Source organism: Tamandua tetradactyla, chromosome 3 (genome assembly GCF_023851605.1).
Source record: "Tamandua tetradactyla isolate mTamTet1 chromosome 3, mTamTet1.pri, whole genome shotgun sequence".
In the NCBI taxonomy this organism is placed as follows: Eukaryota; Metazoa; Chordata; class Mammalia; order Pilosa; family Myrmecophagidae; genus Tamandua; species Tamandua tetradactyla.
This window is the reverse complement of record NC_135329.1, coordinates 51611236-51683324: the sequence shown is the minus strand read 5'-3', so window position 1 is coordinate 51683324 and position 72089 is coordinate 51611236. Positions and strand designations below refer to the sequence as shown.

At 38.0% G+C, this 72089-nt stretch overlaps 1 long non-coding RNA gene across 1 annotated transcript; it reads right to left on the bottom strand.

Annotated features, from left to right (window-relative positions):
* Nucleotides 1-21588: 21588 nt before the first annotated feature.
* On the bottom strand, nucleotides 21589-56019 carry LOC143676076 (uncharacterized). Its single transcript, XR_013171795.1, has 3 exons — nucleotides 55761-56019; nucleotides 32416-32532; nucleotides 21589-22287 (listed from the first exon to the last, which is right to left on the bottom strand). It is a non-coding gene; the product is annotated as an uncharacterized LOC143676076 (long non-coding RNA).
* Nucleotides 56020-72089: the final 16070 nt, after the last annotated feature.

The window sequence follows — 72089 nt, the reverse complement described above, 5'->3', positions numbered from 1 at the left end:
CTATGGTGAACAATCAAAGTTTAATCTCTTCTTGCATGAAGCTTTAAGGGATTAGTAAAATTTAGATCTACTTTATATAAATACAAGTTAAATTAGAAATAATGGTTTCAATTTTGTTTCTTTATATACAACACACTATACTGAGACTGAACCAAATCCTTACCTTTCTGCTGAAATTTCTTTTCCCAAAACAATCAAAGCCCTAAGGTAAAATTCTCTGATCTTGCTTTGGAACTCACAATCCTTTGCACCGTGGTGGGATTTCTGCTTCACTGTTAGGTTTACCAACTCTCTGGGATTTGCAAATGGCCCCCTCCAATTTTCAATAAACACTGGCTTCAAGGGCTCCTATGTTTTCCCCTGGGGACCTCGGGGCGAACTGTGTGCAAAGTCCATCTGCCACCTTGTGGCTGGTTTGGGAACTACTTGGTCCTGGAATTCTGGGGCCTGGGAGAAAGTCTGCAGTGATTTCTTTATCTGCCCTCAATGAGGAAGCATTTCCGCTGGCCTTCTCACCTTTTAGAAAGTCTTGGTGTCTAGGTTAACTTTAGTTAATTTGGTCAGTGTATTGCGGAGAGGGAGTCCAAGGGCTCCTCATTTTTCTGATCTCTAGCTTTACACCTATCGCTATCAGGTTATGTTTGATAATTTCTTCAGAAAACATAGACTCACTTTTATGGCTCAAATAGATTCTTACAGTTAGGTTTAAAAACACAAACCTTTGGAAAACTGCAAAAACAGAAACGAAAGTTCTTATAAAGAATTATCTCAGTCTTCATGCTTGAGATTCACCTAACTCAATGAATGACCAGTACCAATATTTAGAGACTTTTCTTACTTTTTTTGTTTCAACCTTCTTGTAGATCAGTGGTAATTAAACTTGGCTATATTTTGGAATCTCCCTGGGCACAATGCAAAATACTAATGCATGCCTTTCATTCCCAGAGATTCTTATTTAAGTGATGTGGAATATGGTCTGAATAATGGCATTTTAAAAATTTCTCTTGATGACTCTAACGGGTAGTCATGTTTAAGAATCATTGTGAGTCTCGTCCCAGAATGGCCAAAATCCACAATCACAGCAACTGAAAACCAAGCCTAGAGTAAAAGGCCGTATTGATCACTTGCATGTACTCTCGTTTGAAGGAAGATTATTAAGTGGAAAAATTTGGAACGACACGATTCAAATAAGGGTGATTAACCTAAGTTTAATCCAAAGGTTAACCATCAAATAAATCTTGAACTCTACTTACTGCCTGAAAGCACTTCAAAGTCAGAGTTTTTTAGCATTAGCACTTTCAAATTTTGGAAATTTGTGTAAGAAGTAAAAACAAAGTATGTAATGGAAAAGATGTTTAACTCTACCTAATGTTCCACCTAGAAATGAGTCTGATTAATTGCAAATAAAAACAATAAAAGAGGTGGATAACATTTAAGCAGAGGTGCTTAAGCTCTTGAAAGACATATAAAGTTTATGTATCTAAGACCTTTATAAGGTCTTAGGGTCTCTCAATACTTAAAAACCTTTACGACACTCTAGTATTCTATAAATACTAGTTTTTTTCCTTTTTTTTTGCATGTTTTTCCATTGAACAACAGCAACAACAAAAAAAAAACTATTAAAAATAGGAACTACCATCACCACCATCCTTTACCAAAACTTTTCCATCATTCCAAATAGTAAGTGATGGGAGCACAGCATTGTGCATAATTAATAGCACTGAATTATATATTTTCATGTAGTTAAAAGGGGAAAGTTTAGGTTGTATAAATGTTACAAGAATTAAAATTTAAACTGCAACAACATAAGACTGTACAGCAGAAACAGTGAGTCTTAGCATATACAATGAACTATAGTTAACAGTACAATTATAACATTCTTTCATCACTTGTAACAAATGTACCTCCCTGATACAAGGTAATAAAAATAAGGTGGGAAAAGGGAAGTCTGTACTTTATGCATGATTTTTCTGTAAATCTACATCTCTAATGCAAATTTTTTAAGTACTTAATTGTAATTTTTTCCATACTGTTAAAACATAGCATGTAACAATAAATAAAAGTGTTTCACATTTCTTTAAGACATTCAGGGAATTAAGATAAAACATACAACTCAAAGAGATACAACCGAATGTAAGTGATACATATGCTAATGTATGTTTACCACTTTAAAAAAATGATAATATGGTTTGTAATAACAAATACATGTAAAATAGAAAACTTAAACATTAAAACTGAAGAGCACATATAGTCAAAACATTCAGCTAACTCTATAGTACCAGGCAATTGGACTCCAAGTTTAGTGGTTAATCGATGATATATACAATCTATAGAACAACTGAAATGTTGTTGCTGAAAATATAAATAAAAGTAAAATATAGTTTTTCCTCAAAACATGCAATATATCCAGTTTATCTTTGACACCTTCAGCAATTTAGTCATCCTTCATAGGCTGCAGCTCCTTGAACATTAATGAATGCTTATATTTGGTGCAAATGTATTCATAAAAATATTCCAATGTTGCCCAGACCCCATTGGGGTAGTGTGGATTTACCTATTTTTTTTCCTAAAGATGAGAACCAGCTGGATACTTACCACCTACCTGGTTACTTGTGAAAAGACAGCAATGCATTTGTTCTGATTTTTAAATTTTATTTTCTGGGGAAGCAAACAGTAGAATTGAAATTCAGATTTTATCTATTCCTTGAGAAGAAACAAATGGACCAAAAAAATCCTAAAAATCATAGATTGGGAGGGGTACACTTGGACTTTCGCTTTTCCCAGTTCTAGCAAAAAAGGAACTGGACAGAAACTAAAATTTATTGAGTACCTAGAAGGTTCTAGATCCTGTGCTAAGTGCCTTAAATTCATAATTTTGCGATGCTTTATTTCACTGTTTCTGTTATGGGTTGAATTGGGTGCCCACAAAAGATACGTTGAAATTCCAATCCCCAGTACCTGGGAAAGAGAAATTATTTGTAAATTTGTAAATTATGGATGGAATTGGGCAAGGTAAAATGAGGTCATAGTGAGGTAGGATGGACTTTTAGTTTAATATAATTGGTGTCCTTTAAAGAAGAAGTAATTTGGGCACAGACAGAACCTCATGTGACAATTAAAGCAGACAACACCATGAATTGCCAAAAAGCTACTGTAATAGAGGCCAGGAGAGAAGCATAGAAAACAGGCTTTTCTCTAGAATGGTCCAGATCAAGCCTGACCTTGCTGAGATTTTGATTTTAGACTGCCAGCCTCCAGAACTATGAGGCAAACACTTTCTGTTGTTTAAAACCACTTCGTTTGTGGCACCTTGTTATTACAAACCATATTACAAACCATAACAAACTGAGACAGTGTCTTTGTTTCCTAACAGCTAAAACAAATACAGTACAGTGGCTTTTATTGGCTCATGGTTTTGAGGCTCAGAAAAGTAAAAATTCCAGGCATCAGCGAGGTGATATTCACTCTCTAACAACAGGCATTCTGGGGCTGACTGCTGGCAATCCTTGGGTCCTTGACCACGCCATCACACAGCAATGTACATGGTGGGATCTAGGATGGGCTGTTGAGGATTGAATCATGACCCACATGAAAGATATGTTCAAGTCCCAGCCCCTCATCCTATGGGTGTGAACCCATTTGTAAATAAGACCTTTGAAGAGGTTATTGGGTAAGGTATGCCCAAATTTCAGTCTAAATTCAATATGGCTGAAGTCTTTATAACCAGGGGGAGTTGGTCATGGAAGGAGAAGACAAGGGAGGATCAGGAAGTTTGAAGCCAGCAGAACCCAGAAGAGAAAATAGAAGATGCTGCCACTTGCATTACCACTTGAGTTAAAGCCACGGACCCAAGGTTTGCTGACAGCCAGTCCCAGAATGCATATTCTTCAGGGAGAGAGTATTGTCTTGTGAATACCTGCACTTTTGACTTCTAACTTCAAAAACCATGAGCCAATAAATGCCTGTTGTTTATTTATGTATAAATACTATACATTGTATAGTATTTGTGATTGTAGGTGGGAAACTAAAACAGACACCTTTTGAAGAAAGCTTCATTATCTCTGTTTCACAGATTGGGGACTGAATATCAGAGAGGTTAAGTAACCTGCAAAATGTTAAACAATCAAATGTATTATAGCTTTCATTTGAACTCAGATCTGTTTAACTCTGAAGTTCACACTGTATTTCTATGTCAAACTTGAAGACGAAACTGAAACAAGAACAAGAAAATTAAAAATAGCATCTTTTTAGGTCATTGTTTGTCTCAAATATCTGTGGGGTACCAAGCCCCTCCATATCAAACGCATGACCTCTATCTATCTCAACAGGTCCATGTTTCATGCAAGCATAGCTCCCAGGGACATAGAACTTAAATTTTCTATGTCTATTCTTTAAATCCTCAGAAATTGGTCATTCTAGGCACAGCTCAGCAATCAGTGAGCATTGTCAGTAGGTTAGTGGTCAACTTTTTTCTCTTTCAGGATAGACATATTTTACTGTAAATCTGCATGTGTCATTATTGTTTCAATTCATGAAATGCTGACACCCATGGCAGGTGAGCTATCTTAACAGCTCAGATGTTTCCTTCTCCCCTTCTCATGTTGCACTAAAGGGAGCAGCGAGTAAAGAAAGTTGCAAACTGTGACCTTCCTATTATTGAAATGACATTGTTGATACCCTTTTTCCTACTTTAGTTCCTGCTTAACATAACCACCTCTTCTCCCCCAGGCCTTTGCCACCAGCATCCCACTTCTAGATTATTTGAGTGGAAAGGACTACACTTTCACCCTGCATGTTTGTTTTCCATTTTGAATAAAAATAGAATTCAACATCTAGATGTTCCCAGGAAGAATATAATCAGTTGAAACGAATGAAAGGGAAGAATTTCAAGGAAAGGAAAAGGAACTAATCTGTATTGACACTGACCATATGTGCCACGCTTGGAGGACACTGATCTCTGAAGGCAGAGAGGAAACGGGAATACCAACAGGCATTCTAGTTAAGACATATGCATGGGTTAGGGAGTATAGCTTTATTGATGATACTTCCTGAAATAAGAGCACGTATTCTAATAAATTTGGTATTAATTTTGCTGACAATGTAATGTTATGCATCTTCGTCAGTTGCCCATAGCTTTTGGCACAAAGTTTAACAAATTAATTCACAATTCTCTTCACAGTCTCACTGCTTACGACATTTCCAATTTCTTCTCTTGGCATTTCCGCACATGCTTTACTCTGGCCACAATGACACATTCGAAATATAAAAGGGACTTTCTTACATTTCAGTTGTTCTATACATTCTACCGTGAACAAACTTACGAACTCAAAACCAGCTCATGTAATGTTCATCTCCCCATTATTATGCAATGCTTGTTTTATTCTTGACTGAGCCTCAGTGGATTTGTCTCTGGGTGTTACCAGGTGATAAAAACAGAGTGGTTCTGTCTCCATGGAAGATTTTAACAGACAGAAATGAGGCTTAGATCTGAGCAAACAACTTTTGCAAATGCATACTCTGAATTATAAATTGCTGTAGTCTGTGATGGAATAAGTGAGCTGCTGGAATTGCTTTCCCTGCTTTTGTAATTTTTTTCTCTTAAATCTTGCTATTTCTTATTTCTTCAAAGTCTAATGTAAATGTAACTGCTTTCAGAAAGCTTTGCCTTACCCATTCCATCAATTTTGATACTCACCGGTAGGCCTCCACATCACTCTGTGTTATCTCTGTTGTAGACCCTGCATACTAGAGAGAAGCCATTGGTTTTCTAATCAGTTTCCCACAGTGTGAAAGTGATTGTGAGAGTTTTTCTAGGGCTTAGAAAATTCTGATATTGAAACATTTAATAAAATGTTATTTGAAATGAGCGACAAAGTAAGTGTTATCTTGGCTTTTATTGGTTTCATCACAATAGAGACCAATCCTAAAATTAGAATTTAAAAAAGTATCTTATAACCCTTTCACACATTCCCATGTTTATAATATTTTATTACTGTCTTGCCTGATTCTAGGAATTGTCTAAAAGTATACACATTCTATTTTGGCTTAATGTGCTGGAATATGTGGTATTTCATTGGCAGAAGCTATGGGATGAAAGTTGCGAATTATGTTTGAAAGCAAAGGAGCCTTGGGACCTTCAGTGCCTGGGAACCAGCCCACCAATCTCACTTCTCTGCCCTTCAAAGTGGAGATCTAGGTTACTGGTGCTCTAGGCAGTGATTTACTCAGGTTTATGTCCTCCATAATAGAGGTTAGGGAAAAAGACTCTTCTGTGATAAGCACTTTACCCAATCTCTTAAACTTGATTGATTAAGAAGATGACTGATCAATGAGTGTTGAACAAAAGACATAGGATTATTCAAGATTGTGATTACTCAAGAGTGTGGTAAGATTTAGCCACTTAAATGAGCAAAATAGGAATCCAATAATTTTGATCAAAGGAAAATTTGTACCACAGATTTATTCAAATTTTTGATTTTCTTAAAATTCTTCTGAAGTTGAAGATAAAGAAAAGTCAGGGGTATAATACTGGCAGAGAGTTAATAGAGAGTTAAAATTCTTTCTTTCTTTTTCTTTTTTTCAGCTACACTGTCTGCCTAAACTGCCCTTAACAAGATCATTTTTGTACATGAAATTTTGCACCTCATTACCCCTAATTACATCCTTTAAAAGGCTTTCTTTGAAAATGCATAGTGAACAATGTAGAATAGAAAATACTTATCTTTCTTCTATTCTTGTTAATTTTTGAGTCTTATTCTTAAGTCTGAGTTCAGCATTTATCTCTTTCTATCCCAAATAGAACATTTTATTCTCATCTAAACTTCAGAGACTTTTCTTTTAGGTAACAAGGAAAGAAACGTACCATTTTAATGAGCACAGAAGAAACATTTGCCTTTCAACATGCTTAGCATTTTCTCTCTATCTTGCTTACAGCATTTAACATATTCTACTGTTATTATATAATTACATGGTACCCATTTTGGCTGCAAGACTAAAAAGTTACTAAGGACAGAAATTATATCTTATAAATTTCTTGAACCTTTACCATACCTAAATTGATGTGTTGATTAGAATATATAGCCAATAAATGTTGTTGAGTTGAATGACAGTATACAAGATTCATATCTCACAAATCATCCTGTGTCATATTTGAGTATTTTCAAATATTAGAAAGCTTTCCCTATTTTGAGATCATTTCTGCTTCTTTTTTTTGCATGGGCAGGTACCGGGAATCGAACCTGAGTTTTCAGCATGGCATGATAAGTGAGAACTCTGCCTGGTAAGCTACCATGGCCTGCCCCATTTCTGCTTCTTTAAGGATTCTTTTGAGATAATCTCTGCTCCTTTTATGAATCATTTACTCCATAAAACCATTCAGAATATGTCGAATCATACTTCCATGCCAGTCTGACAAATATTTGAAGATACTGATTTGCTCCTGAATATTTTTCCTACGTCTATTCTCCCCAACAACAGTTTCTGTAACTCTTGCTTTTAAATTTATTCATCAGGTATCTCTTTTCTGAGCATATTCTTGTATATATCTATTATGAGTATCTCAATAAGTAGAATTCAAAATTACATTCAATTCTCTAGGAATCATTAATTTGGCTAAATAAATAGGGCTATCACATTTTTGCTATCAACGTCGATAATACTGTCAATATGTATTTGAACACTTTTTGAATCATGCACCTGTGTTAAAGCAAAGTGATTTTATTTTCAATAAAAATTTCTAAGGTTTTCACATTTATGCTTTTTTTTATTCTTGTATTTTTTAGTGGGAGACGAGGACATCTAAATGTCCTGATATACATAAGCTATTACCAAAAAATGGCTATTACTAGATAGGGAAATAGATAGTAACAGCCAATTCAATTTTTTTGGTGCTTACTATGCAATAGGCACTTTACATGTATTATCCCATCTAATCCTCACAATCACCTTATAATGTAAAAACTATTATCATACTCATTATAGAAATGAGGATATTGAGATTTAGAATACAAATCTTAAATGTTCTCATATACCCTACCTTCCAAATCTCTCATAGAGAACCATACCCACCTTTTAAGATTGGATTCGACAAGCCCCTTTGAATAAGATGCCTAATTAATCATTTACTACTAAGTGCTAAAGTTTGGTTTTGCTTTCTACTGTCAGTTTGCAGCTCACTCTCTCTCATTTATTATGCTAAGAGTGGTCCTTTGGATAATAAGTCCTCCATTAAGCCTAGAGACCACACAAGCACATCTCTTATAACTAGCTCCTTTACGGGTTCTAGTCACAGCCAAAATCTCTTTCTTCATGGTGTGTGGGTGAGGGGTAGGGGTGGGGGTGGTGAGGATGGCAAAGACAAAGTAATATCCAAAGAAAGAACCATGAGTTGACCAACAGGCCACATGCCTAACATATGCAAAAGAGGTAAGAATTCTGAGGGTTGGGCAAGAAGACTTGTCATAATGGTATTTTAAAATACCATTTTAAATAAAAATGGTATAAAAAATGCCATAACTGGTATTTTAAAATTATACTATAGACATTAACTAGGCTGTAGCCTGGGTAGTATAGTGAATAATCACGGATTCTTGTCTATGAACTCACACGACTTCTATGGAACATGTGGTGAGGATATTTGTGGCGTTATCAAACACCTGGAGATTTTCAATTCCTCATTTCTTGCTCGTGTGATTTATTAGCAGTTCTGCTAATGCAGATAGAATGCATCCCCAAATTATAGCTGTGGATTGGGCTGAATGCTGTACAGCTTATGCTATTCACAGCACAAAATATCTGCAACCTAGTTGATCATTTTTGAATCATCAGCTCTATCTTTATGTTAAATTAACAATTTAACAGCTGCTTTCATCAAAGTTCCTTTGTGTCTATCAACACGATACTACGATTTTTTTTCTTAAATGCAATTTCCAAGATCATTTCTGTGTCTTTTTAGCCCTAGATTACTGATTTGCATGTTTTCTCAATTTGTATACAAATGTTCAGGCACTTACATGCCATCCAGGGAGCATGAAACACCCTCCATAGCTCTAGAGAATAATTTGATCCATCTTACCATTCACTCACTTAAATTTCATTTTCATTAAGGAGAGATGATGAATGAACTCAGAAAAATATTACTGAACATAGGTACACTGGTTCCTGAATAAGAAATGCTCTAGGTCATAAAATAATAACCAAGGGTTCAGTTTTTCCATAATTCCAATAAACGGTAATACTGTAAATTGAGTTAAACTTCTCATAGTAGACATGCCATTTTTCACCTTTCACAATTCGGAAGTCATTTGACAATTAGATAAATTTTAGTTTTAAACATTCATTATATTCCTTAATATAGAATAAGCAACTATCTCGCTTGAATGTGCTGAAATTAAAATTAGAGCTTAAAAATCACAATGCACCTTTATTTTCAAGGAAAATATGTGAAGGTTTTTGGCAGAAGCCACTTGAATTGACTGAAGTAGTTCCCTCAGCTGGCCACTAGATCTGTCTTAGAATCCCCAATTCCTCTAGATCAGAAGGACCGTCTCAAAGATCTTCGTTAATTACAAGGTAAACAGAGGAGGGGGGGCACCTTATTAGGCACGCTCTAAAATAAGGGCAAGTCTAGACCCCTTGAGCAATGCCAATAACCGGAGCTATTCAAATCTGACCCTTGTCGGAACTGTAAGGCAAGACTGTGTTGGAAGGGCTGGACAGGAGGAGGTACCAAAAAATTCCCCACCAAGTCCATGAGGAGTAAAGTGAAGTCAAGGGGCAAAAAGTAGAGGGAATGATTACCGCCATGAAGTCCAAAGAGCCAAGGGCTGAGCTGGGGTGTTAATAGAATCAAGAGAGCTGTATAAGTGAGGACAATGTGGAGATGAGAACATGCCTGAAGCAAGTGAGGAACTCCAGGGTTCTTACGCCAAAGAGCTTTTGGTCAACCATAGTTTGACTTATCAGTTAATGAGCAGTTGATTAAAGAAAAGTTGTTCAACTGATTTAAAGGATCATAGACAGTGTAGACTGAAACTCAACAGTTTCTCTAGATTGATTTTTATGGGCATTTCCTTTTTTATAAGACATTTTTCTATTCACCTTTCAACTTCATTTTTTTAATTAACCATTTCCTCTCCTCATTTCTCTCTGGATCTACCATAGATTACTTTATTTGTATCATTCAATTTTTTTTGAGATAGCAAACACCCTCACATCTCAATATCTTAAAAAATAAGGCTCTGTTTCTTGCTCTTTTTACACTTCTGCTAGAGATCTTTTCTTGTTCCTTCTTCATTCCATGATTCATTTAAGAGGTAGCCTTTATTTGGGAGTTACGTTTCTCAGAGCAAAGGAGTAAGGGTTGGGGTAGGGGGGCAAGACATAGCCGACAAGACACAATGGTTCTTAAAATTTCTGCTTGTATGTGATATATGTCTTATCCACTTATGCCATTGGTCAAAATGCGTCACACAAAACAAGCCTGATATCAATTGGACAAAGATGTATATATACTTCCAATCAGAGGCACTACAAATCCTACGCAATGGGCAGGTGAACTCAGTTCTCTTGCAGGGAGGGGAAATGAATAACTGGAAACAATAATTAATCTACCACATATTTTTAAACATTTTTTCCTTGTAAATATCCTCACCTCCATTTCTCATTCTTCTGTCCATCCATTTACTTGGCAAAACACCAATCTTGGGTAGATCCAAACTACTCTTTTCTCATGTCTTTATTTGTGAAGGTGGAGGGCATTGTAGAACATTAAAAAATCAGAATATTGTCATGCTAAATTCATAGTCAAGAATCTTAAGTTCTTTATTGAACAATTTCAAGAAATCCTACCACTGTTTTCTTTTTTTTTCTTTAATAAGCTTGTTCTCCTACTCTCTGCACTACTTATTTTATAGCTTCTCCCTACAGTTCAAACCCATTGCCTCTCTTACTCTTCCATACTCCCTATTCCCTCCCATAGGCCTTCAACAGATGGTGTTGCCTCACACTTCATTAAGAAAACAAAAACCTTCAGATGATTCTCAAGGTGAGTCTCTCACCTCCCCACCATGTGCTCTATGGACCTGTCTGAGCCTGTATTCATCTTCTTTGCTTCCTTTCATCCATCAATGACTGATTTCATTATAGAAGCCTGGATTGTATTCTCTTTTACCTCTGTAAGTCTTCATTTCTTCAATTAGCCCCAATCTCTCCTTTGTCATTAATTTTTGCCTATTTCCCTGGTCTCCTTTAGCATTAAATGTTATGCTTTCCTTTTCTTATCCTAGTCCACGAAATTGACCATCAACTTGATGGAAATAGTCCCATAACTTTTCTTTGAGGAGGACTCATTATCTTGGTTTTCTATTACTTTTCTTTGTCAGGATCCTATTCTGACTCACCCTCCTTTACATGAGCTCTAAAATGTTGGATTTCCTCAGCTCCTTAGCCCTTTTTTACACATACTTTCTCTCTAGCTGATTTCAATCAATCTCATAACTTTACAAATCATCTTTCATTGAAAAGTATTTTCACTGAGACATTTTCACATACATACAATCCATCCATACTGTACAATCAATGGCTCGCAATATCATCAGGTAGTTGTGTACCCATCACCATGATCACTTTTAGAACATTTGCATCACTCCAGAAAAAGAAATAAAAAGAAGAAAAAAAAGACTCATACATCCCATACCCCTTACCCTTCCTCTCATTAACCACTAGTATTTCAGTCTAATCCATCCAATTATTTTTACACCTTATCCCCCCCCATTATTTATTTATTTTTTATCTTTTTGTTTGTTTGCTTTTACTCATATTTCCATACCTGGGGTAAAAGAAGCATCAAACACAAAGTTTTCACAATCTCATGGTCATACTGTAAAAACTGTATAGTTATACAGTCATCTTCAAGAATCAAGGTTACTGGAACACCGATTAAGAGTTTCAGGTACTTCCCTCCAGCCACGTCAATACACAATAAACTAAAAGGGATATCTATGCAATGCATATGGATAAACTCCAGGATAATCTCTCCACCCTGTTTGAAATCTCTCAGCTACTGAGACTTCATTTTGTCTCATTTCTCTCTTCCCTTTTTTGGTTAAGAAGTTTTTCTCAATCCCATGATTCCAGATCCCATTTCATCCTGGGAATCCTGACCCACATTGCCAGGAAGATTTACTTGGGAGTCATGTCACACGTAGAGGGGAGAGCAGTGAGTTTTTCTGATGAGCTGGCTTAAAAAGAGAAGTCACATTTAAGCAACAAAAGAGGCGAATTGTCTTTTTAAATATTCTAACTTCTTTTATTTATTTTTTACTTTTATTTTTTGCATGGGCAGGCACCGGGAATTGAACCTGGGTCTCAGGCATGGCAGGTGAGAACTCTGCTTGCTGAGCTACCATGGTCTGCCCTTTTTAAATATTCTAAAATTCCTATTTAAATATTATACATGTCTTTTGACCTCAAGATTTATATATTTGATAATTTCACTTGATATCTGAAGGTGTCTGAACTTTAAATTTCCAGAACTGGCTTTTGATTTTGTCCTTCTCTATAAGGCTGATAAACATTTCACTTTTTCAATCTTTACCATACCAAGAAAAAAAAGCATCAACCAAATGCTCAAGTGAAAACTGGAGAGCCATTTTTCATTTCTTTCACTTTCCCCTCTCCAATCCCATGCAATATTTAGCCATAATATATTCTAGCATAAAATGCTCTTGTATCCTTTTATCTATTTATTTCTGTCTCCATCACCATCATTCTTGTCTGAGCTACTTTCAACTCTTATCTAGATGACTACTAGCCTGGTGTCATTCCTTTTATCTTTAACCTTTCTGTCTATCATCCCTACAGCAGCTAGGGTAAGATTTTTAAAATCTGAGTTTAAACATTCTGTTGAAGTCCTTCAGTTTTTACCATTTAATTTAGTCTATCACTCTCAGAAAGACTCAACACCTTAGCAGGAAATACCGATGGCTTGACTCCATCTCATGACCACTCTGCTTCTCTTACTAGGCCCTAGACACACTCCTTATAGGGTAGTGTCTCCTCATTCTTTAGATCTTGTGTTAAATACTACCTCTTCAAAGATGTCTTCACTGAACAATCAAATTATAAAAGTTACCCCAATATTTCTCCCCAATGTTGAGTCCTCAGTTTCTTTTTTCACATAATTTCTAAAATTATATACTATTTAAAAAATTTTTATTGCTTAGTATCACCCTTGTCCATTAGACTAGTTTTAAGAGATCAAGGGGACATCTGTCTTGTTCATTATTCTGTAACCAGCCCCAAGAATATTACAGAGCGTGTAATAAGCAATCCATGAACATTTTCTATTATGTAAATGAATAAATAAATAAAATAGTGACCTTGGCTTTTATTTATTTATTTATTTATGCAAAATAAAGCCTTTTGCATCAAAATGCATTCTTTTTAAATTTAGAACTATGCTTGGTTTTCAGTTGTAGAGTTTGCTCTGGCTAGTGGTGCATTCACTTATAATCCTGTGCGATTCAAAACTCTCTGCAGGGACCAGAAAATCAGGCTTGTAAGCTTCACAGCCAAGAATAAATCAAGGATAACTTGGCTGGGAAATGATGCTCAACCAAATAAGCAGAAACTTCAGTTTCACTGTCCTCCTCCAAGCTGAATTTATAATGCTAGACCACGCATTACATTGTTTTACTCATTTAAGACTCCTCGTCTTTTGATGCAAGTATTGGTAAATTTGGGAAATGTTCAATTACTCATCCTAAGTTGCTACTAGTACAAAATACTGTCAGGAATGCAAATACGTAGTAAAAGATGTTTCCTACCTTGAAGGAACATTAAATTCGGATGAGGGAAAAAGACATATTACAGGGGACAAAACTTGGAATAGGCAACTGCCTGTGTTCTTAGTTTGTAAAAAATTCAAAAACCTACTTGATGACTCTATATTTTCTTCCTTCTTATTCCAAATAAAAATTTCATGTACTTTTAGCTGTTATCTAAATTTTCAATTAACTTTATTCTGGCTGTCAAATCCTTGCTTCAATTTTTATATCTGTCTCAAGCTAATCGCTTCCCAACCTAATCCCACTCCCACTGATTCAATAAAGACCCTATCATTTTACAGTTGGGCTTTAATAAGAACTACCTAATATTTCTCACTGCCATCATCCTTGCCTCCATTTAAATCTATCTTTCATACAATTACTAGAGAGAATTCTACAACACAATTCTGGCCATGCCATCCCCTTGACTCCCAATTGCACAAAGGAAAAAATCTGAAATTCTTATCATGACTTTCAAGGCCTTCTTTATTACCTCCTACAAAACATCTTTAACATGAAGTTCTCCTGGGACCTACCATATCCTCTATGGTCCAGTCCAGTTATAGTGAACAAGTTGCAAATATTTTGAGATTTTGTCGTTGTTGTTTTCTGCATGCGTGGGTGTACCCTTGCTATTTCTTGTTTGAAAGCACTTTGGCGTGGTTCTTCTCTTGTTAAATGTTTGTAATATTCTATTTTTTAGGTCAGATCTCAGCTTCTACTTGGAGCCCTTTCTGATCCATTTAATTTGAGTTGACCACTCCTTTGAATCTTCATCGTACCTTTAGATCCACTTCTATTAAAATACACAGTATGGCATTTATAGGTTTAATATTTTTCTCCCAAAGGATTGAAGCCCTTTGAAAGAGGGATTTGTCTCATTTTTTGTCTATATTCTGTTAAATGTACATACTGATATATAATGAAATTTCAATTTGTGTTAAATGTACTTGAACAAGTTTTGTAAACCTGATATTAATATGAATTTCACTGAGAAGTGGAATTTTACATTATCCTCAATATCACATACAAAGGAGAAAAGGAAGTCCAGGTCCTTTTATTGCATTGGTTTTGGTTTGATGAGGGAAGTAAGCCCAGGTTCCTAAGGGAGAGAAATTGAATAGAAAGATGAGCATATGGGTAGTTTGAAGAAAAAGGAAAAAAATGCAAAGGAAACAGAGAGTAATAGAGACGTCTCTCACTTTCCAGTTTTGACAAGGCCCAATTGATGTTTTATTAGCAATCCAGATACCAATTCTTGTTTCTGAAGTCTTTGTTTGAGAATAATGAGTTTTGCTAAAATTTTTGTTTCAACTTAATATTGCTAACTTTCCTGTCAAAATAATCAGAAGAATAAAGAAGCAATTGAGTGTAAAAGGAAATAAAACAATATTTTGGAGAAAACTCAGTTCTGGAGCTGTAAAGTAGATTTTATATTTAATAATTACCTTCACTTGCAAATACCCGGGGTTGAATGAAGAGAATTAGGTACAGTTAGAATCATGGCCTGAACCTGCTGCCAGTGCAGGATGCTTCCATTCACATGGGCTGGTACGCACTGGGTGTGCTTTCATGCTAAGAGAGCTGTTAAATTGTGATGATGAAATTATGTGTAGGGTGGGCAATGGTGGCTCAGTGGCAGAGCTCTCACCTGCCATACCGGAGACCTGGGTTCGATTCCCAGGGTCTGCCCGTGCAGGAAAAAAAAAAAGAGAAAGAAAGTATGTGTAACAATTATTGAGTTTCAGAAATAAGCTTCCTTGCAGATCCAGATAATTAAAAGAGGGGTCCATTAATTCACAAACTCCGAGATAACCTAAATTTCTAATCTGTTGATATTTAAGAGCCAAAGAGCACTGGTTCCCAAGTTCCAACTTTTGCTACCCAGGCCCACTGAATTAGTCTCTTCAGGGTGGCAGCTGGAAATATGCATGTTGCAAGTTCATTCAGGTAATTCTAATGTACTGCCAGGTTTAGAGACAACAATTAAAGAAGTTAAACAGACTTTGAAACTTGTAGGGCCATGGTGCCGTAACTTTGCTTTGTGTTAGAATTAACTGGGAAACTTATAAAGAACCTGATGCCCAAGTCACACTCTATGTGAATTAAATAAGTATCTACATAGTTAGGGTCAAGAAATCATTATTTATAGACCTTAGCAGGCATTTCTGATGTGTATTAGCAAGTATAAGAACTACTTGTCACTTGTACAAAAATGCACAAGGCCAAGGTCCTATCTAGCTGCACTTAAAAGAGCTTGGATTAGAAGTATAATATCACAGCTCTGCATCTGCAAAAACATCCCCAGGGATGGTTTTGCAATAGCAAATCTTGTTCCTGCCATTCAAAAACTGGCAAAAGACCACCTTGCATCAAATAGAAATTATTAATCTATGAAGAAAAATATTGCTGAATATGCTGGTTTGAAACTATTATGTACCCCAGGAAAATAAAAAACAAACAAACATGTTCTTTTAATCCAATCTTGTGGGGGCAAATCTATCATGGGTGGGACTTTTTCGTTGAGTTGTTTCCACGGTGTTATGACCCATTCAATTCAAGGTGAGTCTTAATTCTTTTACAGGGGTCTTCTAAGGATAGAACAAAAGGCAGAGAGCTTAGAGCCAATACAGAGAGCAGAAAGATAACAGATACTTGTAGAAAGAAAATGCCCAGGGAGATGCTAAAATGAGATGAAATCTAGAGTTTGTCCCAGAAAAGCTAAGAGAGGATCCACAGATGCTTAGAGAGGGAAAATGCCCCAGGAGAGGTCAGAAGGACCCACGGGAGCTGAGAGCCATTTTGAAACCAATCCAAGAGAGAAGGGCCAGCAGACATCACACTCTCCCTTTCAATGTGAAAGAGAAACCCCAGATGCAATCGGCCTTTCTTAAGTGAAGGTATCCTTTTGTTGATGTTTTAATGTGGATGTTTTCATGGCCTTAGAACTGTAAATTTATAAGCTAATAAATCCCCTTTGTAAAAGCTAATCCATTTCTGGTACGTTGCATTCCAACAGCTTCAACAAACCAAAGCACCAGGTTAGCATGGAATGCTGGGAAAAGTGCCACTCAAAATCATGAGAGCTGCATCTATTGTCTATTACCTGGAACAACCTTGAACAAGTCATTTAAATACACTTATTTTCAGTTTTCATACCTGTAAGGTGGATATAAGAATACGGACCTTCTATGTGGTTGCTATTTTATTTTATTAAAAGAACTGAGGTACTCAAGTGTCAGAATGGTTTTCTTTGGAATTGGGGGAGTTATTTGGGGTTCTCTACTTAAAAATCTACATTGATTAACATTTGTGGTTTTCTTATTTGTTTCTCCAATATTAAAGTGTTTTGCAATATTTATAAGGACAGCAGTATGAAATACGTTTTTCCTATCATTTTGTCTTAGAATGTTTTTACATCTCATTTTCATAGTTGAACTATAGATTCTATAGTTTGTACTTGTTTTTTCTACTGTTGCTGAACAGGGGGGAGAAAACAAATGGTGTCTTTGTGTCTATGTATTTGATGAATCCCAAATCCATTTGGAAATGATTTGAAGTTCATGAACAAATGAAGTAGTTCACAAAATACTAAGAACTGGAGAAAAAAAATAATAAACTGCTAAAGTTTAATCAGATGTTAAAGTTTCATTCTTATCTTTTCTAATAACATCTACTCTGCCTGTCAAGATCACCACACATTATTTGAATCACCATACAGTAAAGGTAAAGTATTGCAGATAGGAGATGATTGTGAAATCCTGCGACAGGGTGAATGTATTTTGGTGACTTCTAAAAGCTTTGATCAAAATATATCTCTTTGATCTGATCCTCATTTTTGTGAATCTACAGTTATCATAATCAACTGAAATTCTACTAGGTAGTCGAGTCTTCATCATTTTTACTTTGTTGAATAATTCCCAATGCCATGGCATCTCAAAAGATAGGTCCTTGTATGGGTGACTGTAAAAGTACTTATCATGGACCTGGCACATGGAAGGCACTTGTAAATGTTAGTGTAATATGAATAATTAACACATGAGCTGTATGTTTGTGTCATGTCAGAACATGTGCTCTCCACAGAAAATTTCTTCTTACAAAAACAGGTCAAGAAGAGAAGTTGCTTGATCAATAGAGAATTAGAGCACACGTAAGTTAAATAAATTTTTAAAGGACATCTGCCAAAAGAATTCAGGCATTTTGCCTCTGTAAGAAGTCATTTCTTTGTAGTAGATTTTCTCCTTCTAATGTACTCTATGGCTCCTTAAGTGATAACAAATAAGAGAGATACATTTCTATAGACTAAGCCTTATTATTTAATATTTTGTTGAATAAGCAAAGATATGAAATTTAAGGACTTCAAGAGACCTAGAGACATGCTAAAGGAGGTGTGGAGAAATGGCTATGTGCATTCTTTGCTTGGAACACTGTAGATGTACAGTCAGTGATTCCTGTATTGGTTTCAGTTGTCAGCTTTGTGCTTTCAGCCCTCTTTCTGCTAGTGAGATGAAGTCTTTCAATATTGGAACAGTCTGGATCCTCTACCTTTTAATCTGTGGGGAAGGATTATTGGACACTGGAGTTTTCCGAGTACAGGATGATCGTCCCAAAAGGGATGGGGGATGTTTCTAGTTCCTTTGCAATTTCTCCTGAGGACAGAAATGATAGGTTGTGCTGAGGTTCAGTTAGACTGGTGAACTCTAATTTGGTTACCTCATTTCTTCCATGTTCAATTGGTAGATTCTACTCTGTTCTTTAGAATTGCCATTAAACAGCAAGCCAATATGATGTCGGGTAGATATTTCTCACATGAACTCTACAAGTATTTCACACTCTACTTCTGCAGAATGTGAAAATAGCCTTCTGGTAAATTTATGCCCAGATCTTCATCTAATCCTTTGCAATTCATTAGAAAAAAATCATTATTTACTAATTCCTTGAAAGATAAGAAAATATCCTTAATGTGTATGGTGAAGGTTAGAAGGCTTAAAGCCTAGAAAGGGGGATTTTATAATGAGTCTTCTAACTCGTCAATCTTGAGAAATTAACAGTTTCCACTCTGCTTTTATTTCCCATTTTTGCTCATGTCAAAATTCCTCTATGAAGTTGAAGCACCTGTTTTATTAGCCAGCTCTCCTGATGATGGGAGAAAGTATTTTGGGAGTTGTAGCTCCAGTGGCAGGTGAGCTTAGAAAGTAATCTTGTTTTCATAGGCTCCTTGTTATCTTTGTATTGAGGAAAAGCCCTATGTACTCTTATAGAGTCTTTATTTTGCTTCCACGCTTTATAAGATTTGGCTTCAGTAACCTTGGATTTTCTGGCCCTTTGGCTGGGCCCAAAAGGGCCAGTTGTTTTGTTTATTTTTCTCTTTTTCTCTTCTATATCTGAATTTCTCTATTTAGTTTTTGTCTTATTGTGAATGGATTTACTTTGTGTATTTATGAGACATACCTGTATAAATGTGAATTTTGTCTCCTGCCTGTATGTTCTCCGTCTTACTTCACTGATGGGAATGGATCCAATTAGACATATAAAGGCACTGACTAGACTTCACCTCCTGGAAGGGCTTGCTGCCCAATCATAAGGAATGTAATCAGCCTCCTGCTCTCTGCTCTACAAGGATCTGCCTACCCCAACGGTGGAGAGGTGCCTCTCCAGGGGTTATGGCCTTCCCAGAGCAGCCCAGAGCTGGTGATTGAGCGGGGGGGGGGGGGGGGGGGGGGGGGGCTATAGAAGGCCAACATTTCCAAGCAATGGGAGCTACTGCCCACAGTAATATTCTCTGCAGAGCTCCCTGTCTGTAGGCCAAGGCTTCGTTGGGCCTGAGCTGTGGTGTGACTTCTTTCTCCGCCCTCTTCTGATTCTGCCTCCCCACCCCTTTTCACAAGTGGTGATCCCTAATAAACATCTTATTCTCCAAGCACTATCTTAGGGTCTGAATCCAAAGAACCCAACTTAACCCAACTTAACGCAACCCAAGTTCTTATAGTGATCCTTTGTCTAAAACTGACTGTTCTGGGCGGGCCACGGTGGCTCAGCAGGCAAGAATGCTTGCCTGCCATGCCAGAGGACCCGGGTTCGATTCCTGGTGTCTGCCCATGTAAAAAAAAAAAAAAAAACTAAAACTGACTGTTCTGCTGTGGCTATTAAAAATAGAACTCTAGCTACTTTCACAGAGGCAGGTGGCTAACAAGGACAACTTCTCCCTATGCCAGGTCCTTAGGTTCTTCTGTAATGCCTGGGAATTAGCAGTTGTGGTATTCTAATATTTATCTCTGTTAAAACTGCAAGCTAACTGCCTAAATAAGCCTAGATTTGCAACCTTCCCAAATAACTGAAACCATTCTTATGTATTATTTTTTCTCGTATTATTTAACAGCTTATCTTTCTTTATACTAAAGTATAATTCAGATACAACAAATTTCAGTCTTTTTTGGTGCACTTCTTCATATACACTCACAATCAAGATATAGAACTTTTCCATGAAACCAAAAGTTCCACTGCACCCCTGTTTTAGCCATCCCTCACTTTACTTTCTAGCCTTTGGTAACCACTACTTTATTTTCTATTTCTGTAGTTTCGCCTTTTCCAGAAGTCATAGAAATCGAACCAAACAGAAAGTAGTCATTTGTATCAGACTTATTTCATTTATCATAATTCATTTGGGAGTCCTCTATGGTGCTCTGCATATCAGTATTTCATCCTTTTTGATGAAATGTCCCCAATAGAGAAATGTTTCCTAAACATTCACACACAGGTTTTTGTGTAAATGGAGGCTTTTATTTCACATGGGTACATACCCAGGAGTGGTATTGCAGGACGGTATGGTAAGTGTATGTTGAAATTTATTTTGCTCTTAACTTCTGTGATAATCTACATCTGCCATTTGATAAAACTTTGTGCAGAAAAGAAAGGTTCATCTTTTGTGCACAAAGAAAATGCCATCTTCCCTCTGTGGCGAAATTTTGGTATGGGGACAATATTTATCAGCATTTGGTTGGTGTCTTGAATTTAACCCTTATCACCTGAGTGGCATTTTTAAGCTCCATTTTTTTTCATTTCTAATATGAAATAACAAGGGCATGTAACTTACCTCCTTAGTGGCCTGATGTGAAAAAGCAATATTTAAAAAGAGAATAAAGAAATATGCTCACAAATATTTTACAAGCAGAAGCATCACATAATTATGAAAAAGTATGATGATGACGGCAATGCTTTTATAATTATTTTGTAACTGTTAGTTAGAACTATTTGAATTTACATTGTCTTTCAAGTCCCATTTGTGGCTGACGGCTGACATTTATAAGATGGCTGTGACAGGGTGCAGCTTTTTGCTGGGGAAAAGAGCTGTACTCTAGCCTAGACTTAAGTAGCTCATATGGTGACTGATCCTCTGACCTTGGACTCCTTAACCTCATCCTCTAGTGAATGGAGCAAAAACTGCCATAAGGCACCCTTTGTTTGCACAATTTCTTGTAATTCTGGGGACCAGAGTCAGTAGCGTCCAACTTGTATATATAGTCTGAAGTATATAAACCCTTTGCTAGATAGTTTTTAGGGGGTACTAAAAGTTCACTATTTAAAGTACAGTGACAAAATAACAGGAAAAAAATGTGGAAACCATAATAATACTTCTTCAAGAAGAGTGGGTAATGCAAATAAGAACTATAATGCTTCAAAACTCTAAAAGCAGCAAAAGAACATGATTTTCCCACATCTTTATCCATCAGAAACATGGCTTTTACTCCAAACTCCAGGGGCCAGGGAGAGACTTTTATTGTAAATAATAATATTCTCACTATTCTTGACATCAGGTCAGATTTTACCAACTTTCCTGGTTTAATTGGGCAGCAGCGTCCTATCGCCGTTTGAGCAGAGCCATTATCCAATACAAGGGAAATGAGGACAGGGCATGAGAGCAGTGTTTTTTCTTGTTTTGTAAAAATGCAAGATTCTCTTGTTTTGTAAAAATTTCAAGATTTTCTTGTTTTGTAAAAATACAAGAAACGTGTGGAAAGCACCTACTCTGCCGATGCCCTAGGGACACAAACATGAAATCATTCATGCCTTTCCCCCTAAATGGCATCCGGTGTCACTTTTCCACAGGATAGGATGTTTGCTGGGGGGCAGTGAAGGGTAATTCGATCTCCCCACACATCTGGGCACTTACTTGGCCCTTTTACAAGGGCAGAAAACAATTTTAGAATGAAGTGATGGGAAGAGCTAGGAAAACAAAAATATTCGTTGTGGCTAACGGACTTTTTTTTCCTGGGTGAATTTTTCTCAACCATTCAGAACTCCATTTCCCATCAGGCAATCCTTGGAGTTAGCGCCCTCTATTCTTCCTTTGCATTTGCCTTCCTCTGCAGCATCCTCCAGGGCCTTTGGTGATAAGGCCTCGGCTCTCTTTGTGCCAACTAGGATATGGCATTTTCTGCTATCACAGTGCTTCTCAAAGAACCTGTAAGGAGGAAACAGATACTTGCATCTATCAATCTTTTATTATTTATTATTTCCAATCTGTACGGGCAGATAGTTCATAAAACACAAAACCCGAATTTTTTAGAAAAATGAAAAAAAAAAAAGAAACACTGACAAAGTATAAGCCCCAATTGTTAAAAATAAATGTTAGAGTCAAGTGATGTACAATTATTCCGTCACCTCTCAATTTCTGTCCTTCCAACATTGAGAGCTGGTAACAGCCAGTTCATGAACCATGGCTGGTCCTTGCTCCACATGCTGATAACTGGAGAGCATGGCCTCTCATGTCTAACATTCTGCCTCTCCTTTCCCAGCAGCCACTTCTACTAGTCTTTAGTTATAACTAGTTGGAGCAGCAGAGGAGCAGGGAAAACGTTTAGATGGTGAAGACCAAGTCGACAGTTGAGACTGAGTGACAGTCATATAGCATATATATTAGCAGGGGAGTAGAAGTTCTGGAAGAGATTGCTACAGATTTGAGAGAAACACAGAGAAGACACACAGTAGAAGCTCTTATTGTCAGTGTGACATTCTCCTTGCTTTGAATTTGGAAGAGCTGGTGAGTTTCAACATTGTTTTCCTGACTGAATTTCTATGTCCTTTTAGTGAATGTGGAAAACATATTGACGTGTAAATAAAAACTCCCTGTAGGAATACCGAGAGATATAAAGCATTTGGAGAATTTCCCTGCAGCTCTTTTATTCCACGCAGCTTTAAAATACATATCACAGTGAATACAGATTATTTTTCCTCTTCTTCATTGAAAACTGTTACATAAGCCTTCCTCCAAGTTGTTAGTTTCTCTTTCTAACCATATCTTAACTGCTAAACAGTGTTACATTCATTTGTGATCACAAATTATTTAACTTTACATCATTTTGTGACATTTAGATGATTTCCAATTTATTTCCCAATATAAATAGCAGTAAAATTGATATTTTGTGTTTATAGATTTTTATTTCATAGGTTGTTTGTGTGTCTTTTGTTAATTACCTGTACAGATATTTTTATGTTCATACATCTGTATTTCCACATTGATAGTATAAGTTCCTTGGTATTAAAAAATAACCATTTGTTCTCATATTATTATATTTTCACACAAAATCATTGTTTGTAAATGTTGGTAACTACATTTACATTTATTTTCAGTATGTTTTTTTTCACTTTTATGTTGACTTAGCTCCTTAATGTGATGGAAAGGGAACCATACAAGAAAAAATGGGATCAAGTAGCCAGTCTAACACTTCTGGTTGGGCTTGGACAATTTGTTTACCTTCTCTGAACCATTTGATTTCATCTCTTCTTCACTAGTATATTGATTTAGAATAGGCTCCTTCTAATTGGGATCCCATTTTTTTTGTTGTTTTTTTTAATTGCCGTCCTCAACATTTATTTTCTATCTCATCCTCTGAAATGACTGTTCAAGCATTTTTCAGCATAGCCACATTGCAGTAAATGGGATGGTAAGAGGCAAAGAGGAAGATAGGACTTGGAATTATGTATAATTTTTCTGTACACACCCTATTGGCCAAAATTAAGTCACAAAGCCATATTTGGTTCTTAAATGGGAGACTGTCATTTAGATGGATAGATATTGGGAGGCAAGTGTCTATCGCAGCCTACACCTTTGACCATCCAGGTATATATGCTCACTCTTCTTCCACCTAGAGCATTCTTTCTCCTAAAGAACACCCTGTTCCTTGGTTATAACATCTGGCTCAAATTCCAAAATCCCTTGCTGATGGACAGCTCTCAACATCAGGTTTGGTTGTGACTCCTCACAGATCAGTTAGCTATAAATTAAACTACAAGCTGTTTACTGTACTGTACCTAACATATCATGGTGTATGAGGAAAGGAATTGCCAAAATATAAAATATCACCTAAAAAAGAAAGTATTGAGAAAGACACATGGCAGTTATTTTCCATAGCAATGACCAGAATTATGTTGGGTTTCCTATCCTGAAAGATTCGTTGACCTGATATTGAAGGGTACTCCTTAGTAAACCCATCTACAGCTGTTGGTACTTCTCTGGAGAAACTAATTTATCCTTCTTCCTCTGTTACTCCAGCTTTGCTCTCAGGGGGGTTCTTCATTGCCATTTCCTCTCTTTAGAAAATATGCTCTTCAGAGAAGCTACCCAGTATTCCTTTCAAACAAATGTAGCTTGATAGTCCAGAGGTGGCATGAGAAGTCAATACTTATAGGCTTTTGAAAGTCGGACATGTGATTTCTTTGACGTATTATTTCCTCAAAAACTTAGTAGGCTTTTGGACGTTGTATGCTACTGGTAATTTCCATGTGTAAGTAGTAATAGCCAAAACCCATTACTAGATATAAACCATTGCTTGATTCTGAATACTGCCTTCTTTTATTTAGTGGTGTGTTAGCTAGATTCAGTTGTCAACTTGGCCAAGTTATTGTACCTGTTTATCTGATTGGGCAAGCGCTGGCCTGTCTGTTGCAATGAGGACATTTCATAGGATTAGGTCATGATCACGTCAGCTGCATCCACAGCTGATTCCATTTGTAATCAGCCAAAGGGGAGTGCCTTCTGCAATTAGTGATGCTAAATCTAATCATGGGAAGCCTTTTAAAGAGGACTCGGAGGAGACAGATTCCATTCTTGCTTTGGCTGGTGAGCCTCTCCTGTGGAGGTCATCCAGGCCATCCATCGGAGTCATCGGCTTCGCAGCCTGCCCTGTGGATTTTGGACTCTGTTCCTACAGTCACGTGAGACACTTTTATAAATTTTACATTTGCAAGTGTTCCCTCTTGATTCTGTTTCTGTAGAGAACCCTAACTAATACAAGTGGTCTCTGAATTCTGTTTACCCAATTTTGCATAGCTAAATGCTGATTAACTTGAAAGAAAGAAGAGATTTCATAGGAAAACTTTCACTTTTTTTCTACATTGTAGTTCATCTCTGAACATAGATTGTCTATGTTTAACATAAATTTATCTCTTTCTTATATAATTTTGCCCAAACCAGTCAGAATTAGACAGTGCACATGAATTGTTGGAGCACAAGTATTTTTTTCTTTCTTGTGGCTTTGTATTGCCCACACATGCTTCCCATTTTGTGCTCCAAAATGGTTGCTCCAGTTCTTCCCAACAGATCTCTATTTCAGGAAACATTCAGAAGGGACGAAGGAAGGAAAGGATACATTTAGTCATATGACCACACCTGAAAATAAAAAGGCTGGGAAATGCAGCGTTTAGCAAGGTAGCCGTGTGCCCAGATAGAAATTATTTTACCATTATAGAAGGACAGAATAAATTTTGGGGGTCCCTAGGAGTCTCTGTCATACACATCCATTTTAAATTAAAGCCTAAAATCCGATTTTTACAAAGAAATAAACTGAAGGAAAAGATGGCCAGAAAGAGCATTGAAAAGTACACTCTACTTATGGCCAAGATGCTGGGGTTCAAATTTGAAGTCTGCTACTAAGTGTTTCATCTTGGGCAAATATTTCCCCTTTCTGATGTGTTTTCCTCACCTGGAAAAGAAAGGATTGAACTAGATTAACATTTTCAAAACAGACTTCTGTGGAATACTAAATCTTAAAATTGTAATAGGCATTCACGACAAAGAATTTTTGTACACAAAATTAGGAAATGTTTAATGTTATATCAGTCATTCTGAGGTTCACAACATCATAAACAAGATTCTGTTACTCTTTCTATAAATAATTTAAACCCATCAGATGCAATTTGTTCTAGTCCTAGACTATTTTATTACTCAATCATCTATTAACAGTAAGTAAAACTTAATGTGGGGAATTCTGAGGCAAATGACTTCTGAAGTTCCTTCCTATGCTAAGGTTCTGTAATATCAAAATACATTATCAAGCTCTTCCCACTGACAACATCCATTTCATTATTTACTAAATCTGTTTATAGTCTACCATTCCTGAAATTCAGATAAGGAAGGTTACAACAAAATAAGGCTAAATAACAACAGTTATTGGAATAGAAGAGCGAAACTGATTCATATCTTCACATAGTTAGTCTGTCAGTTTTGTTGGTCAGTCAGCTAGTTAACCAGCTAAACTCTGGAGTGAACAGAGGGAGTTAAATTTGCAGGGATTGAAATCGCATGAGACCTCTTACTAAGGATTAGCAGCTAGGGAGGGGGTTGGATTGAGGGAGTTGGCAGGCGAGGTCCCCCAGGCAGGCAGAAAGCATGAGCCCCTGCAGGGCAGGCTGACAGGAAGCAGTTCAGTGCCAAACTGGAGGGACAGCAGACTTCCAGCCTCTTTGACAATTCTGCTTAGGGCTGGCTTTGTGTGCGTGTAAATCATTCAGATAATTGCTGTAATTCTGTGCTTAGCTTGGCTGCTAAGACCTTGGTTCATGAATATTCATAAGATCTATCCACACTCCACTATTACTTAAATTTTCCTAGACAGCTTTCATGCTGAGACTACCAGCATGTTTGTGCTGGGCTGGGGATGGTGATGACTTCTTGTCTGGGTTGCAGCAGGTCGAGCATGGCCAAGGGAAACTTCCCCATGCCCCCCTATCCAGGTGATGAGAGGAAAAGGCACTTGTGGATAAATCAGTTTGGCTTCTCTCCTGGCTTTGGCCTTATTTGCTTATTCTTACATTTTTTGTTCTCTGAGTTCTGTGCCAGGCACTGTGCTTAGTGTAGATGTTCCTGGCAAAAAAGATAGAGTGAGTATATATCTTCAAATGCAGGCATGTCTGGTCTGCAAGAGAGAATTGTATGTAGTCCCTCAGAGAATAATGATGATTGCTAAATGAGGATGAGCTCAGAGGTTTACAAGTTGAGAGGAAGTTCACAAAATCAAATTGGGAGTGAGTGGAAGGTTAGAAAATGATGGCTTCTCATGGGATTCAATATCTAAGTTGAGCTTTAATATTACATCACATAAACCATATATAATCATTGTAGAAAATACAGATGGACAGAAACATCATTTGAAATTCTTGACCCAATTTTGTGGTGTATACTTTTAGACTTTTTCCTGTGTATGCATTTTTATCAATACCAACAACAAAAAGAATCATGCCATATGGAGTTTTATACCCCATGCTTTCAACTGTGATGACTAAGTTCATGTGTCAACTGGGCTAGGTTATGGTGTCCAGTTGTTTGGTCAAGTAAGACTGGTCTGACTGTTACTGGGAGGGTATTTTGTGGCTTTAAATCATTAATCCATTGATTGAATCTATAATCAACAAAGGGGGATTGCCTTCAGAAATGGGAAAAATCTCATTCAATCATTTGAAGGCCTTGAAGAGAGAACTGATGATCTTAGCAGTCAGAAGGGAGACTCTCCATCTCTACTTCCATGGGGAATGCACTGAAGCTTTCATATATATCTTGTCGGTTCTGTTTCCCTGGAGACTACTGATTAATATTACAGATTATTTTACTGCAAGTGGAGATTGGCAAACATATTTGAACTAAATCTTGATGAGCAAGTAAGAAGTTTCCAGGTAAGAGGGAGTCAAGGAAAGTGGTTCAGACTGAGAAAGCATTAGCTGTTACTCAGAGGTGCTAGAGTAGCAGCTCTTGGGTCTGAACAATGCACAGATCTCTACAAGAGGATGAGGCAGGACAGGAGGTGCAGACAAGACAGTACAGTGCTTCCCTACCAAAGGTTTTTGTGGAGGGGCATGGTGATTTGTGGAATCATTCTAAGGGTGGATGAAAGCAGAGAAAACCATAGAAGGCCTTTAAGTGAGGTTTTAGTGGGGACTGCTAAACCCCTGACCATGGCCACACTAGGTCAAAACATGGAAAATGGACTCTCCAAGTTTGGCGTCTCTGCTATACTCCCAGAAATAAAGACCTTAGAAATTTTAGCATTTGACAATTTAACATAGAGCATTCATTAGTTTGTCTTGTTTAAGTCTCAGGGCTAAAAGTGAATAAATTTTGAATATCCATTCAAACAACAACTCAAATGATTCAGAAAAAGCAATATAGACCATAAGATTTCAGTTTTGTTGGATCACTTTGGAGCTATTCATACAGGATCTTTGGGGAACACTATATTCAATCTAAAGTATTTCTAGAACAATTAATCCCTGATGGACTAGTAAATCAGGGACTTCTAGGTGAATTAGTCATTAGAGTTGACTTATATACAAACACATGAGAATGTATGTTTGCATTACAATGAACTTTTCTGGAAATGCATGTAGCAAACTTAGAGTAAATTTGGGGGAGTCAAAGCAGTTTAGAGGAAGCCGATCATTTGTACTTTATCTGATATATTTTCCACCTTTTAATAAGAAATATGTATATGTTTACAATATAAAGATAATGCTATCATAATGTAAAGTTGATTTTTATCTTATTCAAAAGGGAAACATTTTTATTTTAAAGCTATTTAGAAGGAAAAATCTACAGGACATTGCATCTGATTGAGTGCATGACACAAAGGAAACAGCACAAGGGCGATTCCTCGGTCTCTGGCTCTCAACTGTTAACATGAAAGCCTGATCCCCACATACAGTGATTTAGTGAAGATCAGACCCAGAAATGTGGGTATCAGGAGGACTGTATAGATGCTGGCAGTGTTCCTGCATGCAGGTCTCGGAAATGATGGTAAAGTTTAAGTTAATATATACAGGACACGTTTTTGCACATCTAAAATTGTTTTAAATTGTTTACAAAAGGCTGATGTCAATGACGTAGAAGCAAAATCTATTTGTAAAAATGTTCACACTGTCTAAGATACTAAACAAAGAAAGGAGCATACCCATAGGAATATGTGGGTTCCCACTCATGGTATATATTAACACACAATGTTCTTTCTTTCTTAAAAGAGTAAAGACAGTAAAAGGAGACAGCCTATGCAAGTCCATCCAGTTAAAAATGTTTGCTAAACTAACAAAGAAACAGCAACAATAGAAGGCCATAAAAGCTGAGCGTGGTAACACTGTGTGATAAGAATAGATGAGCTACAGTTCATGGGTCAAACTGGCACTCCGCCTGTTTTTGTAAATAAAGTTTTATTGGAACCAAACCACCCTCCTTAGTCCACATATCTCATGCGGTTGCTTTTAAGCTACAGTTGAGTAGTTATGACACAAAGTAAGCTGCAAACCTTAAACTAATCATTACCTGTCCCTTCACAGACTTTGCTGCAAAGATTAAAATCACCCCTAAATTTGTCTGCTTGTTAGGGGTTGGTTTACATATTAGCAGTCACAGGTTGATAGAAAGATCAGACTAAGCTTTCATAGTTCAGAAGCAGTGGCTTGTCCCAATGCCTTAGGTGTGCCAAGTAGCACTAAACCAGAACTCACTCCAGCTTACCACTTCTTATGGATGATGAAATGTACACTGTGCCCCTGCTCTGCACGCTGACTAAGCATGAGAATCCAGTAAGGTATTCCCATGAGAACCCCTCCACCAAGGTACTTGTCGGTGACTCTTTGGGAAACCTCTCAGTAACAAGAAAACTGCACTCATCTGCAATAGCCGGCATGTGGTGAGCTTTTCCAAGGCACATTTCCCTTATGGCAAATGGATTTCCCCACTGGGCATAGAATTTCACAGAGTTCTACCATCGAAGAGTGATGAATCAGTGAAAAAAAAAATCAGTGCTTGTTAAAAATGCAGATTTCTGGGACCCACCCATCTCAGACCTACTGGACATTTAAGAGTGACCCAAGAAATTGGGGGGTACCTCGTGATTCTGATGTATACCTCTAATCCGTATCTTGAGGACTGTTCCATAGAATCCTTTATAGCGATAAAGCTTCAGTATTCTGTGAATACTTGGCTTGCTTTGCATTTCATGTCTCAAATGAAATTTCACTATGCTTCTATCTCTCTATCATTCCAAGCTTGAGGGTATTCAAACCGTGTGAGATTCAGTGTTGAAAAGGGTTTATACCAGTTGAAGTTTGCGTTATTATATTCGTTTCATGCATTTAATTCCTGTTGAGACTTTAAGTGCGGGCAGCTGGATCTCTATTCCAGGTGCTATGCCTCACAAATCCTTGACATCTTTCCTCTCCGTTAGCTATCAAAGACCAGCTGCAACAGAACTAACAAACTGACTGCCTACATTCAGCCTTCCATTCGCCTGGGTGACCACCACTGAAGAAGACGGAAGCCCCAAGGTGGTATTTAGCAGTCCTGAGCTGCAGGCAAGCCTTCTTTGTAGCTTGGCTACCTAAAATATAAGAGTAGTGGTTTCGGCTAAACTAGATGCATTTATATCTTAAAAATTGTTTCTATGGAGAGAGGAAGCAGAGCAAAAGTTTAATGATTCATAAAAACTTCTGTCAGGAAACCTTTGAGGTTTTTATAAGGGTGGGTATTCCACCCTTACATAGCTTTCTTTGCCTGTTGGGGTATTGTGTAGTTAAAGAACAGTTGGCAGGCTGTCAACTCCAGGAAATTTCTGGAATATCTAGCTCACAGAATTAGCTTGTACCCAACTCTAAAATCTTTAGTGCTGATTTAACCAACAGTGATTAACCGATTTTCTGTATATAAAATGCCAGAGTCAGTAGACAGGGGCTTCAGGAATTAAGACCTGATCACTGCTTTCAAGGAGCTTACTGGTTGAAACAGGCACTTAAAGAGTATAAGAGTTTATCATACTGTGTTTTGTGTAAGAGGGGTATACATTTCAGTCTCCCCACTGGATTGAAAACCAGAGGTAAGAGACCACCTTTTAGTTCCTCTCCAGGCACTCATCAGCTCCTCTAAAAAAGAATGTGTGCTCAGCATGAGCTATATTGAATTGACCTAAACTCCCATTTAACCTTTTGCTTTTATAGGATCAGAAAACATCATACAAATCTAAGTTTTCCAATCAGAAAATCAGATGTACTAAGTCATTCTTGTCTGCGGTTCTCAGCATTGAAAGTGTGGTTAGTCCCATTGAAACCTATGCTCAGTTGCAGGAAAATATCAAAAACTTTGGCTTGTTTTAACAGGAGAAGAGCCCTGAACCTCACAGTGATGTTCCCAAGCTTTCATTATACTCTGGCAGTATAGTTTCCTCTATTAAATACACCCATACCCCAGCATATTCTACCGTCTAGAGGGTTCCTCTTCTCTCCTAACTTCCTCTTCAATAATTCCTTGCCCTATGTCCATTTTTTACTAGACCCTCCTAACGGAATAGTCAGAGAATCTGATAAATTGATAATAGGAAAATCTAACGAGATGAAATAGTCTTAGATTTGCATTTTGAAAGGAGTTTTTTAGAGACAAAAGATCTTTGCAAATAGAAGGAAAAAAGAAATCAGTTTCAGGGAAATAAGAAAAATAGTTTCAGATGGCTATTTTTTTCATTGGTAAAATTCAGTAACAAATTTCACCATTTTAAACTCTACCTTTCAATGTTTTTAGTACACTCACAATGATACGCATCCATAGTCACTATCTAGTTCCAGAAAATTTTCATCACCCTGAAAAAAAAGCCCTTGCCTGTTAACTAATTACTCCCCATCCTTCCTATGCCCCCCAGCCACTGGTAACCAGTTATCTGTTTTCTGTCTTTAAGGATTTGCCTATTCAGGATATTTTGTATCTGGCTTATTTTAGGCGTGTTTTTTTTTGTGGGGGGTGGTGGTGCATGGTCCGGGAATCGAACCCGGGTCTTCTGCATGGAAGGCAAGCATTCTACCACTGAACCACCCATCCACCCTTTGAAATCTGGCTTTTTTAGTGTAATGTGTTCAAGTTTCATTCATATTGTAGCATCTATCAATCAATACTTCAATTACTTTTTGTGACTGAATAATATTGCATTGCAAAGATGTATCTTATTTTATTCCTTCATTCATCAGTTGATACATGTTTGAGTTGCTTCAATATCATTCAACTATTGGGATTAGTGCTGCTATGAAAATTCATATACAAGTTCTTATTTGGACATCTGTTTTCAGTTCTTTGGGTTGGATACCAAGGAGTGAAATTTCGGGTCATATGCTAATTATATGATTACCCTCTTGAGGAATTGCTAAACTATTTTCCATAGAGCCTGCCACATTTTACTTTCCCACCAGTAATGCATGAGGGTTCCAATTTCTCCAGTTCCTCGCCAACACTTGTTACTTTCCATCTTTTTTGATTATAAACTTTCTAGTAGATGTGAAGTGGTACCTTACTGTGGTTTTGATTTGCATTTCCTGGCTGACAGTCACGTTTTCGATGCTTATTTTCACACGAAAGCTGCTGGTTCCTCACACTTGTGATTGGAACTGCCTTAAAACATGTTTTCTAGGACAGATATTAAGAGACTGTGTTAGAGTGAGTTGTCAACTTGGCCAGGTGAGCATACCTAATCTTGTTGCTGCGGCCATAAGCCAACGGTAGGTGAACCTCATCTGTTGCCAATTACATCTGCAGTCAGCTAGGAGGCGTGTCTGCTGCAATGAGCGACGTTTGACTTAATTGGCTGGTGCTTAAATGAGAGAGCCCAACGTAGCACAGCCTAGCAGCTTGGCATTCCTCATCTCAGCACTTGCAGCTCAGCCCAGGCCTTTGATGATACAGAAAGAAGTCACCCCGGGGAAAGTTGTTGGAACCCAGGGGCCTGGAGAGAAGACCAGCAGAGACCATCTTGTGCCTTCCATGTAAGAAAGAACCTCAGTGGAAAGTTAGCTGCCTTTCCTCTGAAGAACCAACAAAATAAATCCCCTTTTATTAAAAGCCAATCCGTCTCTGGTGTGTTGCATTCCGGCAGCTAGCAAACTAGAACAGAGACTTTAAAAAAAAAAATAAGTTAATCTTTAAAAAAGAAAATCACCTAGATTCTTATCTTGAGGATCATACTTATCCATAGTATAGTATTAAATACCTTAATAAAAATAATACTTGAAAGCATTTAAAGCAACTCTTATAAATCAAATCATGTATTTCTATTGTTTTGCTAAGTGGTTTTAGAGATATGTTCCCTCAGCAATAAGTCTTGCTCCAAATAAAAATACTTTAAAATATAGTAAGCTTTTATATAGAATATGACTAACTGAAAAATAACATCATAAAAATTTAATATGAAATAGATCTAATAAAAAGCATCCCACTCTCGTTTGCTTTGACAGAGCAGCGTCAGACTATCTAATGCCATAGAGTGCATCCAATTTTAGAACTGGAAGAGACTCAGAGAATTCCAAATGGCCCTGGGTTTTTATAGATGAAGAGCCTTGTAGTCATATATTTGAAGGGACTTTCCCACGGATGCATCAGAATTGAGTCCAGATCTCCTGACTCATGATCCAATCTCTAAGTTCCCTGGAGGGCAAGAAAACATTCTTAGTTGTCAGAATAAGGGCTCAAGTGAGGAGACAGTGGGGTAGAGTGGAAGGAAAAATGGACAAAGCAGGACTCCTAGGCTCTAGTTACGGACCTGCCATTTACTTGGTCGGTCACTTCAGAATTATTTCAACCCTCCATCTCAATTGAGTTCTCAGTAAAATGGGGATTTTTAGGTATTAAACTGTAGATAATGAACAGATAGTGCTCTGGAAACCATGCAGTGCTGGGCAGGTGAAAGCTACTTTAACCATGATTGTCGCTACTATTATTGTTTATTACTAATTAATGGCTACCTAGCCCAGCTCCAGTCGGCATTGCTGCTTATCATCTGAGCAGAGGGCAAAGCTCTTAACAGATATCATGCCTTTCATCTTCACACATCCTTTTCAGGGGTAACTGTAGCAAGGGATTATCAGTCTCATTTTTCAGACAGAGAAACCAGGGCTGCAGCCTCTGCATTTGGCCGTGCTGACTCATCAGCCTTGTGAATGTGTGATTCGGTACCCCCTGTTTTAGAGAAGGCAAAAGGTCACAAAGGGAGAGGGAGAGGGAGCACCCCAAACAGATAATCCTTCTTTTTTTCCCCCCTTTTTACAATCACTGTGAAATTATTCATCTCAGAGAAGCTCTGCAGACACAATGCTTAATTCACTAAGTAGTGAGAAATTTACATTCGTATATCATATATTAAATCAAAACTGATTTGGGGATGAATGATACCCAAGATCCTTGTAAAGGCATGCGTTCTCATTAAACAAAAATTCAATGGACTAGGGAATAGATAAGGGCATAATATTTTCTGCTTTAAATAGCAAGGCAATTGGTTCAGAGAGCACTTATCAACAGCAAGGCTGTCCATGCCCAGGTGCAAATCAAACCAAACATTGCAAAAATGGAAGTGTCCATTAATTTCAATTGTTTAAAAAGCCATGATATTTATTGTTACTGCCCTTTGCTCTGATCTGGTGCATTTACATCCATTCTTCCCAAAAGCATTGTGAAGCAGGTGGGTCAGGAAGCATCAGCCTCATTTGACTGAAAGGAGGGTGAAGAAGGATCAGAGGCTTCTGCAAGGTCATGCGCTTTCTTAGTGTCAGTATGAGACTCTGAATTCCCAGGCATCAGTGATGCTTTGGATTTGCTGTAGACTCTGCTGCTTGAACCTTGGTCATCTTCCAGCCAAGACCCCAGAAGGTTCCCAAACAACGGGACACCTCATGTCAGTTGGTGTGTGCTCCGTGACAATTGTGCCCCCACCTTGCCCAGCATCAGCTGCATGTCCACGTCCAGTTGATTTCCCACTCCAAGTGCTCATTGGAAAATCAGGAGGGTAGAGTTGGCCTCTCACCTTTTCAAACTGCATTTTGAGCCTTTGGTAATCAAGATTTAAATGAGTTTGAGGGGGTGTGGTGAGTCCCCGATGGGGTGCTTTCCACATCATAAATTCTCAGTGCATTGTTCGTTATAGCTCAGAGCTGCTATCCAGAAGGAATGCACATATGAGCCATTTGAGGGGCTGAATGATCACTGGCTTATTAGAGCAGGTGGTCTCTTCACATCAGAAGTGAGGTTACTATTTATCCTGTAAGAGGGCCACTGGCGTTGAACTGCTTTATAGCACAGCTGGTCTGGAATGAACCCGTGGCTAAATTTTAGAGCTTTCCTAGTCTCCTCCATTTATACACAAAGCCTGACTGCCCAGATGCCAGTATCACCCAAAAGAGAACATGCAGCTAAACATTTTCCGTGTATAGGTATGAGTAATATTTCTATTGGATATATGCTGTGTGTTCTGTCTTCATTTCTATTTATTTCCTTATTTTCACGGAATAATCAGTTTGAGACCTTGTCAACACAGTAAAACTCAAAGAGACAGCCAGAGGCAGATTCAATTCTGGGGAAATACAGAAAAGACCGATTATCATGAAAACCCTCAATTTGCATTTTGCTCTCCTTGTAAGTCATAATACCAGGAAGCTAATGCAATCCCCTGAAAGAAGTCTTTTATATCTAATGACAAGGCTATATGCCTCCAGGGTGGTTAGATTATATATTTTTCATCACTCATCTGAAATGGCCCCTCTTCTCTTCTGTCCTCGTCACTCTCCCAAGGAGGGTAGATGTGTTTCCTGTGGAAGGGACCCAGCCATCCAATCTGTACAGCAGAGAGATCTATTATGTGTGTTTCCTGATTTCTTCTGGCGAGAGAGACTGGTTTAGCTGTGTCTCCAGGCTACCAGCAGGGAGATTGGGTGTACCCCACGAAAGCGCAGGCAGCCATTCTCCTGCAGCCAGGGACCCATAAATCCCGGGAACGGTGGGTCGTGTGCATTTCGGCGTGTACGCTCCATGCCTCCCTGAGATTGTTCTTTAATCATCTAGGTATTAAAGATGGATTCTGAAGAGCATTCCCAAAGGGAGTGTGTTGTATACATTTCTCTCCCTGCTTTGAAGAAATTCATATCATTATTGTATCCAGTCTCTCTCAAACAGCCAACCAAACAGGAGGGGGAGTGCCACAATTCTAGACTTGAGCCGACTACCAACAGCTGCAAGGTTAATTATGGCTCTCCCTCCCTTTTTCTCCCTCTCTTTAAAATCTCTGCTTTAGAAATAAAAGATAAGAAATTCTTTAGAGTAATTATAGACTGCCGAGCCCTTATGGTAATAATAAAGGAAAACATCTGACTGATTTACTGCAGGAAGAGGCAGTGACAGTAGCGATGCAGGTTGAAAAAAATAATTAAAATCAGCTTTTCCACTATCTTGACTGAGCTGTCAGTCAGCCCAGGAAAGAAAAGAAATGCTAATGAAATATTAATATGCTGCCTTAGATTTTATGTAACAGCCTTTTGTTCCCAGGTACTGTTCCAGTTTGTCAGTCAAAGGGGTCAGGTGTGAAAGGAGGCAGGAACCAATGTGGTGAAGGGGGAAATGAGAACTCTGTGGCCCAAAAAATGCTTGGCCTCAGAATGGATTTACTGGAGCATAAGGCAGTCAACATTGTGGGGTCCTTCCCTGTCAGCCACAGCCTCAGCTTCACCAGCTGGAGAAATCCTAGCAGGGGGTGAAGCCTATTGCTTTTCTTTTCTTTTCTTTTTTTTTTTTCTCCAGGCTGACAGACACGAAATGTCAGCAATCATCATGATACAATCAGAGCTGGTTTTATAATATCTATAAGTGGTTTCAGCGTCTGCAGATGCCAGACAGTTTTGAAATCTCACGGAAATTGTATCTCATAGGTAGTCTTCAGACGAGACAGAGCCCCCACACCTTTTTTTGTCTCACCAAGTCAATCACTCGGGGCCAGATTGCAAAATAAATGGAACGGCTTAAAAGTTGTGAATGTGTATGTGTGTGTGTGTGAGAGAGAGAGAGAGTCATGGTTTTGTGGCCATTTTGCATATGCATGTCTGAAATCACCCAAGTATTGAAATGCTCCCAAGTAAGCTGCAATATACTATATATTGTGTAGTGGTTTGGGGTAACACATTAATATCTGAGAGCTTCTGATATGCAGATTCTACTGATTCACGTAGATTCAAAACAGATAAAAGCATAGACATAAAGACAACAGTCAAAGGATGACATGAGGACTCATTAGCGAGGATGTACACAGGGAGATAATAAGGATGATTGGATTATATGTTTTTCATCACTCATCTGAAATGGCTCCTCTCTTCTTCTCTACTGGGGACTCTCATGAGGAAGGGAAACTCGTTTCCTGGGGAAGACTCAGTCATACAATCTGCTTGGCAGAGAGAACTGTTATGGGCATTTCCTAATGTCTCCAACCAAGAGATTGATTAAGCCATGTCATCAGGCTCCAAATGGGAAGTTCGCAAGTTTGGATTCTAAGGAAGGGCGACCAGGGACCAAACCCCAAGTGACCAAATGCCAGGGTCAGGAACGAGGCAGATAATGCAGAGCAAGGTGGCTAGAGAAGGGAGAAAGGGACCAGTGAGTTAGGTTTAGTTTCAACACTGTTGTGGAACTAGCTGTGTAACCCTCACACAGCAGGTAGTATAAACCCTCTGACTTCATTTCCTGTAACTGAGACATGAGAAAGGGCTGGGTCTCTAAGGTCCCCTTTAGATCTATGATTTGAATAGGAGGCATTAAGAAAGAGACATGGGATAAGATTCATGGCCCCTTCTTCCTGGGATATGGTTTCTGGCTTTTGTAAGATAACTTATTTGTCTTCCTTGATTCAAACTTTCAAAATTATAGCTGGGGTGAGAACATCCCCTGTTTCCAAAAGAAAGTAAAATGGTATAGCAGCACTTTTATTTATCAGGGATCCACTATGTACTAGGAGCTTATATTGTTTCAAATTATCTTAAATTTCCTGTGGGATAGATATCATCCTCCCTAAATTACTGATGAAGCAAGAGAGATCCAGGTTTCCAGGTTAGTAAAGGCCGAGAGCTAAAATTCCCACCCAGATCTGTGGATCTAAAGTCTTTGTGCTATTTGTTTTAGCTTGGGACTGCTAAGGACAGGAGAGATTCATGTCTAAACTTTGAAATGTATTCATGCATATTTTCTTATTTAATCCTCAGATCAGCAATATGATGCTTTAGAAAGAGGTTAGAAATTTCTTGTGGCAGCCCTTGGAGTGGGTGAGAGCTTGGGCCCCTCTTATCAAGTTCTTCAGTTCAGTATGAGGACAAAAACTAGGCTGTCTCTGGAATATGGGGTTGACAGACATAGGTTTAAGTTTATTTCTGTAACTTAGAAACTGTGCTCCACTGAGCAAATCACATACTCTCTCTGGGCCTCAATTTCTGTTGATGAAATGTGATAATATTATGTAACAAATATTGTGAATATGAAATAAAGTCAGTAATATACTTAAAATAGTATCTGGCTAATAATGATAAAAGTAACAATCGCTAACATTTATTGAGTATGTACTATGTGCCAAACAGTTTGCTATACGATGGGGAAACATGATGAGGAAAGCACAATTCTTTCCCTCTGGAAAGCAATATGAAGGATTTAAAATATGCAGGAAGGAGTGCCCCTAAACATTCAGCTATATTTGTGCCATTTTGCTTAAGCATGAATCTGGCACACACTTAAGAAACTAGTGTCAATCATTTATATCTAGAGTTTTCAGACATTTTTGAATATGCACCTTGGTTAGCAAACACAGAGAGAAAATTTATATTCCTAATATTTAAATGGAATGATTCCTTCATTTTTTTCTACATGTACTTTTTATAATCTGTATATGAAACATTAGTAAAGTTCAATTTGTTTTCTAATTTGCTTGATAAAAAGAAATACATAGAGAGAAGTCCTTTCACATTCTTCCGTTGCATATGATCAATTTGAGATTCTAGTTTGAATATCACTCCTTTGGCTAGTGAGAAAATTGGTCTGACCACACAGCATGTGTATCTAAACATAACTTTTGTTGTTTTCTGTTCATCTTCATCCTTTGATATTATATAAAGGTTGTTTCTTTGTGTTAAATGACCGCTAAAACATCTACGCATTGGTGTTGATAGAAAAAAAGAAATGAATACAAAGAGGTTTTCAAAAACATAACTATTAACTCTCTCTCAAAATGAGTTATTGCTAAGTACTAACATTCAGTGATGCTTTAACCCTATCATAGAAGGCTTAGAGCAAATATTTATTGTTTGTTGTGCTAAATTCTCACCAGATGGTTTATTCATTTAATCTTCACAACAGTGGTATAAGGTTGGTTCAATTATCCTGTGAGTAGGTATGAAGTGCCCGATTTTACAGTTGAGAAAACTGAGGCAGAGAGAGAGAGACTAAGTAGATACCTACTAGAGGGTTATATAACAAGGACATGGAAGGAATGGTTTTGGGTGAATAATATTGAATTTGGCAAAGGCATGGATCAATGACATAAATGAACTCACCTATATTCTGCACAGATCCAAGGATAAACACTTTGTAAATCATTTCTGCAAGTACTCCAAGTTGGTATTGGCCCCTCAAACCCTGCTATGCACTTTTCATTGATGAGGCAGACAAGAACGCAACATCTACTGGCTGTATTTGGCATGTCATTTGACTTCTCTATGTTTTAGCTTTGCACTTGGGGAAAGGAAAAATCATAGCATTTCCTTCTATTTTATCTTGTACCTATGCTTGACTTTTATAATTTTATGATTTAAGGGTAGTTAAAATCCTGTTGAGCATCCAAAAGAAGGCATTTAAAAACCTGAGTGGACACATAATGAACAAATATTTATGGAATACTATACTATGGCTAGCAACGAGGACAAGGAGAGAATTCAAGAAAAATATGCAATTGTGCAAGTACCTCCTTAAATTCATTATCTCTTTGAGGTGAAAATACGCAAACATGTAGTAATTAGAGATTGCGTCCTTAATCAAGCTCTGGAATCAGAGCCCAGACTGTAATCACTGCAGGAATTCCACAAACACATCTCCTTCCAAGTCCTAGCCCAGTACAGAAACATGGAGAAGGAATGACATGTGTTTTGGTGTCAGACACAGGTAGTTTGAACCTCATTTCTCTCCCTTACTGTCTATTGTTCTGGAGGAACATACTTTACCTCTAAAATGAGGTAACAATTATTCTTACTTTGAAAGGATGTTGTAAATATTTAATAAGAAATATCAAAACACAGTGCCTGGCACACACAAAAAGTATGCCATAAAATTTGATACCCTCTTCTTCTCTGGGTTCAGCAAAAATACCACTGAAGGCTGAGTTAGTTCTGGAGGATTTATGGGACTCCTGGATTTGCAGGCAGGTGGTGATGAAGCATATGAGTGGAACAAATGTTCTGTGGAGATAAGAGAATCATGAGTCCAGAGGATCTGAAGCAAAGGCTCTATGCTCTTTGAGCACAGATGTAGCAAGGATCTCCTTGTTCTTTGTAATAGGGGACCTCCCTCAACAGCTTCATCATAAAGTGTCCATGCAGGACTTGAAAGAGGTCTTAAGGGATGGACAAGGTTTGGTAAAGGAATTTCCTTCTGGTCTTATCTAATTCCAATGGCCACATTCTTAAAATATGTGGGAGGCTAAGATGATGCTCAAGTAGAGACTAAGTCATGGTTACAGAATTCAAGCCTCTATGCAAAGAACCTTAAAGATCATGAACTCTAACTCCCAATATGCTTAATATGTAGCTCTGTGTTTGAAATCCCATGCCTGCCCTGCCTTCTCAGAGACCGCCATCAATCATTTCTCCTCACCTTCCAATGGACACATATAAACACCTTTTTGAGGAAGTAACCACTCTCTCTTTCTCTCTCCTGAGTGGCTCTTTCACTACAGTCTTTCCCTTCAGGTTATTCTTTCATTTAAAACATAACCCCCTAACCTACATCTGTATCTCTCTTCTAGCTCCCAAGTACCCTTGGGACATACACTTTCTTGCATTTCTCCAACCACTACAGTCTGGCTGCCACACTCATTAAGCCAATGAATCCATTCTAACTAAAGCCAGCTACAGATTTGTTTTTCAAAAAAAGCACTTTTATTCCTTATCTTCCTTGGTGTCTTGTGGTGTTGCAAAAACTGACCTCTCTCCTTGTTAAATTCTTTGGCAAAATGCAAGATTCTTTGGCAGAATGTAAAAACTGAATGACACCATAATAAAGGTGGCTATCCTTTCCTTCTACTCTAGCAGTCCTGGGCAAGCCTCCTGAATCTTCTTTTACCTAAATTGTCTCAATTGATGTGGTGGGAAAATCTTTCAAAGAAAAGAGGGGTGGTGAGTAACAGATATCTTTTTTTAAAAGATCATGGATTTCAGACTCAAGCTAATTTGAAGTTTAATTCTTTTTTTCCAAGTGCATTATTTTGGATGAGTCATTTAATTGCAATTAGCCACAATTTCCGTATCTCATTTCTGTAGTCTGAGAATGAAAGTATATTTGCTGCATATTGTTATGAAGATGAAATGAAATAATATAAGTAAAGCATTAAGCACTATGCCTGCCCCATAAGGATTCAATACATATTGAAAGATTGGCTGATATTGGCTGTGATGGATAGAGTGGATGTTGATAAAAAACAAAAATGGAAAGAAAATGGTCTAAATTGAGTAGAAATAACAGGATGTGCACAGAGGTAAGAATGATAACTCTGAGACAATTAACTTCAAAATAAGTTGCCTTTAAAAGAAACCCAGTATTTTTTTATTTGGATGGAGTGCTATGGAAGACTCCACTGTATGATTCTTATTGCAAAACATGTTTATACAAGAAAGGTTAACTTATTATATTTCCTTTAAATCAAATTAAACCTGACAATGACCCCATATCCTATCTGGCTGGTGGGATGATCAATCTCCATCATTTGGGGGCTCCCTCTCTTACATAAAATCCCATAAGCATCTAAATAGTTTGCATGGTCCCAGAAATGTTGGACGATCTCCTGTCTTCACTCCATAAAGATCACTGCTGACATCATCATCTCAGCTTGAATAGTTCCCTGGAGGAAGGGGTTCTACCACCCTGAGAGTTCAGAGCCCAGGTATTTGCTTAGTCTGGGGGCCCCCTCTGATGGATATAGCTTCCAGAAATGCACTACTGGAACACTCCTCTTAGAGGTTTTGCAATCTCCCCACAGAACTGCCAGTGGGTAGGGCTAAGACCTCTGACACTTAGGCCTCTACCTCTACTCAATCTTCGGGAATTGCCTTTCAGTGCATATTCCTACCATTTCATCTAAAATGACCACACACATGCACACACTCCTCTTTTTCTCTTATCTGACTCAAGCATGATCTCTTCAGCAAGCCTACACTTTCCAGAGGCAGGGGGAAGGTCTGTCTCCCCATTTGTCTTCAGCCAGGTGGCAACACAAAAGCCACTGGAGACCAAGAAGCAAAAAGACCCTTGCTTATTCCTGGAATATAGGGAAGGAAAAATATAGGTAGGAATAATGCAAATAAGCATCATAGTAAGTTAAGTGGCCTCAAGTGCTATGTTTCTGGAAGCCTCATTTATTCAGTATAAGCGTAATGATACAAGACAACCTAAGTCTATTACTAAGTGTTGTAAGGGTCCCTTTTTCAAAGCATGAAACCAGTGTTTCTTTTTGATTTTTACAACTTCCTTGGAAAATGGAAGAATTTCCAGACTTCTAACCTAGGATTTTGTAATAATAATCCTGCAGAATGTTAAAGATACACATGATATTGTAATACTATATAGATTAGAGAACATGAATATGAGACCTGAAGTAAATTTGTAGTTCATAAGACCTATTATTTTATAGAGAAAATGGAATGCCTAAGGCTTAAAGGGGCATGAGATGACCAAGTTTGCCCAGCTAAATTTAGGAACCTTTGGTGTTCCTCGCCTGGTGGACCTACAGAGGTGCTCAAAAGGAATCTGGGGACACCACCAGTTTTCCTCAGTATCTGCTAAGGATTTGGTCCCCATCATCTATCTGGGGGAGGGACAGGGGGATATGATCTCCTGTGACCGCACCAAAAACAGATGATTCAGCTGTGACTGTCCTAGAATTATTTAGTCTACATTTGCTGATCAAAAAAATCATAAAAATAAAAATAACAGTGATACTAACAAAAGTTGATTTGGGTATTTCCAAAGCTTGCTGAGCTAAAAAAAAAGAAGGAAGGAAGGAGAGAAAAGAAAAGAAGAGAAATAGAAAGCCATTAGGGTTCTCGACCTTTCCCACCTTACTCCTACACAGCATATTCTTGCACAGAATTCCAAGGAATGCTTTGAATAAACCAAATTCTACCAGTTTACTTTGAGGAAAAGTCAGTGTATTTAGGATGTTTTTTAGGTTTCACCTAAATCCATTTAACCTCATTTCTGATCACTCTGTGATTGTCTAATGCCCTAACCCCACACTCTCCCAGGCACTGATCACTTCACTGTTCCTGGAATACTCTAAGTATGCTTTCATGTTGCTCTTCCATCTCCGTGAAATGCTCCTCTCTCACAACTCAATGTGGCTAGCTCAATTGTTTCAAATTTCTGCTCAGTTGTCACCTGCCTAGGGTTTCTCTGACCACTCTATATAAAATGGAGCGGACATGCACACATGCAACACTGCCATTCTCTACTCCCTTTGCATGCTCTACCTCTCTCCTCACTATTTATAATCTAACACATTAATTACTAATTTATTTATTTATTCTCCATCTTCCTTTACTAGTAAATAAACTCCATGAGGATGGGGACTTTGTTTTACTCATTACTGCATTCTCAGCGCTGCCTGTGTGTACTAGCTGTTCAATAACATAAATTCAATGAATGAGTAAATGAGTTTGTATCAACTTATATCATTTGTTAAGGTTGTCTGGATGCATCTGCTTTGACCGAGGAACTGTGCTAAGTGCTACGGAAGGTGTGATGTGCTAGGTGTGGTATTTGGGGCCATGTATCTCATTTGATTCCAATGGCAACCCTATGAGGTAGGTACTGCAGTTACTCCCATTCTATGTTTAAGAGAACTAAGACCTGGGAGTAAAGTGATATCTAAGGCTGTATATTTAAAGAGGCTGGAATTGTATCCAGCAAGACAGCCTTACTCCAGAGTCTTAATCTGTATGTTCACCATAGAAGACCCAGTCTGTGGCTCTTATGCAGGAACGGGTACAATAAAAATCAATGAAAAGCAGAATCCTGAAGAATAAATCATTTTACTTCCCTTAATTGCAAAATAGAAGAGAAGGTCTAGATTTTGAATATCTATTTAAATTCAGCATCAAAATAACCACAGTTTACATCCTAGCTTGGTAACTTTTTACTTAATAAAGAAATAAAAGCAAATCAACCAAACAAACAAAAAAAATAGAACAACAACAACAAACAAAGAAGGGAAAAGAAAAAAAAGAGGTGGGAGAAGGAAGACTTTTACAGCATACTGACTGGTCTGACATTCAATTTTTGCTTTGATTCAGCTTGCACAGTCCCATACCTGCACTGCATTTTGATTTGCTTATCAGTGAAATGGGTATCTCCGTACATGCTATAGTAGAATATATCACCTAAGATGGCTGCATATCCCTTTACCCCAATACTCTTCCAATATTAAATTTGTATTTTGTTTTAGTTTGTTAAGTGCCAGAATACAATATGCCAGAAATAGAATGGCTTTTAAAAAGGGAAATTATTACAATGCAAGTTTACAATTCTAAGGCTATAAAAATGTCCAAGCCAAAGAAAGATATCTTTATTAAAGAAAGAAAGGCCAATGGGTCTGGGACACTTTGTCAGCTGGGAAGGCACATAGCTGGCATCTGCTGGGTCTTTGGCTTCTTATCAGGTTTCCCCAGCAGAACTTTCCTTCTGCATCTACAAAGATTTCTAGCTGTGTGGGCTCTGAAGTTTTTTTCCAACATGTTCTCCTCTTAAAGGGCACTAGAAGTGACCCACCTTAAATGGATGGAGACACATCTCCATGGAAATCACCTAATCAAACCACAATTGGGTGGGTGTGATCTCCATAGAAACATCTTAGTCAAAAAGATCCCATGAAGCAACACTGAAACAGTATTAAAGAACATGGCTATTCTGGAGTACACAACAGTTTCAAACCAGCATACATTCCTCTATCAAAGTAAAAGCTCAACGTCATTCCTTGTCCAGCCTTCAAGCCATCCAGCACACATTGCTTGAGCTGCCTTGATGAGTCCAGTCCCTACTGTAAATGAGTTAGGCAAAATAAGCATTGCTGTTATTGATGTCAACAGGTTTCGGGATGGTTTGCTGAACCTCCCTATCTTTCAGAATTGAGGAAATTAAATGATGTGATACGTAAAAAATATTTGCATATAATGAGGTGCTTTACTATTAGAATTGCAGTGCTAGTATTAGATATCAGAATCCAGTATCGGAGGGTTAGGGAAAGTGAACTGTATAAACTCTTGCAAATCTGAGATTATACAGGATCAGACTGCAATGAACACTCTTTTCAGAGGAGGGGGAGGCATCACTAGATTCATGGCATGACCTGGGCAGGCCTCAGTAGCTTTAAATCCGGACCTTGATGAGTGACTCCATGCAACTAAGTTCACATTTGAAATCTTTTCTTTCAAGTGACTTAGGAGGTCTGTGAGTTAAATTGGAAAGGAGAATAACTCTCTCAGAATAATTGTCCCACCCTTTCCTATCTCCAGAGCTGTATTTTTTTTAAATTAATTTGCTGAAGATTTTTTAAAATGCTGCAAGACAATGCTACTTTATTGCAACTGTAATCCTAAAATGTAGTAACTACAGCAGAGAAATGAGAAAAAAATGAACGAAACTAGGAAAAAAAAAAACTGAAAGGAGTCTGCTCGTAGTGATTTTCAACATGAATTTTAGTGTGGTAGAGCAACACATTTTCCTAGTGGTTTTCATTTCTTACCTTTCCAGGGCCTGAGTTCATCTGAGCCTGGCCTAATTTCTTGGAAAGACCCTGGGCCTAGGGGCCTGTACTAATTTCCATAGCTGCCCTACTTTTTTTTTTTTTTACTTTGCTGTCATAGAATCATTATCAGCTTTGAATACTAAACCAGATATAAACTTTTAAAAAAAATGAGAAGTCATTTTATGGATAATTGGAATGCAGAGTTTTGTGAACTGTAATACCCTGAAAGTGAAACTAAACCTTTCCCTACGTCTACCTCTCTGGTTGGATTAATTTTCTGCTATCATTACTGCCACTTTTGATAACCTGGAGAAGTTCAGCATTTAGATAAACTAATTAAATGAGGGGTTTAGGGTCTCTGCAGACCAAAGGCAAGCCCCAACCTTGAAAAGTGCTTTAAAAATCACAGGGAAGCTGGGTGTGAGAGAAGAAGCTCCCTTTTTAGGCAGACTGCCAGGCCCCCAGCTGGGCCTCCGCGGAAGGGTGAGGGGCTGCTTGATTATGGAAGAGACCACCTGGGTCACAGCGGCTGGACGGCCCTACAGCAAGGCAGGGACCCCTTGGGTCCATCAGATGGCAGAGGAGCTCCTGTTGCTTCTGCTTTTTAGGAAGGAGCCCTATTTGGGGACAGCTCGGTGGAGATGATAGCTTGTAAATCCTCTGCCTGGTGGGACCCAAGAGATTCTGACAAGGTCTACTAGGCTTCCCGCAAAAGGAGGGTGGAATTCAAAACACCGAGTTCTGTTCGACTCTCACAAAGTCCATCACAAGTCAGCTTTGGGAGCTTGCTAAAGCATCCAAGAGTTAGAAGGCCAAATCTTGTAGACAACCTCTAGCCAAATTAAAGATGGTTGCACTAGTACAGTAGTCCTCAAAAACGTTAACTTGATTACTAAATCTGAATGAAGCAGGGGAGAAATGATCAAAACAGATTTTCAAATAAGAACCTGACTTGGGTAGAAACCCCTCATACAAACATGCATGGGGGATGGATGGTAATACCCTATGCTTTTGTTTTTTTTCCCCGTCATTATAGTTATGTTGGCAATGTTGAAGGGTGATCCCCATGTGTGAATGAAAGGGCCGCTTAATTATGGATAGTCTGCAGTGGCATCTTCAGGGAAGAAAATAGCCTTCTTGGACTCCAGCCAACAGAATGTCCCAGGTTTTGCAGGCTCTCCTGCTTCAGAGGCCTTTCAGAAAGTGCTCAGCCACGTAGCTTGGAAGCAGGCATTGATGGAAGCCTCTTTGAGCTTTGCAATCTTGAAAAAAGGCAACAAGCATGGATACCCCTGTCTTTGGTCACTTCCCATATTATTCTCTGACATTGTTTCCCCACATTGAGCTCCCAGATCTGTTGTGGGTGCATGAGATAGAAGTTAAATGTGATTAAGCACAATTTCTTAAAAAAAAAATTTTTAAATACAGCCTCACCTAAATGTAGCTGAGAAGTTAGGATTTAACAAATGATTATGATTACTGAATCATTATCTAGATATCCCCTTTTATTTTCTAATATATTAGAATAGGCAGAAGAGAATATCTGAAATTATTGCTTTGTAATCTAGCTGCCTTGATTTTGATGATGCTTGTATAACTATATAGCCTTTATCTTGTGATTGTAAAAACCTAATGACTGACCCCTATTTGTACTCCTTTACCCTCTTTTTCAACTTTGGAGTCGTAGGATCATTAAATCCAGCTCCTAATATTTGTTAATTAATGACCTTAAGTCAGCACAAAACTAAATCACAAAACTATCCTGCTAGGCAAAGTTGGATGTAACCAAAACTAATCCACCTGACACGCACTGTAGCTTAAACTTCAACCTATAAGTGACCTGGACCTCGTTATAATACTAAAATCATGACCTTTATCATATTAAGGCCACCATTTTATTACTTACGTTCTCTGACTAAGCATGTACTCAATTTGCTTTTGCTCAATAATTATATCATCTCTAACTTCTTCATCTCAAGCCATTGTACTTATTATCCTAAAGTTTGTCTATCTTTTGGTACTATAAGACTATCAAAGTTACTGCAATTCACATATACAGATTTTTAGGCCAGTAGGCTGTCTGATCTCCTGCTTTGTGCTTAGCAAAAACTCTTTCTCTCTTTGAAATCTTGGTGTCTCAGGAATTGACCATTTGAACGCATTGGGCAGAGAATACACCACCTTTGATCAATATCACAAGAGCCTACCTCATACGGAGTTTAGATTATTTACTAAATATACTATGAAGAGATGTGTGATTTCGTTCCTGTTTCCATACACAGGTTATTACATATGTATTGAAGTATATGATTATTAAATAGATATTTCTATAGGTCACCAATATGCAGTATAATTAAAGAAAGTTGTGGGATTGTTGTTGTTGTTTGTTTTTGTTTTTTTCTGGTAGTCAGAGAGAGTCAAATCAAGATGAGTGAGTGGAACTAGATGTTAGAGGAAAGCAGATAACTGACTCAACAATGCTATAGGTCCTTAGTGAAGCAATGACTTCCCTGTCAATATAATGGTTCAAGAGAAAGCCTCTGCCAAAAAAAGCAAGTAAGTCAGGTGACAGAGATGATATATGGCTTGTTCTCCTATGGCATGAGCATAAGGGAGAGAGAGAATTAACATTTCTACAGTATTTACACAGGCTCAGGAGCTCCACTTTGCTTTATTTAATTCTTGAAGCTACCCAGAAGGAAAATATTTATAAGAAAATGACAGCTCAGGAAGTGGAGGATACCTGCTCTCACCTCTTCAGGTAAAAATCAGTGGAGCTAGAATTTGAAACCAAGACTTAGTTGAATGTTGCCCTCTTTGCAGAAATGTTTCCAGACTCTGCAGATACAACTAAATGCATTCCTATCATAGCCCTTGAAATGAAGGTGTTTCTGCTATAATGGGATAGATGCCTTACAAAAATTCTTGGTCTGCAAATCCGTGCAATAAAAATAACAGGATTTATGTCCCCATTTTTGTTCCACCCTTAAAACATATGCAATTTTTACCCAAAGAGCTTAAAAAAAAAGAAAACAACCCCAACAATCCTATAATCCTAATAGAAGTGCTGGCCCAGTTACATCGCCATTGAAATTTACACTTAATAAAAATCTCAATGGACTGTTTGCAGCTTTACACCCTGGAGATCAGTGAGGCTTCTTTATTCAAGATGTATGTTGCTAAGCAAACGTAAAACTGATTCAGGGTGTGGTCTTCTTCATTAATTATTTTTTTTAATATAATATGGTGTGAAATGTCTTTGCAGCTTCACTAGATAGCTTAACGCGGAAAGCAGAGCAGGGCTTGAAGTTGCTCAACCAGATGCTACTTGCATCAAAAGAAGATATATTCAGAGAGTTTGGGTATTATTTCTTGAAGTTTTCACATATTGCTATAAAGGCTTTATCTTTAATTATAAGCTTGCCCCCATCAACTCAAACATTAATTGTTTATCAACCATAGAAACTTCTAATTTACCCTACTGTTCTTCCTCTTTACCAATTGTATATCAGCTAATGCACGGTACAGAAACACGTGTTATATCAGCCCAGAGCATTTTTTATTATATTTAGTTGCTTACACTTTTTTCCTCTCCTGTTAAACTGGCACTGTCCAATATGGTAGCTACTAGCTACAAGTAGCTATTGAGCACTTAAATGCACACAGCTTGATTTAAGATGTGCTGTAAGTTTTTGTCAACAAAAACAGAATAATTTGCTTAATAATGGTACTTCGTAGAAAAAACTTTTCAAATGTATTTTGTGGGGAGGAAGAAAATGATTCACAGCTATACAACTACAGGTCTTTCTACTCTTCTAATTTTTGAACAGGGTGGGTGGAAAGATAGATGTTACTTACCCAAGGTCACACCTACAACTAGTGAACCTCAAACATGGGATTAGAATCCAGCTCTTGCTGTTCTCAGACTGTGAATGTCCTGATCACCTCATTCTAATGCCCCGCTGAGTGCCAGCAAGAGGTTATTAGACAGCACCTTCGTGGATGATTAGTCTCTTCTACCACATTCGCTTATGGGGTTATATAAAATATGAAATGCACAACTGTGCTACTAGGCCATTATAATGCCACTAACTTTTCCTTGGCTCTCATCAAAGCTTGAAGCCAGAAGAAATTGGAAACTGTAAATCAAGGAAGAGAAATTGCAACTGTTAATGCACAGGCAAATGAGGAAAACACCCAAAGGCATTTATGAAAGGGGTGGAGAGAAGGAAAGGAAAATAAACTGAGCAGAAAATATAGGGGAAGAGTAATTGGGGGTTTACTTATAACATAAATTGTGTAATGATAGCATGCTCTTAGCTCTTCTGTTACTCCCTGATTGCAATATCTGCACTAGTGTCGGCTGTGTACTTGTTTTCTCCTGATCTCCAAACTGTATTTAGCAGTCACAAAATCAGATATGCATCCAGGAAAAATGGAAAAAAGTTATTTCATTAATTTTGTGTATCCTGTCAACTGGGGAATAGTGGCATCAAAAAGACAAAGTACGCACCTGTGGTTAATTCGTTGACTGAACTTATATATGAAAACATATATACACTCATTCACCATTCCTTTTGTTAATTAATCTAATAAACATTAACAGAGCACAGTTTATACAAAGAGCATTCCTACGTAGTCATTAAAGTCTTAGGATCAGGAATCAGACTGCTTTAATGAAATACACTTTCTATGTGTATGGATGTGGGCAAGTTTACCTAATATTTTTGTCTCATGTTAACTCCATCTACATTAGGCAATGGCTAGGTTGCTGGGATTCCTTGTCTTCGGATTATCTAAGACTGTTTTGGATTATCTAAGACTATGAAGACTCCAACAACTGGGCTTTGGATGAAACATGCTTTTTAAATATTGTTTTTATTAAAGAAGTTGTAAGTTTACAGAAAACTCATGCAGAAAATATAAAGTTTCCATATACACCCCCCCCACCTTTATTAATGCCTTCTTAGTTAGTGAGGTTCTTCCATTACAACTGATGAAATACTGTTATCACAATTGCATTATTAACTATAGCACATATTTTACATTAGTATTCACTATTTGTATTGTATGGTCCTATGGTTTTTAGCATGCTTTTAATTATACTCTTGGACTTGCAAGAAATAAGGAGTCATTCCAAGGATCTCCAATGCCTACAGGAGGAAAAAAAAAGAAAGAACCTAGGATATATTTAGATTCTCTCCAGGGAAAAACACTGAGCAATTAGCAACCATTAAAGGAGAACAGGTTGCTCTGAAGGCAAATGTCTGTATCAAAATTCAGAAAGGAAAGCAAAATCTTGGGTCAGTAGATAGATAAAGATGTTGAATTTGGGAATTTTTATTGCGTCTGAGACTATTGAAGTCGGGTAAATTCATGCCATGTCAGCAGCATCTTCTGATGCAAAAAATGTCTTTTGGGAGGAAAGCATTCTCAAATTAAGCCCTTGGAATTTCTAAGATTATTCTCAATCAAATATGAGCTTACAATGAGAGAGCAGCTAACCCACAAAGGAATGAGCAGTAATGGTTGGTGGCACACATTAATTTTCGATCACAGATATTACAGACATGTCAGTTATAAGGTAGAGAATACAAAATAGTTATGTATGAATGTTTAAAATAATAAAAGAGATTCAAAAAAGCAAACAAACAATGAACTATGAATGATTATCATACGCGAACCTTTACCTCCGGTAACAATTGAGTAATTATTACTGAATTTTGCCTCCCACCATGAACAACTATAAAACTGGGAAATATATGTGACTGTTTTTAGGATTTGGGCAACAGGCAACTTTAAAGCAAAGAAATAAATGGGGTAAGTCCTACATTCATTCTGCTTTCTGCCCGGGAACATTTTCTGATCCTGGCATAGAGAGGAGGTGCCTAAGCAAAGCAGAACAGAGAGGTTTCAATTAACTAAAATTTCACAGATCACATTGCAGGGCTGGAATGTGAAGAACAGAGGGAAAAGTTTGTAGATGGCGTTTCCCTGTGGGAACTCATTTAAAGAGTGGTTTGCCTGTCACCAAGAGTTTATTCCATGGTAAGATTAATAAAATAAATAGAGGTCTAATCAAGACTGATCAAAAGGTAGGAAGATGGCAGATTAGGAAGCATCATGATTCAGTCCTTCTCCAAGAACAACTATGAAACCATATGAAACAATTATTTTGAAACTCTGGAGACTAGTAGAACACTGTACAGCATCCAGACAAGAGTAGGAGGAAGAGGCTGATAAATTATGCTAAAGACCAGTAAATTGCTATCTCCACATGGCAATTACTAGCAAATATCCTCCACTCTTGCTTCAAGCCACCATGGGGTCCAGACCCTGGGTAGCTTCCTGATGACAGAAAGGGATACAAAAACTCTCTTCCCAAGACCAGGAGTGGGCATGGCCGATCACTGATTGTGGCTTTTTTTTTGTATGCTATATGGTGGGGGTCACATTTCATTATTTTTCCATGTGACTATCCCATTATTGCTGTACTATCTGTAGATTTTTTTTTTCTGCATGGGATGGAGTGTATGGGCCAGGAATTGAACCTGGGTCTCTCATGGCAGGCAAGAATTCTGCCGTTGAATTACCCTTCACCCCTTCATCATGGTTTTTGATTAGCAATCTTTGATTGCTGGGGGCCCAGCTCTGAGAGCAGCCATTGCACCAACCCATCCCTGACAAAGGCAGTGGTGTAGGAGACTTAAAGGCACTTAGCTTCCTCGAGGCTGTGGAGTTAGTTAAAGGACTGCATATCCTGGGCAGGTCAAGAAAGCTCAGCTTAGGTGATCCTTGAAAGAAGCTCCGGGGACCCTGACTCATCCCCTCTGTAGAGTATTTTGGAGACACTGTGCCCCCTTTGTGGGTCCCTAGCCCTGTTTCAGCCCAGAAAGACTGAACTGGGAAACTCTACTCTTGTATGTCCTTTCTCAGAATTTACCCTCCAGATGGAAACAGCTTGAGACAATGAAGGTGATGTAAGGAACTACAGAAATGGACTGTTTGAAACAAAGGATTGCATGCTTTAAACACCTGTGAGAGGATGGTCTGTCACCTGGGAAATAGAGGGGGCATCCAAACTCCTATAAACAGGGGAACCCCAAAACAACTAACAAGCACAAACCCACAAGACACAGGCCCAGAAAAGTCAAGGAGGACTCTGCCCACTGCAGTCGTCTTGGGCAGACCTTCTGATAGGAGGGCTGAAGCTCAAGAAAATCTCTGTTTTATAACCAGCTGGTCACACACACACACAAAAAAAAACCAAACATCTCCAGGAATTAATTTGTTAATATTTTAAAGTATCAAAATAGTATACACCAAAAGAGTACAAGACAAACAAAGAAACATCCAAAGGAAAACGATAAAAATACAGAAAACACTGATGAGGAAGACCAGAATGTGAGCATACTGAAAAAAGACTTTTAAAAGATCTTCAAAATGTTCAAGGAATATGGACCCTTATAGTAGCCACATTAGGTATGAAGTTGTAGATGTATTTCTGGATTCTGCGACACTGAGCTATACATGTATCAGCTAGCATTTCCCTGCAACTTTGAGTAGCTCTGTGACACCTAGGACCCAGATATGGAGTGCTGCAGCCCGGAAAGTCAGCATATCTATATATAATAACAGCTAACGCAACTGAGAAAGAGATCAGGGCTCAGTTAGAGTTTAAAATGAAGCCAGTCTGACTGGGTCAAAGATAAATTAGAATGCAGGGTAAAAGATGATAGAGTGTGTGCTCTAGACCTTCAGCTACCATATGAGATCAAAGGCAGAGAGGTTTATTATGTTTAGAAACTAAATTTTCTGTAGCACATAATCTAAATCAACCTCTCTGGATAGCTCATTTAAACAATCCAAACTCCTGGAGTCAAGAACAGGCACAAGCCCTTGTAATTCTGTACAGCTTAATATAATACCAGGATATATCTCAGACTGTAGTGGACTGATAATTAATAAGTATGTCCCTTAAGGATCCAAAGGAGGGGAAAAAAATATATATATATACATATATGTGTGTGTGTTTATATATATTTTTGTTTCATATTTACATGTATATATATATGTAAACTATTAAACTCTCCCATCTGGGAAACTCCGGGTACTCTCTCAATGATTGAGGACTTCCAAGAAAATAGGCCAAGCCCTGCATTTTGAGGCTTGCCCTTATGAAACTTATTTCTGTAGGGAAGAAGCTAAGACTACTCATAATAAGGCCTAAGAGTTGCTTTCAGGGAGCCTCTTTGTTGCTCAGATGTGGCCTCTCTCTCTCTCTAAACCCAATTCTGCAAGGAAAATTGTTGCCCTCCCCCCTATTTGGGATAAACCATTCAGGGGTGAAAGTCTCCCTGACAATGTGGGGAGTGACTCCCCGGGACGAGTCTGACCCTGGCACCATGCAATTGACAACACTTTCCTGACCAAAAAGGGGAAAAGAAGTGTAATTAAATAAGACATCAGCGGCCAAGAGATATCAAATGGAGTCAAGAGGCTATTCTGGAGTCTGCTCCTATGCAAGCTTCAGTTAGACAGTACTAATTGTCGTGGTTTGCTAAACCCCAATCAACATCACTCCTGTTGAACACCTAGGGCTTGAACTGAGACTCTATAAAGGTTTCATAAACTAAGTTTGCTTTCCAGGAACATATGTTCCCAGAGGGTTCCTACCTCCAATAAATCCTTGAACTCAGAGGGACCAGCCTCTCCAGGATTTTCAGTTAATTACACCCCTCTATCCTTTAGTTGGACACCCTTTCTCAACTTGAAAAAGTCAGAACAGGCGTTGCCCAAAGATCCATACAGATTGGGAGAAGGATTAAAGAAGAAAGAGAAGGTGTAACAGAGAAAATGGGATTTAACAAATAAGTATGGCTGCTGAATCACTATATTAATATTCCTTCTAGTTCCCAGTGTTTTGGAGCAGCTAGAAGGAAAAATCTGAGATGTTGGAATGGTAACCCTTGCCAAACTCTGGGATTTCTTCTATAACTACTTGTTGAAGTGTGCTTTGAAAATCATTGCTTTTTTCTTTCTTTGTTTTGTATATATGCTGTATTTTACAATAAATTTTTTTTAAAATGCTCAAGGAGATGAAGGACAATGCATAAAAAGGACTAAAGGATATCAGGAAAACAATGAATGAGTCATTAGTAAAGAGATAGACATTTTAAAAAGATACCAAACAGAAATACTAGAGGTTAAGAACACAATAACTGAAATGAAAATTTCCCAGAGGATTTCAAGAGCAGATTGGAGCTGACAGAAGACTGAATCAGTGAATTTGAAGCAAGACAATTGAAATAAATCAGGTTGAGGAACAGAAGGTAAAAGGAATTAGAGAAAGCAAAAACCAAAAACACCTCTGGGATACTATCAAGTGTATGAATATATACATTATGAGTTCTGAAGAAGAAGAAGGAGATAAAGGGGCAAAAGGAATATTCAAAAAAAAAAAATGACAAAGAGCTTCCCAAACTTAGCAAAAGATAAGAATATGCATATCCCAAAATCCCAGGGAACATGAAACAGGATAAATTTGAAGAAAAATATGCTCCATCATATATTGATCAAATTATTCAATGCAAATGAGGAGATCTGAAAGTAGCAAGAAACATGCAACATGTTATGGAAGAAAAGTTCCAATTTGATTGAGTGCCAATTTCTCATCAGGAACCCTGGAGGGAAAAAAATATTGGGTTGGAATACTTAAAGTGCTGAAAGAGAACAACTGCCAGCCAAGAATTTTCTAACTAGTGCTGACATTCTTCCAAAAATGAGGAAAGATTAAGGCATTCCCAGATAAACAAAAGCTGGGAGAGTTCATCACCTGAGAGAGGTCAGTGTCTTGAAGGTTTTGTGCCTCCTGAGTTAGGTTCTCTTGTACTATCCAAAATGAAGGCAGTTTTCTAAACTCTCCTTGGTCATCAGCTTCTCTTGTCACTGGATGTGTTGACACAGTGGCTGAATAATGAAGGTGATATCATGTGGGTTCTGGGGTTTCAGTGGTTGAGAAGCTTGACTGCTGAGACCTTTTCCAACCCTAAGACAAAGCTTGGTATAGGTACAGAAAGGAAAAGGACATTCAACAGAGAAGGGAACTCAGAAGTCCTGAGAAACCTTTGTGACCTCATAGTTTCGACTCCAGTGGCCCTTGGTTATAGAGTGTTGGAGTTGACTCAGCTGTGTCAGTTCAGGGCCACCTGGGGACTTTCAGAATTAAGGCTAAGATCACTCCAAGCAGAAAGTCCAAGAGAGATTAGTTTTGAGGAGATCAAGGTCAAAGTGGCTTCAGGGTTATATAGAATTCAGATTCTCTAATGAATCCATCTAGTCTAAAGTTACCTTTCCTAAAGTGTGCAGAGTGAAAGACCAGCTCCAAGTAAAGGCTGCCTAGGAAAATTGGTGCCTCTCTAAGAATACTCTCACTCTGAGTAGCTAATCTTTGTCCAGGTTTGGATTACCTAGGATGGAAGATCAAAGGAGTCATCTTTCATAGGGTCAGGACTTCTTGGCATCTTTAATCAGCTAATGTATATGATGAATATTGAAGTGAAAGATATTGAAGCAGATAGAATGTGCCCAAACTGATTTTCAAAACATATATTTATTTGTTTAAAGGTATTAGTCTTATTTCTGCAGTAAATGGATACCTTTGTATGTAGAAAGAAATTTGTAGCTTGAAATATCTCTTATTGTGAATTCACTCATGTAATGGGCCCTTCATGTTATAGGGCCTTTTCAAACAGCAACAACTGTAACCTATCCTTACATGAGTAGAAATAGAAAAGAAAAAATTCTCTCATGAAATTCACATTTAAATAAATAAATAAATCCTGTTTTAGGGATTATAATTCTACCAAGCATCCATTTGAGCAACTGTAAAATCATTTAACTACAATGAAATTAAAAGAGAAAAAATTCAAAATTACTTTAGCATACTAAAATTTGTTATGTTTCTATATCAGTTGAAGATATTGTTAAATAGCAATAACAAAAATATTATACTTACATTCTGGAAATAAAATAGGATGGAGGCAATGTACTATAATGCAGATTTAGATAATGTTCATTTATTAAAATCGCTATCCTAAAATTAGAATCCAATCAAGTATCTTTTTCGAGGTGTTATATGATCACTTAAATTGTAAGAGTTAAAATTGGTAGATCTGAGTCTCTGGGGGTTAGGAGTGTGTTGGAGCTCATAGCATAGGGTTTGTGTTATATTTGCTATGGTTGTAAGTTTGAAAGTATTTTGAAATGAAAAGTTAAAAAGAAGCATTAAACTAAATTGTCAATACATTAAGGCAAGGACTTTTCTAAGTTATGCATGCATTCAATAGGCATTTGATCACTTTCTCATTTCAGCTGGGCTAGCACAGTTCCTGTCTTTAAAGAGTTTATAATAGAGAAGGTGAATATAAACAAATTGTAAACAGCTATAATAAATTAAGATAAGAAAAAATGCTGTAATTATATTACCTACAAATAGAATGAATGGAAGCAATTAATTTACAAGTCATGTTTACATAATCTACAGTAAAATACCTAACAATTACAATTGTATGAATTCTTCATTTAAACCTCTGCATAATCACTTTGCAATAAAACTAAAGAAAATTCAAAATTTATTTCAGTAGATAAAAGAAAAAAAAAGTGTTTGCTATTGTTCCGGATCTTCAAAAGTCAGCTTATTGGAAGGTGGGATCAAATTGAAGATGATTAAATTCTGTTTTCAGATTGCATGAACGACACTTGGTGTAGAGGCATTTCTTGTGGCCAGGGAAAACTGTGCCGAGCTAAGCCAGTCCCTTAGTGGAGAATATTCCTAGAGACACTAATTCTCAGTTTCTGGAATAAGAGAAGGACAGAGTCCTCTTCTGAGAATCTGTTCCCTGAGGTCCCACTGGAACATATGACAAGGGGATGACATGGAAGACCAGAACCTGGGCCAGTGGCACTCTGGTCGGTGGAAGGGTTGAAGTAAAGAAGGTCCTGAGCTTCTGCCAGCACAAGAAGTGCCAGGATCAACCCTCACTTGCTCTGGTGGAAAAATTGCTGTGTCAGGATGGAGGTGACTTTATGGGCAATGCTGGGTGAATGACGTCTCATCCATACTGTGGGCAGGACGCCAGATACCTTCACTAATTCTTTCTTGGAGATCTAGTGACTCTAGTGAGTATTCCCTGGTGGTTCTCTCAAGCCACTGCCAAATACCCAATTTGTATCACAAAGGACATATGGACACTCTTTGAAACTTAAATTCTTTCTCAATTTTTTGTTTGATGCATGTATTTTCTTTTCTTAAGTTATGGGGCTATCTCTCAGTCAACAGAGCTCTCAATCCATTATCTTAACCTTTTTTCTCATGGGAAATAAGCTGGCTTTCATAATAGCCAGTGATTCTTGCATTATTTTGAAAGATTTTTGGCTTGTACTTTATAGATTTATAGCTGTTTGCATGCATTACTGATTTTATCATCTACTCTGATAAACCCCTCTATCTTTATAGTATAAATCCTCCCTGAATTGAATATTTGGTAAAAATTCATTTCTTTCCCTTAATGTGCTTCAGAGAAGACTGGAAGTTTTCACCAAAACTGTAGCTTCTCCTTTTCTTACCAAATATATATATTTTTTCTGACAACAATGAAGTGTTCTTAATTTGAGGACTTTTCTTATGGCCTTTAAGTGCATTGATTATTTTATCTACTTCTGTTAAACTAGCATACATTTGGTTACTTTCTTTTTCAAGAATGAATAAAATCTCTTTTTGAAGACATTTTAAATAAATATTTAATTTGCTACATCAGTCAGTTTATATGAAAATTCCTTTGATTCAGCTTCTAGTAAGTTTTTAATTTCTTTTTTGTCCTTCATGCAAAAACATTTTTTAATTTGTACATTATCATCGTACACTCTAGGCATTCCTAGATTTTACCATCTCAGTCTTTATCATCTATCTTTCCTTCTGATTTCATTTGTGCCCCCAGCCCTCCTCCCTCTATCATTCTCACATTCAGCTTCATTCAGTGTACTAACATTATTGTATTACAGTTAGGTAGCATTGTGCTATCCATTTCTGAATTTTTACAATCAGTCCTGTTGCACAGTCTGTATCCCTTCAGCTCCCGTTACCCAATATCTACCGTATTTCTATTTCCCGATGGTCTCTGTTCTTGGCTGAAATTCTCCAAGTTCATTCACTAATGTTAATTCATATCAGTGAGACCATAGAATATTTGTCCTTTTGTTTCTGGCTAATCTCACCCAGCATAATGTCCTCAAGATTCACCAACGTTGTTACATACTTCATAACTTTATTCAGTCTTACAGGTGTATAATATTCTATCATATGTATATACACAGCTTGTTTAGCCACTCATCTGTTGGTGGACATTTGGGTTGTTTCCATCTCTTGGCAATTGTAAATAATGCTGCTATAAACATTGGTGGACAAATGTCCGTTTGTGTCCTTGCCCTCATGTCCTCTGAGTAGATACCTAGCAATGGTATTGACGGATCATATGGCAATTCTATACTTAGCTTCCTGAGGTACCGCCAAACTGCCCTCCACAGTGGTTGTACCATTTTACATTCCCACCAACAGTGGAGAAGTATGCCTCTTTCTCCACATCCTCTCCAGCACTTGTCGTTTTCTGGTTTATTGATAATGGCCATTCTAGTGGGTGTGTGATGATATCTCATGGTTTTGATTTGCATTTTCCTAAGAGCCAGGGAAGTTGAGAATCTTTTCATGTGCCTTTTGGTCATTTGTATTTCCTCTTCTGAAAAATGTCTGTTCATGTCTTTTGCCCATTTTGTAATTAGGTTGTTTGTCTCTTTGTCGTTAAGTTGAACAATCTCTTTATAAATTCTGGATACTAGACTTTTATCTGGTACATCATTTCCAAATGTTGTCTCCCATTATGTAGGCTGTCTTTTTACTTTCTTGACAAAGTTCTTTGATGCATAAAAGAGTTTAATTTTGAGGAGTTTCCATTTCTTTCTTTCTTTCTTCAATGCTTGTGCTTTGGGTGTAAGATCTAGGAAACTACCTCCTATTATAAGATTTATAAGATATTTGCCTACATTTTCTTCTTAAAGTTTTATGGTTTTAGATCTAATGTTTAGGTCTTTGATTCATTTTGAGTTAATTTTTGTATAGGATGTGAGATATGGATCCTCTTTCATTCTTTTACATGTGGATAGCAGGGTCTCTAGGCATTATTTATTGAATAGACTGTTCTGTCCTAGGTGAGTTTGGCTTGACTGCCTTATCAAAGATCAATTGTCCACAGATGAGAAGGTCTACATCTGAACAATCTATTCAATTCCATTGGTCAGTGTATCTATTTTTATGCCAGTACTGTGCTGTTTTGACTACTGCAGGTTCGTAATACACCTTAAAGTCAAGTAATATGAGTCTTTAGTTTCTGGAACATTTGTTATGCCTATTTCCATGTTCTCACACTCCATGTTGTTTTCCAAGAACAGCTGACCAAATTCTCATCTTTCTCAAGTAGCCACCCAGATGATCCATCTAACTTTCTTTAGAGTTTTAAAACACATTTTAGGAATAATAACTTTCTTATGAAAGTGCTTTCCTGAACATCGGAATTTTTCTTGATATATCCTGTAGTGCTGTCTGAATTTGTTCTGCATCCATGTGATGGATTTTGAAGAATGATTCAATTGCAGCCACACTAAGTTAAATATATTCAGTACATTTTGTATGGTTTGGTACTTTCTTGTCAAGTCAGTTAGCACAACTTATTCTAAAAGTTAAAATTTGCCTCTTTCAGTCCTTTAGAGACCATTTTAAGCTAAAATAAAGGGTTGGACATTTTTAGCTTTTTATTGATCATATCAAATTTTCATATTTCTGATAATTTGTTCTTCAGTCTACCTGTACTGAATTTGGTGTAAGGCCTCCAAATATATTTTCAATAAAGACTGAGTTTCTTAAAAATTTGTTGTCTTTCTTTCAGAAGGGTAGAGTCTTTAGTGTCCAGTTTAGCTCTACTTGAGTAAATTAAGCTCTTAATTTTTAAAGATATACTTTGACTATCAACCCCACCATCTCCCATAACATTCTTTGGGGATGTGGGCATGTTTTAAGGTACACTGGCAGTGCTGCCACCACCTGGTGCTGCAATTCCTGGAACTAAAGTCCACTGCTCAGTCATTTTTGGTCATCAGGGCCTTGTCAGCCACCGCAGCATATAGGGAAGACTAGAAAGTACTCCACCTGGAACCAAACCAGTACCTGGAACCTGGCAAGACCAAAGTGGAGGTAGAGGAGAGAGGCAAGTACAGTAGATCATGGTTATTGATCGTTCTTGTGAATAATCTTTTCATTTGGGGGCTCCAGACAACTCACCTTACTTTGTAGGTCACAGAAAACTTCCAGCTCTCAGCCTTCTCTGTCGTTTGTGTCTGGATGACCTTGAATATGTATGAAGAGAGATGTGCAAGGAAGTATGGAAGGGTTACAAAGAGTTCCAACTTAATCACTAACTTTACCATTAAAAACCAAAGAAGGAGGTGTGCCATGGTGGCTCAGCAGATAAAGTTCTAGACTGCCATGCCAGAGACTTGGGTTCGAGTCCCAGTGCCTGCCTATGCAAAAACAAACAAACAAACAAACAAACAAAAAACTAAGGAAGAAGAACAGGAAAGAGTCCCCAAAAGCCAAAATTGGAACAATTTTGACAACAAAATACTAATGTAGAATCAGATTGTAAAGGAAATTATAAATTAAATATGCCTGGGTACATACTAATGTAGATATGTGATTGAAGATGTAAAAAAAAGGGAGAAGAGACAAATCTCCAAGGAATCTCAAATATTATATGGATCAGGGTAGCTTCCTGTGAAGTTACAAAGGGTCCTGTGCTTAGAAGGGTCTCTTGCATGGCTTAATGTTCTTCTGTCTCTGTCCTGAAATTGTTAATAATTTTGAACAAGCTACACCTCATTTTCATTTTGCAATGGGTTCCACAAATTATGTAGCCTGGTTGGAGAACCTATAAAAAGTTGGATTTCTGGGCCCACATGCAAAGATTCTATTTTACTAGGTCTGGGATAGGGACTGAAAACTTGGGTCTCCAAAAAGTTCCCAGGTAGTATTGCTGTTGCAAGCCCAGCAACAAGACTAGAGTACAATTCCCAAGGAAGCCCTTTGAGAAGAAGATCTGAGGACAAAAGAGAGTATATAAGAAAAGATCATCTGCAGTGAAAATATGCTTGAAACAAAGAAAGAAAATATAATATGATAAAAATAATTTTATGGTCAAAAACAATAAAAATACAGATGTTAGTCATGAAGAAGATCATAGAAATCAGACTGCTATAGGTTTGTTTTTAGGTTATTAAAATTAGATTATGTAAAGTAGAATATATGAATTTTCAAGAGTAACACTAGAAAATAGTCAAATGTCAAGAGTGAACCACTAGAAAAAAATAGATATGGAGTATTTAAATAACAAACAGGTACAATAAAATAAGATAATAACAACAACAAAGCAAAACAAAATAAACATAATTTGTAAAAAGTAATATAATAGAAAAATGGTAGAAATAGTAAAAGTGAAGAGGATAGAAACAAATTCAAATTTATCAGTGTGTACAGTTTTCTCATAAATATAAATTTACTAAACCTGCTTGCTAAAATACATGCTCAGATTTCAAATTTAAAGAGCAGCCCAGTTGCATGTGTTTATAAGAGAAACAAAACATAATGATAAGGAACATTTAAAAGAAAAAGAATGAAAAATGCTGTATCGGAAAGGTAAAAACAAAATAAAGCTGAGTAATTGTATGAATATTAGATCAAATAAACCTTATGACAAAAAAAGTCGCTAATGTATAATGTAGCAAGTGACTATATAGGAATAAAGGATTCATTTAATTAGGAAAATATAATAATCCTAAATTTGACTTTCCTTACAGAAAGTATCAAATATAAAAGTTTTAAAATATAGCTGGATAGAACTTCAATAAATATTTGACATACACGGAATCCTTTCTGAAGATTTTGCATGCCTAGGTAATTTATCAGCAAGCCAAGCAGGCAGAAAAAATTAATAATATTAAAGAAAATATGAACAATGCAATTATCAAGCCCGGCTTAATGAACATATGTAGAAATCTACATTCCAAAATAGAGCACATGGAACAAATACTGCTTTGGGGTACATACAACCATAAAAATATATATATTTTAAATCTAAGAGAATGAAAATACAAAATTCAGGACATAGTTTACCTCTGGAAGAAGGCAGTGTCATTGAAATGGGGGAGCACATGAATAAATGCACAAGTACTGATTTTGTTCTAGTTTTCAATTTTTATGGTGGGTTTGAGTTTTTTAATTATAATATTTCATAATTAATAAATGCTATATATCCTATTTTATGTGTCACATTTGGAAAATAAAGAGCAGAAAATATGCTGACATTATTACTATGAAATAATTCTTGGAGAGGACATAGCTTTTATCTAATATATAGTAAGTATTTCACAGATGCCAACTGTATATATTTAGCTACCAAAATACAAAGACAAACAGTAATAAGTTGTCCTTGCTTTCAGAAACACATATAATTAAGGAATTTGAACCTGCAAGCAATACTGAAATCAAATGGATAAAACTGATTTCAGTTATGTTTTCTAATGCCTACTGTCCCTTGTGTGGTCACAGCTCTCTTTATTTAGACTATGTACTTGTTTTATCTTTTCATCACATGGAACATGCGAACTCACTTAAACCAGCTCTAAAAATAGGGTGATTTGAATTGAAAATTGAATGGCTACCAGTGAGGACATGTGTGAATGCAAACGACAAGTTTATCAGGATCTGAGGTAGCCTGCAGGCACAGGTTACTCAAATGGTTTTCTCAGTCTTCTCATGGTGAGGTAGCCGGCTACCCAGATTGATCCAAATAAGTCTTATCTCCTGGTCTTTCTGTCTTTCATATGCCTCTCTCATGCTGCTTAGAGCTAAGCTGTGCAATCAAAACGATATGGTAGAAATGATGGAGTATGGCTTCTGAGGCCAGGTCATAGAAGAAACTGTGGCTTCTGCCTTGCGCTCTCTTGGATTACTCCCTCTGGGGTAAGTCAGTTGTCACATCATGAGGACACTCAATAGCCTTATGGAGAGGCCCATGTGATGAGGAACTGCGGTCTTCTGCCAGCAATCAGAACCAACTTGCCAGCCACATAAATGAGCCCTCTTGCAAGCAGATCTTTGCAAGCCAAGCTTTCTGATGAGTGAAGTGTGGGCAACATTTTAACTTGAGTTTGTTGACAGACCCTGAGCCAGAACCACCATGCTAAGTCACTTCCAAATTCCTGAGCCATAGAAACTATGTAAAATAATGAATGTATGTTGTTGTTTCAAGTCACTAAAGGTTGGGGTAACTTATGATGAAGCAATAGATAATTAATAGACCTGGTATCTCACTTCTTTCTATATAGGTCTCTTGCATTTTTATATTACTTCTTGGTTGAACTTAGGAAAAAGATTGGAGGACTTAGCTGATATCTAATGGCCACTGTTGTAGTTTGCTAGCTGCTGGAATGCAACACACAAGAGATGGATTGGCTTTTAATAAAAGCGGATTTATTTCATTAGTTCTTCAGAGGAAAGGCAAATAACTTTCATCTGAGGTTCTTTCTTATGTGGGAAGGCACAGGGCGATCTCTGTTAGCCTTCTCTCCAGGCCTCTGGGTTCCAACAACTTTTCCTGGGGTGATTTCTTTCTGCATTTCCAAAGGCCTGGGCTGAGCTGTGAGTGCTGAGATGAGGCATGCTGAGCTGCTTGGGCTGTGCTACATTGAGCTCTCTCATTTAAGCACCAGCCAATTAAATCAAACATCATTCATTGCAGCAGGCACGCCTCCTAGACGATGGCAGATATAATCAGCAACAAATGAGGTTCACATGCCATTGGCTCATGTCTGCAGCAATACATCTAGGCACCTTCACCTGGCCTAGCTGACAACTGAATCTAATTACCACAGCCACTGTTCTAGTTTTCTAGCTGCCAAAATGCACTATAGCAAAAATGGAATGACTTTTAATGAGGGAAATTTAATAAGTTGCTAGTTTACAATTCTAAGACCATGGAAATGTCCCAATTAAAGCAAGTCTATAAAAATGTCCCAATTAAAGCACCAACAAGGGGTTACTTTCACTCAAAAAAGGCCGATGATTTCAGGATTTCTCTTTCAACTGTATAGGCAATGGTGAACATGGTGATGTCTGCTAGCTTTCTCTCCAGGCTTCTTGTTTCATGAAGCTACCTTAGGGGCATTTTCCTTCTTCATCTCCAAAGATCTCTGGCTGCATGGACTCTGTGGCTCTGACTCTCCCGTGGCCTTCTCTCGTTCTATCCTTCTTTCTAAAATACTTCCTCTTTTTAGGATTCCAGTAAACTAATCAAGATCAACCTGGAATAGGTGGAGTCACATCTCCATCTAATCAAAAACTTAATACCCACATTTGACTATTAACAGGTTATCCATGGAGATAATCTAATAAAAAATTCAAACCCTTATTATTGAATAAGGATTAAAAGAAATGGTTGCTCCCACAAGATTGGATCAGGATTAAAACACGGCTTTTCTAGGACATAAAGTCCTTTGAAATTAGCACAGTCACTCTTTGATTGAGCTGTTCCTATGAGTCCATCCCATATCGAGCCAGCTGAGGGGGGAATGAGACAATCCATGGCTAAGAAATTTTTATTACTGTTCATCTATGAGAAGGGTGCTGTATAAGATCGTTTCTACCAGCAGAAAGTATAAGGTGGCAGGCACTCTAATGCTAAGTTCAGTATTTGAATCCATCCAAGTGTCCTCACATAAAACAAAACAAAATAAAACAAACAACCACAAAACATAAAGGTAACCTCAACCCAAGGGAATTTTTGATGGTCAATCATTTGCAGGTTAACTTGAATATATCTTTTTTTTTTTTCCAACAGAGTTTAATTTTCAGCTTTTTCTCAGCTTGGGTCATAAATTGTTTTCTTGATCCCATCTTAAGAAACTTCAAATATTAATGGAAATGTGATGCGTCCTATACAAGATTTTGATATAGTGTAAAAAATGTGGGCCTTCCTTTAGAATCTTGGCCCTATAACCTGGTGGCATTTGTCAAGTTACGTAACGTGTCATGACCTCAATTTTTCACATCTCTAAAACAGGGATGAGAAAATATTTCCTTTACTGTTATAAGGAGGATTGGCATAAAAAAAAATCTGATAAACCAAACCAAACCAAACTAAAAACTAGCAGCATCCTGCATATAAAATATTTTCAATAAAGTTTCCTTTATTTCAATCGATTAAATATTTATCTAATATCTAATGAAGTTAAGGGCTGTTATACCTAAAAAGAAAATAGGGTGACAGTAACTTCCCTCAAGGTGTTCATACTCTACTTAAGAGTTAGTAAAAAAAAAGTTTATGCACAAAATAATGCTTATGTACAATGAAAGGAAATATTACAGTATACCAAAGGAATCTTTAGTGGAGGGGGCTGGGAGCAACTGGGGAAGCAGATAATTCCCGAGGTAGATAAATGAGTAGGTGTTTGCCCAGCAGACAAGTTTGTGTGAGTGGCAGAAATAAGGAATGTGCTGAGGGAGAGAGTGCTGCCTTTGTGGTTGAGCAGAGAAGGGATGTGTGAAAGAGGCTGGAGGTCAGACAAGGTCAGTCGGGACCAAATCACGAAGGACCTTGTGACCATGTGTGGCTCGCTCAGGATTTTGGACTTTCGTTATGACCATGAGGAAGGAAACTTTGCAAGAATTTAAACAAGAGAAAGATGTGATTAAGTTTGATATTTTAGGAATCTGTCAGCAAATTGAAAAATGAGTTTAATGATATTGGGTAAAAAGTTGATGCTTTCACACTGGTCAGATGGGCAGACATCTAAAGAGATGTCAACCCACTCCAGTACAGGTGATGGGGTGGCCAGCAAAACCAGGACCCACACAGGTTCTGATGAAAGAAGTTTTGTTCACATAGAGAAGAGACAGAGCGAAGTCAGGTTCTCATGTGGGTGCTGTCTCCCTATGGGCAGTGGGTCTCAATCAGTGGTCAAAGCAGACCTTGTCTGTATAGTACCCTTTTTTTGTGTTTGTGCGCTGAAGTGGGGAAACCCTTCTTCCTCCCTGCCAGGAACAGATATCCTAAAACACGGTGTGAGTTGGGATGTGAGTTGGACTAGGGTTTGAGTTGGAGACCCCAAAACATGCCCACAGAGTCAGACTGTCTCCAGTGAATGTGTTAGGGACAAAAGATGAAAGGACATGCCAGCATTGCTCTTATCTGCTAGAGACTGTGTTATCCCACCAGGCCAGCACACCTGGTCCTGAGCATAGAATGTACTTGTGGGTCTCAGGGAAAGGCAGAGGGGTGTGCTAGGACTGCCCTCCACCACACTCCATCTACAGGGTAATTGTAGTAATCCCTGAGGAGAGGCATGGCCTGAATTGCGGGAGTGGGTGTGTAAGGGCGGAGCAGGAGAAAACCAGATGTGTTAATAAGGAAGTGAGATGCAAGAGACTCAGAGTCTGGTGTCTATGAGGGAAAAGGCAGGTTGGTGCCTCTGTGTTTAGTTTAGGCATTTGAGTGGATGATGGGTTACTACACCAAGAGGGACCTCTAGGAAGCTGGGTTTTGCTGGAGGTGGAACATAAACTCCATGTTAAGCCTGCAAAGTGGAGGAGCTCTCCAGGAGGCTGCCTGGAGTGTGGAAGGAAGCTAAGGGGCACTCTGGGCAGTAGGGTACCACATAACAAGAAAACTTTTCCTTCTTAAATCTGGGAGGGAATTACCGAAGAAAGCTAGGAAAAGCATGGTAGGTAGAATGAGGCAAAGGGCAGCTGTGATCAACTGCAAACTGGAAGATCCCATTCCTGCCTCTGCCTATTCCTCTCACCCATATCCAGGGGTCTTTTGTTTCTTTTTTTTTAATAGTTGTGTTTGGTGTTTTAACAGACTGGCTTTCTTATGAAGCTACATATTTTAAATAATTTTGCACCTCAGGTTAATATTTCTGAAACAGCATCTAGTTATTAAAAGAAAAAGGGAGAGGCAGATTTCCCATTTAAGAACAGACATTCATTTGGAAATAAGAATGCTCCTCATGTTTTGCTGATTGACTTGTGTTTATAAAATTTGAACTAGTTCAACAAAGGATCCAAGCCACTGAAATATCAAAATACATCCAGTCAAATCGAACAAAGAAAACAAATGAATCATTAAACCAAAGGAGGATTATCGGCATAATAGAGTGAATTAAAGAGACTACAGTGATTTAAATCAACACCTGAAGATAAAAGCTCAAAGCACTTAAATAACAATGCTCATTAATGTGATAAATAGACTCCAATTTATGAGAGGCCAATGTTTTAACTCTCTTGGAAACAATCCCCTCCTAATTTTAAATCATCCAAAACACTTTCATACTTGATTGCTCAATAAACAGTACTGAGACTGGAATAAAATTCTGATTAAGAAAAGAATTTCCTCTGGCCAAACGGAGGTGAGCTTATTCTGAGACTATGGTTGATTTTATGACTCATGGATGAGGGAAATAAAGGAAACCTAATGTCTAAAAAATATGTGCCCATTAAGTGTTTTAAGTACATTTCCTTTAATTCTCACCACTTCATGGATAGAAAGTTACAACCTTTTTTTCCGAAGAAGTATATAGAGGTTCAAACGAGTTAAGTAAGAAACAAACAAAGGAAAAAACCAGGACTAGAAGAAGATACAGGGTTCTTCTGCCCAAGCTCTTTACAGGTTTGTTGAGTTTTCTAACACCAAAGATGACCCCGTTCAGAATCAAGTTTGCCAGCAGGATTCTTTTGGTGAATGAGTGATAAATGTTGGCTTCCAGCGAATTGGGTAAGGGGCAGTCTTAGAAGTGTTCTGCTGAGGTTAAATTGTCAGAGAGCATAGGGTCAATGCTGATTTTAAACGTATGAATTCCATTTTTGCTCATCTTTAATGCAAAGCGACAGAGGCGCTGGTATCTTAATACCTCCTGGCATTTGCCCAGGGGTCAGCCATCCACCCTGGACACTGTGGTGCCCCCCCCAGGCTGTTCCCAGGCCAAGTGGCAGAGCTTCCTTCTGTCTCAAATGCAACCCCCGCGGCTGTATGTCGCCCTTGCCTGTGCCCGGCGTGTCTGGCACTTGTGCTTCCCCACACCCACAGCTCTGTCTAGGAAGCCTGCCTATGAAAATTTCATGCCTCCAGGTGTTGCATGGATTATTCATGAAGTCTTTGGAACCGTCACCATGGGAGCCAATTGGCTGCAGCAGTTTTAGCATATTAATGACCCGCCCTGATTTAGAGCTGGGTGAGGGTGCCACCTGGATTGTCAGTCACTGGCTTGGATCAGCTTTTCCATTTGCAAAATATGTTGTTGGTGATTTCTTTCCAGACTCGCCCAGGAGTGATAGTTACCTAATTACCGAAGCCAAGTAAGCCTGAGGCCTCTTGGAGTCTCAAAGGCCTCCAGCCTCCCTGGATGGCTTTTCAGGATGGGTCAATCTCAGGTCACAGTCCTCCTTCCTCCCTCCCTCTCACCACATACTCGGTTCCCTGGGACTTTACATCAGAATGACTGAGTAACCCACACTAGACCCAGCTGGGCTGCTTCTTTGCAGTGGCAGGCAGAGTTGACAGGAGATGCTGTATACATGCTGGGGCTAGAGGTGAAAGACATCCCTTTAAAGGCTTCTAACCACACCTTCCAATCAGGTCCTGGAAAACTGAATACTAATGGATGTCAGTGATGATTAAGAAAGGAAGGAGAAACTGCCCAGCCGACCACAGACCATCTCTTAGCCCAGTGGGGATGACTGAGAAATGCACAGCTAATTTCCACATCAGGCACACAGGAATGCTTGCCACCAGGTAGGAGCCTTGAGCAGCCCTGGAGCCTAGGGGAGGGAGAGAGAAGTCTGCCTAGAGGTCAAGGCAGGCTGAAACAGCATTAGGAGACACAGAATTTAGATGCTTCCAGAAAAAAGAAAATGGACATACTGAGCCAAGGAAAGAATGGCTGCAGAAGCGCACAGCGAAAACATCACCCTAGGGTGTGGATAAGGGACACCAGTGCTATGTGTTGCAAAGTTGGGAGGGACAGGCTGGGATTGGAGGTAGCATATCTGGATCTTTCTTAAGGCTTTGAGTAACATGCCACAGTAGTTGAGTGTTTTCCAGCGGTTTGTAAGGGAATGTCATAACTTTTTTCTAATGCAATTTTATTGATATATATTGACACACTATACAATCTATTCAAAATAAACAATCAATGGCTCACAGTGTCATCACATTGTTAGAATCTTTTGAAGGTGACATGTTTAGATTTGCATTTCAAGAACATAAGGGAAATGGAATGAAGGCTGGAGAGCCTGCTCCAGAGAGGTAAGTGGCATGAGCTACCCTTTCATTTAGCAAGTACACCAAAACCAGCATGATGCTTTTTCCACCATATTAGAAGTTCTAGACTTTTCTGTAGGCATTGCATAAAGGAGAAGGTAGATTGAGGCAGTTCATTCTCTTTGCCATTCTGTAGTGTACAAAGCCCATTAGGGTATTGGATTATGATATGGCTATTGCTTAATTAGGTTTCAGAATGACTGAAAATGCTATGATGACAACAGAATTGGGCAATACAAAGAAACAGGCAAACATGAACCCCACCCCACTTGCTAGGAATATAATAAAGAAGCCCACGTGAGACTTCCATGTGCCCAGCATTAGCAGTTCCCTTTGATAAGGTGCTCAGATACAGGCAAATTGTGATGCAGGCTGTAGTCAGACAGGGAAGAAGAGACCTTTCTTTTCAAAAGCCTGTTGAAACCACTGATAACCTTGCAAATCCAAAGGGAACATTTAGTGGAGGAAGAGGAGAGTTAGGACAGCACTGGCACTGGTTTAACCAGCCCATCATTTAAAAATATTGTACAGCAAATGCAAATATATTGTTGTGTATATATGTGTAAATGAACTTAAGTTGCTGCCATGTTTTCACTGCATTAAAAATAAAATTCTTAAAAAAAAATAAATAAATAAAATAAAATTCTTTTTGAATGCTGAATATGACACAGAAAACTAAATGATGGCACCAGAGGGCACAAAGCACGTGACATTTGCTTTAAGAAAATTACAGAATTACGCCTTTTACATTGTAACTTGTACGGTATACTTTACACTGCTGTGCTAATTGTCCTCTAGGGAATTCTGAGGAGTTTACAGAAATAACTATTGGAACTGAGCATTACTCTACACCAACTTGGTTCCATTTTACAGGTGAATACACTCAGGCATAATTACTTTTACAAGATACAGATTTAAGTTGTGAGAATGATGTGTGATTTCAAATTTCTATCTGTCAAACTGTAATAATTTAGGTATGGCCTAACCCAATCAGGATGGGTCTTAATCCTATTACTGGAGTCTTTCATAAATGGAATGAAACTCAGACAGACAGAGAGAAAGCCACAGGAAGGACGAAGCTGGAAGGTCACCACAGCCCAGAAGAGAAGGGAGAGGCCAAGAGAGGTTGCCATCTGCATTGTCATGTGACAGAGATGGCCAGGACCCAGGAGCACCAGCAGCCTACCCCAGAAAGGATCACCTTGATGACACCTTGGTTTGGAATTTTTTTCCCTGCTTTAAAATTATGATCTGATACATTTCCATCGTTTAAGCCAACCCATTGCATAACATTTGCTCGAGCAGTCAAGGAAAATAAGACAATATTTTATTGAAAAAAATCAATCCATTTGTTAAAGGCTCTCTTTTGAGCCTTTTTTTAAGATGTGGCAACTACCTGAGCCTTATTTAAGGAAACATATTCAGATATGTAAATGGGGTAGTGGTATACCCAACATTTGGTGGAATGATAATGACATTGGCAAATAAAAAACATTATTGTATTTTTAATTTGTAACTCTGCCTTTTATTTCCCACAGCGTCTAAAAGGCAAATGCATAAAACATAATGATAAATCAGTGGTTTGGGACTCATAATGTAAAATTATGTAATGTATGGCAAGAATTACATAAAGGTAGAGGGATGGAAGGGTGTGAGAAAATAGTTTATGTATGCTACTGTCATGG